Source organism: Phoca vitulina, unplaced genomic scaffold (genome assembly GCF_004348235.1).
Source record: "Phoca vitulina isolate PV1807 unplaced genomic scaffold, GSC_HSeal_1.0 scaffold5, whole genome shotgun sequence".
NCBI classification, from domain to species: Eukaryota; Metazoa; Chordata; class Mammalia; order Carnivora; family Phocidae; genus Phoca; species Phoca vitulina.
The window spans coordinates 75,155,367-75,227,455 of NW_022589708.1; the positions used below are offsets into that span (position 1 = coordinate 75,155,367).

At 37.8% G+C, this 72,089-nt stretch overlaps 1 protein-coding gene across 1 annotated transcript; it reads left to right on the forward strand.

The window, feature by feature from the left end:
• The first annotated feature begins 2,121 nt into the window (after positions 1–2,121).
• MTMR6 (myotubularin related protein 6) lies at positions 2,122–36,406 on the forward strand. The gene is made up of 14 exons (XM_032403324.1): positions 2,122–2,308; positions 11,825–11,941; positions 15,670–15,832; positions 17,067–17,224; positions 18,013–18,141; positions 20,969–21,103; positions 23,967–24,099; positions 24,825–24,934; positions 25,335–25,460; positions 28,159–28,208; positions 28,630–28,830; positions 30,576–30,707; positions 30,793–30,919; positions 34,178–36,406. Exons 1-14 carry the CDS (start codon positions 2,285–2,287, stop codon positions 34,436–34,438), a joined length of 1,866 nt encoding a protein of 621 aa, XP_032259215.1. The 5' UTR covers positions 2,122–2,284; the 3' UTR covers positions 34,439–36,406.
• The last annotated feature ends 35,683 nt before the right edge of the window (positions 36,407–72,089 follow it).

Here is a 72,089-nt window from a genome sequence, read left to right on the forward strand (position 1 = left end):
GTGTGTGTCTGGTGCGCTGTAGGATGTTCAGCAGAAGAGCTAGCCTCTGCCACTGGATGCCAGTAGCACTCTCCACATGTGCACCCAGCTGTGACCACCAAAAATATCTCCAGATATTGCCAAATACCCTCGGAGGGGCAAAATCACTTCAGACTGAGAACCACTGAAATAGAGGAATTACAAAAAATCATCCACAATCCTCCCACCTAGAAACGTAAACTTTTTGTTTATATAAATAAAAATTACAAAACAGAGTCACATTGATCTTATTCTATAGCCAGCTTATTTTTCACTTGGTAAACAGCATCAACATTTTTGTTATATAATATTCCTCTGCCGCATAATTTTTTTGGTAGTGCAAGTACTTTATAACAAAATAATCCTGATTCCTCCTTCCTCCCTCTCATCCCTTGTATCATTGCTGTCCTTCCCTTCATTTCACTTATAAACACATACACAAACACACATGCACACGTGTGTGCACACATACATAATCAGATATATTATTGCTATTATTATTTTGAACAAAATGCTTTTTATTAGATCAATAAAGAATAAGGAAATGTTTTTATTTTACTTTCACTTATTCCTTCTCCAATACTCTTTGCATAGATCCAATTTTCTGATCTCTATCATTTTCCTTCCCTCTAAAGGACTTCTTTTAACATTTTTTTCCCAAGGCAGCTCTACTGGCAACAAATTTGCTCAATTTTTGTTTATCTGAGAAAGGCTTTATTTCACTTTACTCTTTTCTTGCTTGTGCAGCCTCATCACATCTGAAGAGAAGTCAAATGTGATTGTTATCTTTGCTCTTCTATTGGTAGACTGTTTTTCCCCTCTGGCTTTTTCAGAATTTTTTCTTTATCTTTGACTTTGTATAGTTTGAGAATGATATGCAGTTTTTCTGACATCTATGCTGCTTGGTGTTCTCTGAGCTTACTGGGTCTGACTTTTGGTGTATGACATTAATTTGAGGGAATATCTCAGAACTTATTGTTCCAAATACTTGCTTATGTTCCTTTTTTTCTTCAGATATTCATTACATGTGTGTGTTACACCTTTTGTAGATGTCCAGCAGTTCTTGGATATTCTGCTCTGGTTTTGTTTTTGTTTTGTTTTGTTTTTCAGGCTTTGTTTCCTTTATTTTTCAGCTTTGGAGGTTTCTGTTAAGATATTTCAAGCTCTCTGTGGATAGAGATCTCTTTCCTTAGCCATGCCCAGACTATTAATAACCCCACCAGAGGCATTCTTCATTTCTTTTGCAGTGTTTTTTTAATCTCTAGCATTTCTCTTCAGTTCTTTCTTAGGATTCCCATCTCTCTGTTTACATTGTCCATCTGTTCTAGCATGTTGTCTCCTTTATCCGGATAAATTAGAGCCTTTAGTATATTAATCCGAATTGTTTTAAATTTTCAATCTGATAATTCCAACATCCCTGTCATATCCAAATCTTGGTTTTGGTGCTAGCTCTGTGTCTTCACATGTTTTCTGCCCTTCAGTATGCCTTGTAAGTTTTCCTGGATTGTTGGACATAATGTACTTGGTAAAAGAAACTGCCCAGTACTGGCGCCCGGTAAGGCTGCTGCTTGTGGGTTTCTATTCCCTTAACATTGTGTATTTTGCCTGCCTCTCTCTAATTCTGGGGGTAGCGGTTTTCCCTGTGACCTCAGGTCTCTTGCAGATCAAGGAAAAGTTGATGATTTTTCAGTTTGTTCAGCTTTTACTTGTTAGGATCTACTGCATATTATTATTATTATTATTATTATTATTATTATTATTATTATTTTGCCCATTGAACATTTATTTAAGATCTACTCCATGATTTTTAATGGAAAACTGGTGGTATGGACATAGTACACTTTTACATAACTAATTGTGTAGTATTGGGAATTTTGATTGTTTCAAATAAGGCTACAGTAAATGTATCTGATGATCGATCCTTAGAATAGATTCTTGGGGGGGGGTTGGTGGTGATGAGCCTCCACCAGCAGGCGGCGCTATAGGACCTACGGCGGCCCGGGAAGAGCCAGACGGCGCTCTCCCTTGGAGGGCACTCTGCCCCGCCCGTCTTCTCCTCTCCGCGGCCGCGGGTTTGCGGAAGTGTTTCTAGGAGACGGCGCCCGCTGGCTGCGCCTGCGCGGTTGACGCTGCCAGGGGGCGGGCTGACTGGCCGCGGCGCTGGCCCGCTAGTAGTTCCTGCTGGGCCTGGGTCGTTGGTCCTGCCCGGGTTCTCTCGCTCCATGAAACGCCTGTGAGTCACGTTGCCGGCGGACGTCTCCTCGGGATGGAGCACATCCGTACGACCAAGGTAGTCGGACGCGGAGAATTGTTAGCCGCTAGCCATGGTCTGACCCGGCAGAGGTGGGGGCCGACGGTAACTCGGCTGGGCCGACCAGGGCTGAGGACCGGCCGCGCGGGGGCCTGCCCGGGCCTAGTCTGGGAGGGCAGGGGCAGTTCGGGCCAGGGTGGGTGCGGAGGCCTCCTGTACCTATGGGAGTGGGAGTCCCGCTTTCAGCCCTTGGTGTTGGGGTGTGGATGATTTGGGCTGCTGGGGGTTGAGTCCCATGAAATTGGTCGCCGCCCTCTCAGCGCTACACTTTCTTGGGCAAAATTGGGGCTGCTTTAGCTTCAGCTGCTTTCAGGCATTCGCCTTCCTAAGGACCGGAAAACGGGTGGGTCCTCAAATCATCATTGCAATATTGTGTAAGCTTTTCCTTGTTCACGTTGAATTGTCCCGTGTCACAGATTCTTTTGGAGGCGCTGAGATCAGCACTCTGCCCCACCTCACTTTGTTGTCTCTGTCTCCATCCAGTCATTTAGGTTTGGTACTCCGTCTCTGTGCTTCAAAATTTCATTGTCTTTAGTGTCAATAGTCAGTTTAACAGAGGAGTTACGGAGAAGGAAAACATGTTATCCCATATTTTAAAGTGTCTGATGGAATTCTTTTTCAGTTGATCTTATTAAATCCCATGCTTAATTTTTGCACGCGAAAGGCATTTATTTTTAGGAACGAACAAATATTCTTAAAATTCCATTACAAATGTTGAAAATGAAGGCAATGGCATCAAAATATTACCAAGTTACGTTACCAAGAATTAAGTTCATCTTCAACCTTGGGCGGGAGAAAACATAAATCAAGACAAGAAGAATTGAATAACATAATTTTAAGATCGCCTGGAGCCTAACAAAATTAGGAAGAGGACCCACTGTGAATCTTGACTCCTCTGTTTTCCTAACTCCATCGCTCCATTGCCGCGCATCCTAAAGTTACCGTTCATTTAGAAAAAATAGCGACATACGTTATCTTCATTTGTTCCATGGAGAATTTGAGGTCTATGTCATTAAAATTTTTCACGAACCTTTTTAAGGTGTTACGGATTTTGTTAGAGCCTGTTTATAACATTGCACGTACTATAATATTTGAAGATGCTAAAACCTAACCCCTTTTTAAAAATCTTTTTTTTTTCTTAAGGGAAGAATGGTAAAGTAACTGTATAATTCAGGTTGCTGGCTCTTAAAGTTTGAAAATAGAAGGGTGGTTAAGTAAATAACCAAACTAGTAGAGAACGCAGAGATGGAAAAGAGGACTAGAGCATGCGTCAGCTCAGGTTCTTGTCCTGGTTCCAGGGTGCCAAGTGTGTATTATATAGTGGTTTTTCACAGTGGGCCTATCCTGATGGTTTAGTAAGGTCCTTTTGTGACTTTTTAAGGAGCAGAAGCTTTCTGAATAATTTTCTATTAAAATTACTTTTCAAGTTGTGCTCTTTTATTACTTTGAGTTATTCTTCTAGCAGAGGACCACCAGTACTCTGAAATAATCGTAAGTGGCTATAGGTAGACTGCAATTAAACTCATACTTACTAGGTCCCAGTTGTGTGCCAGGTACAGGACAGATACTGGCTGTAGAGCCGGGAGCACGATAGACATGGACCTCACTGTACATTCTGACAATTGTGTGAACTATAATATTTTCTTAAATTATGACTTATTCTTAAAAAGATTGTTGTGAACATAGCCTATTGCATTATCATACTACTTTGCATAACCTTCACTTGGACATGGTTAATTTACTGCAAAAATGATTGTATTTCAAAACTAAAAATGAATTGCTTTAAGTTTACTTAGCTGTTTTGAACTATGCAGTTTAGTCACCGATCAAGAATTGACTGTAGAGTAGTTCTATGTAACTATTTATTCTATGTGGAGACAGCTGTATTTGAGAAGTAATAATTACCAATTCTTGAGCAACTCTGTCAGTGTAGCCAACTGTGCAATATTACTTTACACTATTTACAGTTTCACAAGTATGCTAATTTATACACAGTTGTCACTAATTTTTTTTTTTTAAGATTTTATTTATTTATTTTGACAGAGAGTTGTCACTAATTTCTTAAATAACCCTGCCAGTTGGGTACATTATCAGCATTTGCAGATGAGAAGGAAATAGGCTTGGAGAGTTGAAGTAATCTGCCCAGTTATCTCATGAGGGGTGGAGTTAAGATTTAAACCAAAGTTTGTCGTAGTTTTTTTCATTACTTGTCTAGTTTTAATCTGATTGTTAAAATGTATTAATATTCAGAAATGAATCCTAATGAATTCTAAGAGCTTTTTTCCTCTAAACCTCTTCTTGACATAAGTAAATAATATTTATGTGGTATTATTTTTGTATTGTTTATGGTCATTGTTTTTTTTTTTATTATTGTTTACAAACCAGAGATTTATCAGGTAAAGTATTTTAGCTGAGTACTGATTAAATGGCTTTATAGTTATAAAATTCAGGAACAGATATACCATCCTGTTTTGGTCACATTTGGTTTACTTACTGCATAGCATCACTAAAGATGTCAAGTCTAGTCTGAATTTGAATTTCTGAAAGACTATTTCCAAGCTCTGCCTATCACTTTGAGCTCTAATTTCGCCATAATGAGATAGTCTTGCCAAGAAACAATGGGAAATATGCAGAGACAGCTCTTTATGCAGTCTTTCTCCTTTCCCTGCCAGGCTCCAGTGCTTTGGCTGACATCATCTGTTGATGTCGAATGATGTTGTGCTGTTTGTGAATGGAACTTTACAGAATGTAATGGAAGAATGTTTTCCTAAACTATATATGGAAGACTGCTTTCCACAGTTTGTTAAGGGATGGAATGTCCCAAGAAAATCTGACCCCATTAGGGCTCAAGTTGAATTATACCAAAAGTAATGCCTAGTTTGTTCTTAGCTTGCTACCCATTTTTGTCATTAGAATGTGTGATCATAGGTGTATGTACACAAATATGTGTAATCAGTTACAAAGAGGGAAAGAGATGCAAACTAAGAATGACTAAAAATAAGAACCAATAGATTGTGGGGAGCACCTGAATGCTTTTCCTCACATAAAGGCTATTTTGACTCACTAATACTATTCCATTATACAGGTGAGAAAACTGAAATTTGCAGAAATTAAATAACTTGTCCTGACTCAAACAGCTAGTTCTAATAAGGAAGAGGTGGAGCTGGGAACTTGAATCCAGGTCTTTCTGATACTAGTCCTGTTCTCTTAACCATAGCACTCCTCTGCCTCACAGAGTAATTGTCTAATCAAGAGATATGAGGGGCACCTGGGTGGCTCAGTTAGTTAAGTGCCTTCGGCTCAAGTCATAATCTCAGGGTCCAGGATCGAGCCCCACATCAAGCTCCCTGCTCAGTGGGGAGTCTGCTTCTCCCTCTCCCTCTGCCCACCCCCACTTGTGCACCCAGACACGCTCCCTTCTCCCTCTCTCTCTCAAGTAAATAAATAAAATCTTTTAAAAATAAATAAATTAATTAATTAATTAATAGATTTGAATAGTGAGGTAGGTCAGTGTGAGTAGGACTGGAAGGAAGGTAGGGGATGGAGGAGAGGAACTTAGGTGGTAGGATTTTGTCTAGTAGGTAGCCTATTATGAGGGTGTAGGGTTAGGGGAAAGGTATGGTCCAGAAGAATAGATTTGGGAGTTGTCAGTGTTTAGGTAATCATTGATGTTTTCTTTTATGGATGAGTTTATGCAAGGAGTACATGTGTAGAGGCTCTTTGGAGAAGAGTGTGAAGGTTAGAGCCCTGGGAATACTTACAAAGGGGCAAGCGGAGGAAGAAGAGTCAGAGAAAGAGTATTAGGGATATAATGGGAAGAGGTGAATCACAAGAAGGGAAGTCTTCCCTATTCTAATTTCCTTCTTTGCTCCCTCTTCCTCTGCTCTCTCCTCTTCTTAGGGCCTGGTACTGTTCTATGTACTGGGGAAATGGTGGTTCCCAGACAAAAGTCCCTGCCATTCCAAAACTTATTTTCTAGTTGGGGGAGACACAACAGTAAACAAAGTTAATAAGCCAAATAATAATATAGTAGATGGTAGTAAATGCTATGGAGAGTGCCAGGGTGAGAATGGGGGAGGACAGTTGTAAATAGGGTAGTTAGGGAAGTTCTTACAGAGATAGTGACAGTTGAGTACAGACTGAAAGTGGTCAGGGAGCAAGCCATCTTCATAGGGGCAGGGGTTGGGGAGGGGTGGCTGGAAGAGTCCCAGCAGAGGGAACGGCAAGGGCGAAAGCCCTATGTTGGGCATGCCTGGTTAGTAAAAATCAGCAAGAAGACCAGTGTGGCTAGATCAGAGTGAGTGAAGGAGAGAGCACAGTAGGAAATTAAAAGTTGGGGACAGCAGCAAGGCTTGAAGGCTAATGTGAAATCTTTGCTTTTACTTAGTGAGACAGGAAGCCATTCATAGAAAGTCACCTGTATTCAGTGCTGCAGAAACGCAAAGTAAGATAGGACTGAAAAGTGTGCTTGGATTTATGATCTATTTTGTTTGGTGATTTATGCAGCCAGACGCTGTTGTAGGAACTTGGGATACACGAACAAAGAAAAATGAAAACCTCTGTCCTTTTGAGGGTTACTTCCACTTCGCAAAGGCAACTTGATGTTCTTTTTTTTTTTTTTTAAAGATGTCAGTGCTATGGAGTGGGGAATAATGATACTAAGAGTCGCAAATGGGTGCCTGGCTATAGGGGCAGCTCCCAACAAGTCAGAGAAGCCATGACAGTGTGTTTTCTACTTCGGTAGCCCTGTCATGTAGTTGTAAAGTACAACTGTTGGCTACAGAACATTGAAGATGGCCATTGGTCCTTTCTTGTCCCAGAGACCACTTGGTGTCCGAATTTTCTGGATGTAATACTGTGTATTTGTGATATCCTCTGTTTTTTCATTTCCAGCTTTGTAATCAGCTGAAATTTGAACTTCCTGTTTAGAGTACCTTTTAGTGCAGGCCCAAAATTGGCAACAATTCAACTAAATGGCCCTCAAAGTAATGTGTTGGCATTTCCCATCCTTACCATAATGACTACACCCTCCAATTCTCTTTTTCCTACTGTTTCTTCTTTCTTTCTGTTCCCAAAACTTTGTCCTTCTTCCCCATTCTCTTTTTGCCTGTGATAATACCTATAATTAAAGGGTCCTAACACTATTTCCGTAGTGTCTCAGTGCTAGTGACCTGGAAGTCGTGATTGCTTCCTAAATACTTGACTTAAAACATTTCCAGGAAAGCATTGGGAAAAATCTGTAGCAATATCTGTAAAGTACTTTCAGTTCCTTGGTGAAAAGGGGAAATATGAGGCAGCAGTTGGTGCTTAGAAGTTGGCTAAGTCTCTGGTTTGAAATTTGTATGCTGATAATTTTAGCAAAGAAAAAGCTCTGCTTTCTTTTGTTTTTTACATTTATCTTAGGATTTGCAGCTAAGAATAGAATAATCAGTAAACTCAGAACCTAAAGTTTTTCCAGAACCTAAAGTACTAAATAAATGTTTTGGAATAATGTTCAGATTAATTTTATTATCGGTAATATCCATATAGCGATTGCCATATTGAAGCAGTCATGTAATGATTTTTCTATTATATTTTCTTGATTTGAATATAATTTTCCATTTACTAAAGTAATAAATAATCCTGAATTTATTAAAGTCCTATATAGTCTCTTTTCTCTCAGATTTACATTTCCTTTTGTACCTTATTTTAGTGAATGGCAACCAGTCTGACAAGCTTAACATCTTCAAGAAGCCTCTCTTTCTCCTTCCTTCTCACATCCGTTTTGTCATCTCAAGATGGGCTTCCTCTTTATCCTGTCTATTGCAACTTAATCTGGGCCTTTATCATATCTCTCCAGGCACCCTTAGATTACTTTGTTAGCCTTTTACCTGGTTACCCACCTCCTGTCTCTTCTCTACTCAACATTTTCTCCACATTGCCATTGGAAAGATCTTCTTAAAAACCATATCTAGTCATGGCTACTGTGCTTAATATCCTCTGTATCCTTTTATCTGCCACACAGATGCTCTACCTTAACAGGTGTTTCTTTTTCATCAAATATTATTGTCTCTCCCCTTTTGTGTTCTCTCTCTTCTGAGAATTCTGTATTTTCTGTTATAGTTAAGAAAATTTTGTTCAGCTTTGCTTTCAATATTATATTAGGAAAACAGTTTTTTCCAGCTGTAGGACACATTAAAATATTGAATTTGCTTTTAAAGTCCATGTGCCTCCTCCTTCCTTTCTCCATTTGAATTTGAACATTAGTTTAAGACAGAGGACTGTCAGGGCTCAACTTACCTCATCAGCTTACTAACTTACTAACAGTACTCATTTTTGCAGACATCTGAGCACTTTATTGCTTACTGTTTGTCAAGCAAACTTGGGGTCAAGTACCTACATTTATTATCCAGCCTTACTACAGCCCTCAAGGGAGAGATTGTTGTCCTTATTTTATAGATAAAGAAAATGAGACCCAGACAATTTGGCCTTTAGTTGGTGGCCAGTAAATTTCGGTGGAGTGAATCAGTAAACTCTCTTTCCCGAAAATGTCTATTTATGTGGATGTTCTTCAAAGATGTGTGTGTATGTGTGTGGGGGGGTGGGGTTTGCATATACCCATAATGCAGTTGTATATTTTAAAGGACCATAGTTGTAAGAAGAAGCTCTTTTAAAAAATGGAAGGACTACACAAGCTGGAACCTTAAATATTTGGGAGAAGAGCATAAAGATAGAGAAGGAACCTAGCCTAATGTGAGTTAAGAGAAGAGGAATTAATTTGGAGTTGCATAAAAATGACCTGGTGAGCTTCTTAAAGTACAGATCTTTGGGGGCACCTACATAGCTCAGTTGGTTAAGCATCTGATCCCGGGGTCCTGCTCAGTGAGGAGTCTGCTTCTGCCTCTGCCCCTACCCCCGTGCACACTCTCTCTCTCTCTAATAAATAAAAAACCTTTAAGAAAAATACAGATTTTTGGTCTCTGTCTCCTGAGATGGCTGAGTGAAGTTGAGTGGGGCTTAGGATTTGTATTTATGCAGAATTTTGGAGATGATTCAGATGAACAGCTAGGCTTTGGGACTTGAATGTAGGTAATCAGAATTAAAGATCTAATAAATGGAATTTCAGGTAATTTTGGATTTAGAGATTAGGGGGAATCAAGAAATAGGCTTGGAGTGTTAGGAAGAGTATTTTTAACTTGAATTTCCAATCTTGGTAGACAATAAGCTCGAAAGAACTATGTAGTGTTATGCAGCTCTAGAGGAAGAGTGACTTTGTCTTAATTGGGTGAGTTGTATAATAAAGTTAGATTTTATTTATTTAAGGAAGAAATGGTCCTAAACAATGAAGTAATTGATGATCTCCAAGAGAAGTTTTCATACAGGTTTATAAGAAGGAAGTTTTCCTATTATCTTAAAGGACAATGTGTATAATGATTTTTATATGTTTTTATATGTCAAATCAACTGTCAGACCTGAGCTATATAAATTAGATCATCTCTCTAAGTTTCCAGAAGAAAGTGTTAAAATTCAATTTATTGCCTCCCCATACAAATAAAATTTTGTATCAAAAACAGGTATTTTAATTTTACATTTAAATTTTAATTTATTTGAACAGCTGCTGTTATAAGTAAAAAAAAAAAAAAACACTCTGGAATTAAATTTCTTTGGGAGGAGCTAATTAGCTTTTTACATGGTAGGTATTATTTTGGAAATCATAATTTCATAATGAGGGGCTTTTGCTTCTTCAATTTTAGTAAGGGAAAAGAAAATATATGTGGGGGGGAAGTACAGAATTAATGAGATAATTGTTAGTAATCTGGTTTGAAGACATACAAGTTAAAGAACTATCTACAAACTGCTGTTATAGCTGTGGATTAAAAATTTTAAGTTGGTAGTGGTTGTTTTACTCTTTTTCTCCTCCCCAAAAGAATGGACAGCAATAAATAACTGTGTTTTCAAAACAGTAGTCTCTTACACAGTCCTGGCCAACTTTAACCTAGCTCTCCAGTGGCAGCCTTGTGTGTGTGTGCGCACGCGCACGCACACACGCTATTAATAAAGAAGTACTATGTACCTCACTTTCTCAGCCACTAGAGGACATAGAAACAACATGCGATATAATCTGTGATAGGGAATTCAGAGCCAGGAGGAACTAACTACAAAGCTGAGACATTAAGTAAGTCAATTAATTTTCTGAGAAGGATTCCAATTAGGAGACAGAGCATCAAGTGAGCCCCGAAGAATGCTTAGCACTTAGCTAAGCAGAAGAGACTATGTTAGGAAGGAAGAACAGTATGAGTAAAAGCACAGAGCTGACCACAAAACATTGTCTTGGGTGGAGTGGTGAGGAGAATATAGAGATTAAGTTGGACTTTGCAGCCATTTAAGTGTTTCTTGATTTAATTTTTCTGGTAGTTTACCTCCATGATGCTAGATAATAACCTTATATATAAGAAACAACAGGTGTTACTGAGGTTGTGGAGAAAGGGGAACCCTCTTGCACTGTTGGTAGGAATGTAAACTGGTGCAGCCACTCTGGAGAACAGTATGGAGGTTCCTCAGAAAGTTAAAAATAGAACTACCCTATGATCCAGCAATTGCACTACTAGCTATTTACCCACAGGATACAAAAATATAGATTCGAAGGGGTGCATGCACCTCAGTGTTTACAGCAACATTATCAACAAAGCCAAACTATGGAGAGAGCCCAAATGTCCATAAACTGATGAATGGATAAAGAAGATGTGTGTGTATATATATATACACACACATACACACACACACAGTGGAATAATACTCAGCCATCAAAAGAAATTTTGCCAATTGCAACGAGGTGGATGGAGCTAGAGGGTATTATACTAAGTGAAATAAGTCAGTCAGAGAAAGAAATACATATGATCTCACTCATATGTGGAATTTAAGAAAGAAAACAGATGAACATATGGGAAGGGGGAAAAGAAAAATAGGAGAGAGGGAAATAAACCATAAGAGACTCTTAATGATAGAGAACAAACTCAGGGTTGATGGAGGGAGTTGGTGGGGGATGGGCTAGATAGGTGGTGGATACTTAAGGGGGTACTTGTTGTGATGAGCACTGGGTGTTGTATGTAAGTGATGAATCACTGAATTCTACTCCAGACACCAATATTGCACTGTATGTTAACTAAATAATATTTAAATTAAAAAATATGTGGACTCTTGAATATGAAAACTGTTTATACCATGTGCCTCCTTCCTGTTCCCCTTAATATTTGTGTTATTTTTTTACAGAGTACCTTTATTGGTTGTATTTCTAACTCTAAACAGTACCTGTGTAACTTGTGGTTTACATATTCCCCAAGATATGTGAAATTTAATGTTCAACATTAAATAAACTCATGTTTTTGAATAGAAAGAAGAAAAGCTTTGAAAATGGTACATTAAAAAAAAAAAAGAAAATGGTACATTTAAATCCTAGGATAACAAAGAATTTGTATTACCTTTGAAATGAGAAATAACTTCTTTTTCTTTTTTTAGGTTGAGCAAGTGAAATTACTTGACCGATTCAGTACCAGCAACAAGTCACTAACAGGAACGCTTTATCTTACGGCCACACATCTATTATTTATAGACTCTCATCAGAAAGAAACCTGGGTAAGAAGGGCATCTTCTATACTGCTTACCATACTTAAGTAATGGACTTGGCCTTTTGCTGTATTTCATTTTGATCATGTACAAAAAATTTAATCATTAGTTACCTGTTTCAACAAAAAATTTTTCAAAGTCACCTGATCACTTCTACCCTCCCTCCTAATAAAACATGGATACCATGTAGAATGTGGAACTCTTTTATAAGATACAGCAAGACTCTTTTTATCTGCATTAATAATTATAGAATACCTACTTGTTCCTTTTAATTTTTAAAAATGTAAGTAATACATGTACATGTTTAATATTTAATATTAAGTTCACATGGCATAGTCCACAGTATTTTTTTTAAGATTTTATTTATTTATTTGAGAGAGAGAATGAGAGGGCACCTCATCCATGGTATTTTTGTACAAAATTACAATTACAGTGTTTTTTAATTGATTGATTGTAGATCAAATAATACAGTAATGGATATTTTATATATATTACTTCCTGTATATATGCCAAAGTTTCTCAGAGGTATCTGCCTGGGAGTAAAATTACTGGATCTTATAATAAAAATAAGTGCATATTTTCCTTCACTAAATATGGCCCCTTTCCAAAACAGTTGTCTCAAAATATTCTCAGTAGAAGGTGATACATTGTCCACCATTGTCGGCAACATTGATATTGTTAGCTTTAAAATTTTTGCCTCTCCAGTGGATGTGCAATTGTGATTTTAATTTGCTGATTATAAGGAAATTGTCCTTTCAGATATTTTAGCCTTTAGATTTCCTTTTCTTTTTCTCTTGGGCTATTTGTCCTTTTATTGGCTTTATAAGAGTCTGGTTTTTAATGTTTTGTCAGGTATGTGTGTTGTAAATAACTTCTCCCAGTGTGTGGCTTGTCTTGTGTGTATATACATCTTTGAATTAAAGTTTAAAATTTTAGTGTATTAGATTTTTCATTTTTTTCTTTTATGGTTTATGCTGTATTCTGACTTAAGGGATTCTTAAAGGCATAAAGATTATCCTGTATTTTCTAAAAGCTTACATTTTATATTTCAAGTATAAGTTGTTAACACATACGGGAAATATTTTCTTGGATGATATAACTTAGGGATTCATTTTTGTTTTTATTCTTTTCAAATGGATACTGGCACCATTTATTGAAGTTTCGATGCGTTAATGTGTAGTACCAACTCTGTCATAAATAAAGTGAGGGTTTGCTTTTGACCTCGCTATTCTGTCCTTTTGATATATTGATTCCACTGTGTAATAGCATACTGCTTTATTGACTCTAGCTTTTTAATAGTCTCTCTTTTTTTTTTTTTTAAAGATTTTTTATTTATTTGACAGAGAGAGACACAGCAAGAGAGGGAACACAAGCAGGGAGAGTGGGAGAGGGAGAAGCAGGCTTCCTGCAGAGCAGGGAGCCCGATGCGGGGCTCGATCCCAGGACCCCGGGATCATGACCTGAGCCGAAGGCAGACGCTTAACCATGTGAGCCACCCAGGCGCCCCAATACAGTCTCTCTTTTATTGTACTCTCTTGATTTCCCCAGGAAGGCCATCGAGTTGATAGGTGATTGCAATAAGTAAGTCAAGATACTTACCTGAGATGTTGATCTCGGGGAGTTATATTCCCTCGAGCACTAGAGCTCTTCCCCATCCAGTGTTGGCCCAGGAACTGTCGGGGGTTTTACCTAGCAGGACCTTGTTAAATCATTAGTCATGTTATCATCCACTCTGTCTACCCTGCCTTTGTCCGTCTGCCTTAATATCTTCTCAGTATGTTTTCCATCTCCTAGAGATAGACAGGGAAGTTTCCCATAGACCTCTTCTTGCATATGTTGGGAACGTAGTTTGGGGAGCAGTGAAAAAAGATCTATGTTATTCTCTCCTATTGTTGTTTTATCAGTATATTCCCATCTATCTCTCCTGAATGAAATCTGTTTAGTATACTCGATCCATAGAAATGAACATTTTAGATCTAGACGGGGACTTACTAACTTTACCTTTTTTCTCATTTTACAGATAATTCTTTTTTCAAGATCACATAATTAGTGGCAGAGCCAGGTCTCTTCAACATTTTCTTCTTGCAAATGATTTTGGGTCTTAATTAGAATCATAAAAGTGATACATTATAGTAGCTTATTGTCTCTTATTCTCTATTTAGATGTTACTATTAGATCATTTTGAGTAACTTGGCACAAGCCTGCTAATATAAATGTTACTAGTGCTAAATCTTAGCCATAAGTTGGGCCATGTGTAGTGTATACTAAATATCTGTGTTGCGTATACTTTCAATGTCTGTAGAACAAGCTCTTATTAATCTTTTTTAAGCTTTTCTTGATGATTTTATGCATTTAATCTTGCATGTGAACTTTAGAGGATACATATAATTAATATGATTAATATCAGCACTTAATATTATAATTACATAGTATATATGTATGATATAAATAATCATCCATCTCTTACCCTGCCACAGAAAAAGACAAAAAGCAGTTTGGAATTTTTTACTCAACTTATATCAAAGTTTTAGATTAATTTGGGATGAATTGATTTCTTTCCATGATTGAGTTTTTATCGTTCAGGAACCTGCCATGACTCTAAGATCTTTGATTTTCTAGAAGAACTTTCTATAAATATTTTAAATTCATAGGAATGGTATTGAGAAAAAGAAAACTTTTTTTTTTAGTAGCAAACAGAATATTAGAACTGGTATGAATGATAATCATATATTTAAAATGCCATCAAGTATTGAGTTTATAGTAGGACTTTCTATTCATTCATTCAATAAACATTGTGATGGAGGTATAAGCAATGATACTTGTATTGCTGGTTTGGTCAAGTTTTAAGTTTGGATTTATAAGATATGACATTTGAAACTTTTTTTTTTTTTATTTGAGGAGGGTCATTATAATGCTCCAGATACTGGAGATAGAATGGTGCTCAACTTAGCTGTAGTATTGCTCCTTACAAAGTTCTCAACATCTGGCTGGAGAAATAGACATTCACTATACAAGGAATTACTCATATTCTAAGTACTGTGAAGGAAAAGTATAGGCATAAGAAAATGGACAGGACCTAACTTACTTGGGAAAGGCCATGGGGGTTGTCAGGCTGTTCTTCCTGGTGATGTTTAAACAAAGGCCAGAAATAATACTAGGAGTTCCTAGGTGAAGAAGTAGATCTACAATTTCCCAGTTAGTGAGAGCAACTCAGTGTGTGTAGAGGAGGTTGGTGCATTTGAGGAGCCAAAAGAGGACTCTGTCATTCAAACTTGATGTGGGGAGGGACTTGAAATGAGTCTAAAGCCTACAGTCTGGGAAATGCCATGACATCACTTTTTTAAAAATCGCTTTTTAATGGTCACTCAGCTGCCTTGTAGAAAATGGACTAGAGGGGGTCAAGAGTAGATACGGAGACAGCTTTCCTAAAAGGCCACTTACAGTTACCTAGGTGAGAAACAATGGGAGCATTGCAGCTAGGGGAGTGACAGCGGACATGGAAAGAAGTAGGCAGGTTGCAGAGATATGTCAGAGATGCAGTTCTCGGGGTTTGATGATGTATTGAGTATGTGGAGTGATGGAGGAAGTATCAGCATAGTTCCGGCTTAGGCATTCAGTCACACATTTTGAGTACTTTGTTTGAAGAGGGCATTTCTAACATTTATGTATTCTGGAAGAGAATACGATATTTAGTGCTCTTTGATGATGATGATGATCACGTTTTTTCCATGCTGTAGATATTGCACCACCATATTGCCTTAGTAGAGAAACTAGCTTTGACTACTTCTGGATGCCCACTGGTGATTCAGTGCAAGAACTTCAGGATTGTGCATTTCATTGTTCCCAGAGAAAGAGATTGCCATGATATTTACAATTCTTTGCTACAGCTGTCAAAACAAGGTACTGTTTTTAGAGACCAAAGCTTACTTAATTTTGAGATGGATTATCTAAGATACTTAATATGCCATTGTTACTTTATACTTGAAGTTACTCTTAAGTTCTTGTGCACTCTATTCCAAAAAGTTTGACTTGGAAATAATTAGATGCTTCTGATTTGAATCGTAAGAATGGTTTCCAAAGAAGGGGTAAGAGTAAGGAAAAAGTTAAACATTTAGAGTACAGATTTTAAAAACCATAGATTTTTATTAATGTTTTTAAAATTTGTTGGTAGCCAACAGCACAGCTTTTTTTTTTTAAGTGGGTATCCACAACCAAGGGGAATAACTTGGAAATTGATTGCTGAATGAAAAGTTAAGGAAGGTCAGGCTCCTCTGGTGGCAGTGGGACCAATGAATTTAATTAACCAGAGTGGAGCATAAGGGAGATGACCAGAGAGAAAAGAGAGGGTGAATCCTACTTTACTAGAGGTGGGAGTGAGAGGGGTGTAGGCCAGAAAGAGGAATCCTGTCACTATGCCTTTGGGATCTGGAGGCTTTCTCCCCCCAACTTGACTTGAATTATATAGATCTCTCCAAGAGACAAGGCACACTGATTACTGAATGTTACTTTGTTGTTGAACACCTGGACTGCAGTGGTCTAGGAGCAGGGGTACACCCTTCTCTCCTAACACATGAAGCCTAAGCATTTATCCCATTGTCCCAAGTTAAGCCAGATCTTACAGTAAAGATGGTTCTGTCACTTTCGGGGGCTTAATATTATTCAGGAGTAGGTGCTCTCTGGAGCTCTCGGCAACTATTCCCAGTTTTGGTCAACACTGTCCTATAGGATTATATATGCAATTTCAAGTTCTATATGCCACCTCTAGTTTTTTATCACAACATTAGTATTTCCATTTTATATCTCATTTGGGAAGTGTAGTGGGTAAGAAGTGTCTGTGTCTGTGTCATTAAAACTTTACTTTTAAGAAAAGGAAATACTACACTCTAGAGTATTAAATATAAAAGTTGTTTATTAGCTTTTGCTGATGATATATTGATATGTATGCCTTTAGATATGATCGTTTGAATTAAAGAACTGAGAAAATAAATTGAGTTCAAATATATTCAGATAAGAGTTATCTCTTTGAAAATTTTAAAGAAAAACTGGAGGGATAAAGCTGAAAAATTACTGTTATTTGTAGAGTTTTAAGTCCTAGAAGTTGCGTCGTAACGTTTATGTATTTTGTATACTATAGCAAAATATGAAGATCTCTATGCATTCTCTTATAATCCCAAACAAAATGATTCGGAACGACTACAGGGTTGGCAGCTCATTGACCTTGCCGAGGAATATAAGAGGATGGGAGTGCCAAATTCAAACTGGCAGCTGTCTGATGCCAACCGAGAATACAAGGTAACTTTTTATTTACATTCCAGTTAACATACAGTGTGATATTAATTTCAGGTGTACAATATAGTGATTCAACACTTCCATACAGCACCCAGTGCTCATCACAACAAGTGCACTCCTTAATCCCCATCACCTGTTTCCCCCATCCCCACACCCACCTCCCTTCTGGTAACCATCAGTTTGCTGTTTATGGTTAAGAGTCTGTTTCTTAAAAAGAAGAAGAAGAATGTAGCAGGAGGGGAAGAATGAAGGGGGGGAAATCGAAGGGGGAGAAGAACCATGAGAGACGATGGACTCTGAAAAACAAACTGAGGGTTCTAGAGGGGAGGGGGGGTGGGAGGATGGGTTAGCCTGGTGATGGGTATTGAGGAGGGCACGTTCTGCATGGAGCACTGGGTGTTATGCACAAACAATGAATCATGGAACACTATATCTAAAACTAATGATGTAATGTATGGGGATTAACATAACAATAAAAAAAATTTAAAAAAAAGAGTCTGTTTCTTGGTTTGCCACCCTCTCTTTTTTTTTTTTACCCCCCTTTGCTCATTTGTTTTGTTTCTTAAATTCCACATATGAGTGAAATCACATGGTATTTGTCTTTCTCTGACTGACTTATTTCGACTTGGCAATTCTTTGGAGAAATTTAGAATTCATAGTAGCAAGTTGTCTGTATATTGCTATGTACTGTTCTTGCATTTAATAAGTTTTAAAGTTTTTTAAAGGTGATTTTTAACCTCATAGTTTTTGAACTGTGAGTAGAATGGTTATGTTTTATTTGATTTTTACAGATTTGTGAAACTTATCCCAGAGAACTTTATGTTCCCCGAATAGCAAGCAAACCAATAATTGTTGGTAGTTCCAAGTTCCGGAGCAAGGGAAGATTCCCAGTTCTTTCCTATTATCATCAAAATAAAGAGGTAACAAGAGATTTTCTTTTTTTATTTTACAAATGTGGTATAACCCCTTTTCAGGTTTAAGTATCCAAATGAACACTCATTTATACATAGGGAGGTCATTATTATAATGTTGCTGATAGAGAAGTGTTGGCTTTTCTCTTGATTACGTTTTTGAAATTTTAAAATTACCCTGACATATGGAAACTTTCATACTTGTCATCTTTCTTTTCTCCCACACCCTCCTTCAGTCTTTCTTTTCTTCTGGTAGGGACTTAAAAATAATGAGATTAGTGAACAGATAGGTTCTTCTTTCCTGTGGTTCTCTTTTGATACTGCTTATATTTAGGAAAACCCGATAGTTTTGACAAACCAACTATTGAGAAAAAGAAGAGAGCCAAGGGTATTTCAGGCTCTCAATTTTTATAGAAAGCTCTTCCAATCAGAAGGATTTTGCAATACGAAGAGGTGGAGGAGACATCTTTATACTGAGATGCTGTAATAGGGATTGCTCATTACAGCAAAATTTTCCTTTTGTAGCTTATAACAGTAGACCACAAGGTGCTATGTGTTAGATGCTTTATATGCATGAAGTCCCATGATAATTTTATAAGGTAGGCTCTGCTAATTACCTGTAACTTTCAACCTGTAAAGAGAGGGTAAATCACCTTTCCTATATCTAACAGCTAGCAAGTTGTGGAGTTCCATGCCAGTTCTGACTCCCACTGCTTTGTGACCTGATTTTTTCTCTTCAGGAAGCTTTTAGAATCTTTTCTCCCCAGTGTCCTGAAATTTCACAGTGAAGTGCCTTGGCGTGTTTTTTAAAATTCTATCTGGGAACTCACTTTTGGGAAATTACTTCTCTATTTCTGTGGTAACTTCTTCTCTTCTGTTACTTTCCTTTGTACTTGTGTGTGTGTTACTTGGCAAGTGGGCTTCTCTAAACCTCCGTTTTTCTTAATTTTCTCTATTTTCCATTTCTTTCTAGTTTTTAGAAGATTTCCTCAACTTTGTTTCCAGTCCACCTCTTTATTTTTGCTATACCATTTTTAAAATCTAAGAACTCTTTCCTATTTTCTGAACTTTTTAGACACTTTTCTATTCTTGGCTGTGATGACTGGGTTCTCTGAAGACATTAAGGATTTTTTTTAAAAGAATTCTTTTGCTCCCCACATTAGTTGTCTGTTGCTCAGAGTTCCTTTTTTCTGTTTATTTTGTTTCTCATGTCTTTCAAATATCTGATTCAAAGAGTGAGGTACCACAGCTTGTTTAGAAGTTTGTGTGCATGAGCTATCTCTATCTTTGGATTATTTCTGTTGTTAATTTTCATCCCAATATGTGTGTTAGTTCTGTCCAGGATTCAAGTGTGCGAAGGCGGATGGGAGGATCTCACATTTTGTTTTGTAGGCTTTACTTCATCCTCTTGTTTTGGGGGGTACAGGGTTTTGCTCCCACCCACATCTCTGCATATTGTCCAGAGTCTTCAGGTTAATCCTTTTCATAGAATAAACTCTGCCTTCAGGGCGAGGGAAGAGCTGGGAGCCTTAATTAGCCCCTATATGGATATTCAACCAATTCTGTTTTCAGCTATACTCCAGCTCAGGCTTTCAGAGGTACCGAATCTTGAGCCTTTCTGGGATTTTGCTGCTCAAAATGCTCGCTTATTGTTGACTCGTAACAATTTGGCAACTTTCTTTGTTCTGGTAAATTGGTCATTACTAGCTTGTACAATCTGCTTTCATTTCCTGAAATTTTATTAACATCTCTACTCTATTTTTCTCTCCTTTTCCATTCTCTTTGATCTTTTGATTTTATGCATTTTAGATGTCTTTACTAGAACTTTAGTTGGGTTTTAGAAAGGAGCCAGAGGTAAAAAGTAAAACTTTAAACAGAAATTCCTAATCATAATTAGGAATAACAAAGTCATAGGGAGTTATGACTGGTTATAGCCTCTGTTTGACACACCCATGTTTGTATACACTGTTTATTTGAAAGCTGGGCTCAAAATAGATATTTGTGCCTAACTTAAATCAGAAAGTACGTCTGAAAAGAATTTTATAAAGCAATTCTCATTTTCTTCTATTTTATTAAATTCACATGGTTTTATTTTGTGTGTGAATTTAAAATGTGAATTTATGTATACTTTTTTTTCCTTAATGATACTATGGTTGGAATGATTGGGTAGAGTTAAGTTGGAGTTGGTATGGATGAGATTGGAGATAAAATATATGGGTCTAAATCTTCTAATCTTTTTTTAAGACTTTAAACAAAAGTAAATATCTAATCCACCATTCACTATTTCTTACAGATATTTTTATCCTCTTAGATTTATATTTTAACTCAAATTTGAATTGAAGTTCATTTTTCCCATTTTATGTCTCATTTTATATTGCTGATTTCTGGAGATCTGAAAGCTTTTGGAATATAAGAGCTCAGATGTTCCTATTTTTAAAAATCCTGTTCTATCTTTATTGATTAATCCCTTACTTGAACTTGAATTGAAAGTATCCTGTAATCTAGAGCATAGCGTGCAAGTATCTTAGTAGGTTACATGATAGAGAATTGACCAAGTGTTGCTTCTTAGGACTTAAGATTTTTTCATCAAACTACGTAAGGAGGCATTTCACTTTTTCAGAAGAGAATATTAGGAAAACTTATGTAACATCAAGATATTCACATAGTGTTTAATTCAAATAGGATTTCAAGGTTAATGTCTTCTAATTATCCTGCCAACTTTTAAACAGATTACATGTTTGATTTTAACTTTTGTTTTTCTTTTAAGCATTTTTTTTTAAAGAAATATTTTAGACATCTTTGGATAATCTGTTGTTTTCTGTCCTTTTAAAATTAGGCTGCCATTTGTCGATGTAGTCAACCACTATCAGGATTCAGTGCCAGGTGCCTGGAGGATGAACATTTGCTTCAAGCCATTAGTAAAGCCAATCCAGTCAATCGCTATATGTATGTCATGGATACCAGGCCCAAAGTATGTGTCTTGAATCTAGTACAGTCTGTTAGTTTAATTATCTTTGTTACTTTAATTAATGAGAGTTGTTCAATTTGCCCATATTTAACCTATCTGAATCCCAGTTTTAAATTAACTGAGGCTAATGATACTGAGGAAAGCAATCTTTTAAAGGATACCAACGTAAGAGACCTGTTTCCCAGATGGTGATTTCTTATTTCTGATTTATATATAAATTTAGAAAAACAGATTTTTATATTGGGAACTCTTGATGGTGTGGAAGTCTTACATTATTGTGAAGAAATGTTAAATAGTGTGTGTGTTTGAAAAATTAGAAAATCTTATTAATTTTTTTGGTAGACTTTTTTTTTGGTAGACTTTTTAATTGTCAAAACACTATGTATTAAAATAATGGGCCTTAATTTGAAATATTCAAGAAAATAAGGAAAATAGTAAGGAAACATTGAACTAGAGAATTATAAATAGTGAACTGGTACATATATACAATGGAATATAACTCAGCCATCAGAAAGGATGAATACCCACCATTTGCATCGACATGGATGGAACCGGAGAGGATTATGCTAAGTGAAGTAAGTCAAGCAGAGAAAAAACAATTATCATATGATTTCACTCATACGTGGAACATAAGCAATAATGTGGAGGACCATAGGGGAAGGAAGGAAAATCTGAAGGGGGAGAAATCAGAGAGGGAGATGAACCATGAGAGACTATGGACTACGGGAAACAAACTGAGGGTTTCAGAGGGGAGGAGGGTGGGAGGAGGGGGAATTGGGTAATGGGCATTAAGGAGGGCAAGTGTTGTGATGAACACTGGGTGTTATATGGAACTAATGAATTATTGAACACTACATCAAAAACTAATGATGTACTTATACAGTGGCTAACTGAACATAATAAAAAAAATCATTCTATAAATACTAGTTGGAGTAGAGAAAGTATATCATTTTATCCTCACTACATATTTGTTATACAATAAAAAGAGATCATTTTCACCAATTCAAAACAAAAAACAAAACCACACTGGATTTTGAAGACACAGTGCAAAAAACACTAAAATATTCTATAATATTTTAATATTGATTACATGCTGAAATGGTAATATTTTTTCTATTTGGAGTTAAATAAAATATATTACTAAAATTAAAAAAAAAAAATAGTGAACAGGACATAGTTGTTCTATTAGGCATCTGTAATGTTAGGTTCAGTTTTTATCATTGAGACAAATGTCAGAATCCCTTTTTCTTTCTATAAACACAGTTAAGCAACTAATTCATATAGGATCCTGAAACTAAAGTAATTAAAATCCTCAATGGTAATAGCTAACGTTACTTTTAATTTTTATTATAGCATCGAATGCAGAGCTGGTGGGCTACACAAAAGGACATTGGCAGAATTATAGTGAGGATTTCTTCAAAAATCTGGAATGATGAGAAAATAAGAGAAAGCGATGAGAAAAAGCGAGTGAGCGATATAGAGCACAATTTTAGGCAGCTTTGTTGAAAGGAATGGTAGCTGTTTTAGAAGTTATTCTCATCATTATGCATTCTCACAAAAGATAATGGAGGAAACAGAAGATGAGATTAATATGAGTAAATTAAGAAGTATTAAAAACTAGAAATTGATAATTTGATAATTTTTTATCTTGTTAAGAAAAGACTTTCTTAGAAGTCAAGAATGTTGGTGATATCTCTTGTAAGACAAATTTTATTTTTCTTCCTTGTTTAATCTGGGTGGATTCATTGGTCAGAATTACTTCTAGGTAATATTAGGTATAAAAGATGGTTGTAATACAAGAGTTTCTGAATATGAGGCCTGAGGGTGATCTGTTTCCCAGGACCTAGTACCTCTATTTGTATAATTGACTTCTACACAGAAAATAGGCCTTTCTTTGATTGTTTTGTTTGTACTATTTAAACTTTAACTTAACTAGTAATAATGAAGCATTTTAATATCTAACTCTCACCTAAGTCATCATAAGTGCTGAATAACCAGTGAGTCAGTAGGTAGAATTGAACTGTTCTTTTTACCAACCTGGGCCCCCATCTACTGAATGAAAAGCTACTTTTTCTTCCAATTTAGGTTTTGTTTCATCCAAATTCATAAGAATATTTTGTAAACTGTAATAATGTGCAATATGAAATCCTAGTCTCAAAGAATTAAACATACCAAATCTTAAATGAACCTCTGATAGCATTTGATCTAGTGACCAAAGACCATGCATGGGCCTACTGGTGGTCTGTTTTCCCGTTGGAGACCAATTTTGGCCCAATTCTTGGAGATATATCAAGCTAGTGGATTGTATGCCATGGTATATACTGTGTGGGCCTCCAGTAATCTCCAATATGGAGGACCTCAAATAATCTGATGTGTATTTCAGATCTGATTTTTCAGGGTCCCTGTGGCTTTCTGAATGATCATGTGTTCCACAGGCTTGCTCTGAAGTGAATCTAATAGGTTCATTCTATAACAGGAAACTTCCCAGCTTGGCTCACCTCTGAATCATTTAGGATTCAGATAAGAGATAATTCTTTCTTTTTTAAATTTTGAAATATTATAAACATATGGAAAACTGACTAAAAACATAAGTGAATTAGTTTCATAAATTATTTGTGGGGGAACTTCTTGTCTGACCTTTCCATTATGTAGCAGTCATGTTGTTACTTTATATAAAGTATCCTTCTTTACTTTTAATAACATATGTGACACTTTTACTTATTAAAAACGGTAGCATATTCAGTTTTGAAGAGTTCTTTAAGCTCTGCTAAAATGTGGTTTATTTAGTATTTTCATGATGTTTTGGTAAACTAAGTTAAGAGATAAAAGCAATTTGTCTCTAAATTTCTAAAACTTTAAATTTTAGCTGAATGCAATGGCCAACAGAGCAGCTGGAAAAGGTTATGAAAATGAAGACAACTATTCTAACATTAGATTTCAGTTTGTTGGAATTGAAAATATTCATGTCATGCGGTCCAGCCTTCAGAAATTATTGGAAGGTATGATTATTTTTTGCCTTTGAGGCAACTTTGTCTAATAGAAATATAATGTCAGCACATTATAAAATTAAAGATTATGTAATTTAAATTTTTCCTATATCCACATTCAAAAAAGTAAAAGTTGAAATTAATATATTTTGCATAATGTATTAAAAACATGTTAACATGTAATCAGTATAAAAAATTAGTAATGACACATTTTAGGTTTTTTTCCTTGAAGTCTTAAAAATTGACTAGTTTGTATTTTACACTGTTAAACCACATCTCAGTTTGGACTACCCACGTGTCAGTTTGGGTAGTGGCTACTGTATTGGACAGTACAGTTCTAATGGTTTTGCAAAAAAAAAAAAAAGGTTATTATTAGGTAAATATTCTTGCTTATTCTTGAAGATTAATTGATAATAATGCTCCATTTAAGTATTAAGGTATCTTTCCAGTCGTGGTGTGGAATTTTAAAAATTAAAATACCAAACTTTTAAATTAAGCAGTTCATACACCAATTTTTTTTTTTTAAAAGAGATTGGAGCTTTTTTTAAGCACAAGGAATGATAGAAAAATGTACCCAAAAAATCCAATATTGAGGTTCTGATAGCATCTTTTCATTTATAGAGTCTCGTTTTTTATTTTGTCCTCTTCCTCCCAATTCACTCACTCAGAGAGAGCTTGAATAGGAGAAGTGGAGACTCTAGCTGCATTCTAATGAAATGTTTTTTTCCCCTTTTTAGTCAATGGTACCAAAGGGCTTTCTGTCAGTGATTTCTACTCTGGTTTGGAGAGCTCAGGATGGCTTCGCCATATCAAAGCTGTTATGGACGCTGCAATCTTCTTAGCCAAAGTAACTCTTCTCTCATATTTTGTTTGGGGATTTATAATGGTTGGGAAGGAATGCATTTATCCTGTTGGGTGCTGCTACCCTTTCCAGTCAGATAACTTTTATGTTTTACCTCTTTAATGAGGCTTACTTTAATTTGAGCTTTAAAAGATCATGTAGTACTTCATGTAGGGACTTAAAAAGAAACCCCCATACACTTGGAAACAGCAATTTTGGTTTTGTTTTTTGTTTGCTTTGTGTTTTGTCTTGTTTTTTTGAAATTATGCTGTGACAGCATTATCATTGCAGTCCTTGCTCTTCCTTGTAATGCAATACTTGCTAGTATAGTTTGAATAAGTAGAACTTAATTGATATACCTAAAATGTATTCTGCTATAATCTAAGTATGTGATCTTTCTTTTCAGGCAATAATGGTTGAAAATGCAAGTGTGTTGGTACATTGTTCTGATGGTTGGGATAGGACTTCCCAGGTTTGTTCCCTTGGTTCTCTTTTATTGGATTCCTACTACAGGACAATCAAAGGATTCATGGTAAGGAGTGATTTGGCTAGATCAGTGATTCTCAAATAGGAATGATTTTGTCCTCCCAGGAGACATTTGGCAATGTTAGGAGACAGTTTTGGTTGTTACAAAGGAAAGGGTGCAACTAGCACTTAGCTGATAGAGGCCAGGATACTGCTAATATTCTGTACTGCAGAGGATAGCCCCTGCAATAAAGACCTAACTGGCCCAAACTGTATTTAGTGCTGAGGTTGAAAAACCTTGAGTTAGACTGATTTCCATTTGTGCCATCTCTTTGACAACAAGTTTTGAATATAAAAGTTTTTTTTTCTAAAATGTTATAGTAGAAATATTCAGTATTTTCTCCTCCATTTTTATATGACAAATGTGAATGATGTAAAACAAGGCACAAATAGGAGTACTTAAAAATTACGTTCTAGAGGAAACTTTCTATTTAAAACGCCTTCGTTCATTAATTGTAATTACACATTAGGAGGAAGCATGTTTTATATCTGAAGATTAAATTTCTAGTTGAATAGATTTTCTGCTTTGTGAAGCTACAGCCCTGGCTCCTGTTTTTTGTTTGTCTTTTAACACAAGATCAGATTAACTTATGTTTTCAAAATTTACATCTTAATTCATGGCAAGTAAAGTAAGCGAAGAGATGGTAGAAAGTTTTCACTAGTTTAGAATAATTAAATGCAGTGCCATCTTAAAGCAGGGGAAGGTTTAACATCACCACATCCCTTTCAGTACCATTATTTGGTGGCACTAACATATTGAGTCTTGGACAGGCTGAATGGAAGTACTGCTAATAAAATTATGTGCAGCTTACCATAAGGGTGTAAGATGAGGAATACTTTCTCTGCCATGTTTGGCTTTAATTGTTTGCTAGACATTCAAATGAAATCATGTAATAAATGCCCAGGGACAATGTGAGAACTTCCCAGGCAAAAGGAACAATGAGAACCAAAGCATAGCTCTGTAGGCTGAATGCAGGTGATGTGTAATGGCTGGAGTTCAGGGTGTTAGCGTGGGGAGCTTGGGTGCAGAAGGATATAGTGGGATGAAGGCCTCAGGAAGAGAAGACTGGAATTTGGCCTTTACCCTCTTTGGGTAGTGAGAGCCATTAAAGGGCTTTAAATAGAGGAAACAGTAACTTACTTGGATCTGCTTTGTAAAAAGATGGCTTGGTGTCTTCCAGGTGGAGGGTAGTGGAAATGGAGGCTGGGAGACCAGTGTAGAAACTGGTAAGATACCTCAGGAGAGAAAAGAGGGCCAGGAGTAAGGCAATACCACGCAAATGCAGAGGAGGTAATAGGTTCAGCCTCCAAGGATGCTGAGAAGGTAGAACAGTAGGAATTGTTCCTGGATTGGATGTGGAGAAGAGAGGAGGCCTCTTCCAGGATGATTTCCTGTCTCTGGACTCAGTTGCTAGGATGGTGCTGTTCTCTTGCTCTCTACTGAGGAAAGCAGAAGTCTAAGTTTAGTGAGAAAAATACTGAGTGAAGTTTTAGATGTGGATGTGTAGATGACCGGCAGAGGGCCTGCAGTAAAATCTGGGGCTCCAGCCTGAAGACCACTTGCCTGAGGTCACACAGGTGTGGAAGTGGCAAAGCTAGGATTTGAGCCCATGCAATATGGCTCCAGAAACTGTGTCTTTCCCCGTCACATTATATGGCCTTCTGGAAAGATTTTACAACAAAGAGAAGCTAAAGGTGGCTGTTTTTTTAAATCCCTGGCAGTGAGTACTACCTCCCTCCCTCCCTCCTTTCTTTTGGGGTGTGTTTCTCCATCTCGTCATTTTGCGCAGTAGGAATTTAACCTCCCTGTTCCAGAGTGTGCTCAGCTGAAAGTAAGGAACATGTTGCCTCTCGGTGCTTCTTCAGTGAGGCTTCTTCTTTCCCCTTAGTTGTGGAGTTTGTTCTGTCAGTCTTCAGGCCAATTTCTGGGGTAATCAGGATGATTTGATAATTATCTGTTTGTGTTCAACTGACAAGACCAGCCTGGGATCCTCCTCCTCTGCTGCCATCTTAGCTCCCCCCCCTGCCAAGGTGGCAGTTTTGACACTGAAAAGAATGTACTTGGTGCTTATATAATGAAATTATGAGATATATTAAATACTAAGAAGATAGGTTGTATAAATTAGACTGAAAAAAATTAGAAGCCTATTACTTCAGTAGAGTTGTGACAGAGAAAATAGATAAAGACAGTCCATTCAAGAGGTTAGATATCACCATCTGATTTTGAATATACACTTTTTATTGGTGTCTTTATCATTCTTTTTCTGTTAAGTACCATATAAGTAACGTACAAGTAAGCCAGAAGGTTTAAAGCATACACCCCAGTCTACCACCTACAGTTAACACTGTTAACATTTTGATTTACATTTACATTTTTCTATGCAGATATCATCATTAGACATACAGAAATGTAAATGTGCTAGCGCTTTATAACAAGTAGTTTTCACTTAAAATGTAATAAATACAACCTAAATGATTTAAGTCACAGGACTACCGTATTTCTTTTATGTGTCATTTTTACTCTTTGTTAAACCAGCCTCTAATCCAGGTGCTTGCTGTCTTTTGCCTATAATTAAACAGAAGTTTGTTTTGTTTGCAACCATAAGTTAAAAGGGTAAATGCTGTTAAGATAATAGGATTTAATCCATTTTAAACAAAAGAAATTGAAAGTAATTGTAAAATGGGTTTTGCTTTTTCTCATTAAGGTTTTAATAGAAAAGGATTGGATCTCTTTTGGACATAAGTTTTCAGAGAGGTGAGTCATAGTTGTACATTTATATATTTTGTAAAATTAGTAAAACCATTTTAGAGTACCAGAATATTTCTGTTCTTCATGAACTCACATATCCAGTGGTAGGTGAGAGTGCTATCAGGTTTTTTGTATGAAAACTGATATAATTTTTTTCTGTCATTTCTTTCAATTCTCATACCTTAGTTAAATTTTCATGGCAGTTTATTGCCTTCCTTTTTGTCTGGACTGTGGTACTTAGGAGGTAAAGATCCTTTAAAGTTGTGGTTGAAAAACAGATTTAAATTGTTTTTAATAAAATTATGCTTTTTTTTATGACAGTAGAATAGTGTTTTATGTTCATGTGTGTGTGTTTAAATTTGATAATATGTGAATAATTAACTTCTTTCAGAGGCATTTTTAAAAGCTTGTACTTTCTGGGGGGTAGGTGTGGCCATTTGGATGGTGACCCAAAGGAAGTCTCACCGGTGTTTACTCAGTTCTTGGAGTGTGTGTGGCATTTGACCGAACAGTTCCCACAAGACTTTGAATTCAATGAAGCATTTCTTCTTCAGATCCATGAACATATTCACTCATGCCAATTTGGAAACTTCCTTGGAAATTGTCAGAAGGAAAGAGAAGAGCTCAAGTAAGACAGTTTGCATAAAATGGGCTCTTTTTTTTCCTACTTGGTTGAGGTCTAACATAAATCATAGTGGAACATAATAAAATATCTTGACAGTATGTAATAGAATTGAATTTTGTTGTAAAGATTTTATTGTCTCTATTTCTGAAGCTAAGTGCCCTCTATCCCTCACATCCTCGGGTTAACAGTAAAAACACATTTTAAAGAATTTGTTTTGAAATGTAGCATACATATAGAAAAGTGCATATGGCATAAGTGTGAAGCTCAGTAAATCTGAAACTCATCCATCTATGTAACCAGCACCCAGAACAAGAAACCTTACCAACACCCTGGAAACCGCCATTCTACTCCTTTCTAATCTGAATATATATTTAGAGCAGAAAAATACTAACTTATTTCATTTCTTAGAAAGTATTGGTCACTAAGCTTTAAAGTTTGGTTAAATATTTTTAAAAACTGTTGGTTTTAAGGTAAGATGAGGCCTTACAGTTTTCCTCACATTTCTAAACAGATATTCTCTGGGGAAAATAGATCTGTGTTAGCTCTAGTGTGTCTGTCCCTGAGTTGGGTCTCGTACCTCTTCTTTCCTCACCAATCTTTGGGAGTAGGGGTTTCTGGTTAAATTTTGATGCAAAGGAAATGTGGGGTAAGGCTGTGAGAAGTGCTTAAATATAAATTTTTTTTAGGTTGGGTTTCTGAGTTTAGATTTCTTACAAGTCAATAAAGAGCAGTTATAGATTCTTGAATGTCCAAGTGACATATTAGAGAAGCTAAATCTGGTAGTAGTTTGAAGACAGCCACATACTCTCACTCTCAACAGAATTGAAGGCAGAACTGAGAGCACTTGGAAGATTCTAAAGATGTGTAAAGGGAATTACAAGTGAAATCAGAGTATGACAGAGGTGAACAAATCAAAGAGCATTCAGACTTTAGCTCTGTGCCATAGTAATTCACAGTAGTGTATCATAATTTGGAGCAGGTGACTCTTAGAGTACAGAGCTCTTTTAGGAAAAACTGTTCTTCTCAGTGCCAAACATCCTCTTACAAAGGAAGATGGTAATAAAAGCACTTATTTCCTAGTAGTCTTTCTCTAAGAACTTACTTATTGGTCATCTTAGGGGTCATAGAAAAATGAGCAGACTCTCCATTTTTCCCCTGTACCCCCAACTATTTTATGTTTATTTGGTAAATATACTATCTAAACCATTCTACCCTTTATCCACTTACTTCACCTAACTTACTCTTAGAGTTGCAATATGATTGGCATCTTTTTACTGTTGAATAATGTCCTGATTTTTCCTAACTCCCTTTTTTTGCTACTCACTCACACTTAAATTTGTCCCTGCTTTGTAATACATGTTATTACAGCCCAGATATAGGGCTAAGAGAATGAGGCCAAAGAGTGATACAAGTGTCTTACTCTGTATACATGTGTATGGTGATTTGAAATAGGTATAACAGAGACCATGTTTATGAAATTGTGTGAGTTGAAAGGAATCTCTTAACGTGTATGGTTGTGAGAGAAAATGGTAGACCTGTGTTATGTTCAGAGAAACATGGTTTTATTTATTTCATGATTATAAGTGAAAGGAGAAAAGGGAGAATACAGAATTCAGAGACAAGGTGAGGTTAGGTTGCGAAGAGAAGGAAAAATTAAAACTTAAGTCTACTTGGGAAACAATTGCCTGATTTATAAAAAGAGTATTAGCATCTGTGGGAAAGATCTTTGTTTTTCTCATTACATTAAGGTTAAAGGAAAAGACTTACTCCCTGTGGCCATTTCTCCTGGATGACCAAAAGAAGTACTTAAATCCTCTCTACAGTTCCAAATCTCCGAAATTTGCAGTTTTGGAGCCAAATACAGTATCTTTCAATTTTAAGTAAGTTGGCATCATTGAGGTATTTATACTTGATTTTTCTCAAACACAGTTTATTGAGTTGTTGTTTTTTGTTTTTGTCATAAAGGTTTTGGAGAAACATGTACCACCAATTTGATCGAACATTGCATCCTAGACAGTCCGTGTTTAATATAATTATGAATATGAATGAGCAAAATAAACAGTTAGAGAAAGATATTAAAGACTTAGAATCTGTAAGTATTCTGAAGTGTCTAATGTGATATATTTGGAATATTAAATTAGTGTATTTCCTTACTTATGTTCTCTGTAAATTAGTATATATAGAAACCTCATAAGTACACGACTGCTTCCAAATCAGATCTCCTCTGCTTTCAGTATGTTAGTTTGATTGCTTTCCCTGAATTTTAACATTGAAGTATTTGAAGTGCAGTTGACCCTTGAACAACATCGGTTTGAGTTGCACAGGTCCACTTATAAGTGGATTTTTTTTGATAAAGTACAGTACTGTAAATGTATTTTCTCTTGTGATTTTCTTAGTAACACTTTTTTTCTCTAGCCTACTTTATTGTGAGAATATAATATTAATACATACAACTTACAAAATATATGTCAATTGACTCTTTATGCTATTGGTAAGGTTTCCAGTCACGAGTAGACTATTAGTAGTTACATTTTGGGGGAGTCAAAAGTTATATATGGATTTTTGATTGCATGGGGGGGTTGGTTCCCCCAACCCCTGTGTTGTTCAGGGGTGAACTGTATATAGAAAAGTAGAGTTATGAACATAATAAATATCAGGGAATCCACCACCTGGCTTTGTGAGATTTTAACATTTATCATATTCGCTTCAGATCTTTCATGTTTTTGTTTTAAGAAATGAAACATGATAGATATATTTGAAGAAATATACTCCTTCTTAGCCCTCCCCAACTGCTTTGGGCTGAATTTGGTGTTAATTGTTCCTGTGCATATTTTTATACTTCTACTATATGTGTTTTTATCCACTATTTATAATACTGTTTTGTGTGATTTGAAATATTTTTATTTTATATTGAAGAAATACAAAAGAATATATTTTTATAAGGCATAAAAGAGCAACAGAAACATGAAGGCACATGTACCCTTCACCCAGCTTAAGGAACTGCGTATTTTAAAGGTTGTTATACTGTCATGCTTCATTTTACTCAACATTGTTTTGAAATTTATCCATGTTGATACATGTAGCTTTAATTCTTGTGTTTTATTAATAACTACTGTATAACATTCTCTTATATGCATATATCACAGTCTATCCATTCAGCTACTGCAGAACATTTAACTTGTTCTCAGTTTTGGATTTCCATGATAACAAAGGAAGTTGAATGACTTTGCATATATTTGCTGGCCATTTCGTTTTTCCTGTTCTCTGAATGGCCTATTCAAACCTCCACTCATTTTTCTGTTGGTATATTTGCCTTTTCCTTATTGATCTGTAAGAATTCTTTATACACCTGACATCAGGGGTGCCTGGGTGGCTCAGTCGTTAAGCGTCTGCCTTCGGCTCAGGTCATGGTCCCAGGGTCCTAGGATCGAGCCCCGCATCGGGCTCCCTGCTCTGCAGGAAACCTGCTTCTCCCTCTCCCATCCCCCCCCGCTTGTGTTCTCTCTCTCGCTGTCTCTCTCTGTCAAATAAATAAATAAAAATCTTTAAAAAAATAAAAAAAAGAATTCTTTATACACCTGACATTAATTCTTTGTTAGATAGATATCTATCTATCTATCTATCTATCTATCTATCTGTCTATCACAAGTGGCTTTGTTCAGTCTGTTCTCGTCTTTTCCATTTTATTTATGGTATGTTTTGTATAGATGTTTTGAATTTTAATGCAGTCAAATTGATCACTCTTTATGTTTTATGCCTTCTTTTTTATCTTGTTTAAGAAGTCTCTCTCCAGCGCTTACCAGAGCACATACCCTCCCCAGTGTCTGATCTGTACCTATGAAACAATGCAATATATGTTAAGGGAAAAAAAAAAAGAAGATAGCAGGAGGGGAATAATGAAGGGGGGGAAATCGGAGGGGGAGACAAACCATGAGAGACGATGGACTCTGAAAAACAAACTGAGGGTTCTAGAGGGGAGAGGGGTGGGAGGATGGGTTAGCCTGGTGATGGGTATTAAAGAGGGCACGTTCTGCATGGAGCACTGGGTGTTATGCACAAACAATGAATCATGGAACACTACATCAAAAACTAATGATGTAATGTATGGGGATTAACATAACAATAAAAAAATTAAAAAAAAAAAAAAGTCTCTCTCCACCGTAAGACTTTCTTGTAATCTTTTCTCTGTCATCACATATAAGCAAAAAGGATCGGTGAGTCCATACTTTAAAAATCCTAGACAGGGGCGCCTGGGTGGCTCAGTTGGTTAAACGACTGCCTTCGGCTCAGGTCATGATCCTGGAGTCCCTGGATCGAGTCCCGCATCGGGCTCCCTGCTCGGCAGGGAGTCTGCTTCTCCCTCTGACCCTCCCCCCTCTCATGTGCTCTCTCTCATTCTCTCTCTCAAATAAATAAATAAAATCTTTAAAAAAAAAAAAAATCCTAGACAGTTGGTATAACTCAGACTGTCGTGTCTGCTTCTCAAGCAGGACTGTTCCTTAGTCATCTCTCAGATACGGAGGTAATTAATGGCTGCTTGAGGAAACAATAGGAGGATGTGTAAAGAGAGAGGCAAATCCAAGACATAGGTAAATATCAGCAGAGTGGCCAGAGATCAGTCCAGGGATTAGAGAGCATGACACTGTGTCACAGAATACTTTTAAAATCTTATGTTCTGTTTGGAAAAAAAATTCTGTTGGGACGCCTGGGCGTGGCTCGGTTGAGCGTCCAACTCTTGGTTTCAGTTCAGGTAATGATCTCAGGGTTGTGAGATCAAGCCAAAGCTGGGAGTCTGCTTGAGATTCTCTCTTTCCCTCTCCCTCTGCTCCTCTACTGTTCTCCTGCTCTCTCTCTCTCAAAGATATATAAATAAATCTAAAAAAAAAAAAAATTAAAAATATAAAAAAATTCTGTTGTGTTCTAAAGCTGGTTATGTTCACCTAACAAATCATTGTAGGGAAACCATATAAGAAATTTCTTTAGGTAAATAAGTGTGTGTTTGTTATATTATATAGTTATGATTCAGGGTGAAGTCTCATACACATTTATTTTATTATAAAATGTTTACCTTTTATACTTCCTAAGTAATCTATGCCCTTTTCAAATATGAAGGCTTGATCTTTTACAGTCATGCATAATAACCATTTTCCACTGTAAAAGTTATAAACAATTAGGATTCTCAACCATGTCTTACTCTCCACTAGATTTTATTAATTTTTTGAGATCTAACTTTGTATATTGTTCATAAAGAGAACATTTTACAAAAGCATGGTTTCTTCTTTCATCTAACCTGTATTGAACATGTAGTGTGTGTAATTAGTAATTTTTTTCAAATTTGGATTTGTTCTAGAAAATTAAGCAACGTAAAAATAAGCAAACAGATGAAATTCTCACCAAGGAATTGTTACATTCAGTTCATCCTGAATCACCTACCCTCAAAACTTCCTTGTGTTTTAAGGAGCAAACTCTGTTGCCTGTGAATCATGCTCTTCGAACTATAGAGGGCAGCAACCCAGCAGATAATCGTTACAGTGAATACGCTGAAGAGTTCTCCAAGTCGGAACCTGGTGTGGTCAGCTTAGAGTATGGTGTGGCCAGAATGACCTGTTAGATCCGTAGAGTATTTTCTGGACTGACTGTAGTGCAAGAATTGGATTCTTGTGAGAATGATGTGCGCATGACCAAAAGGAATTTGTCAAATAATGATCTTAGAGTTTAATAGTTGAAGAAAGGATAATAACTGCTCTTGTGAGAGAAGTAAGTCCGTTTAATTGCATTTCCAGCAGGGAATGACTTTAAGTTCTTTAAGAAACGAGTGGTGTTGGCAGATTTATTCAAAACACAGTTTGTACTGTATACTAGTGAATTGACATTTCTGTATGATTTATATGTTAATTACAGCCAAACAATTCTGAATAACCTTCCTTAACTATAATTTAAATGCCAGGAAACAAAACTAGAGAAAGTTTTCCCTTACTTAATAATTGACATGGCATGTACTTTTGATTATATAACTCTGTAACTATGGATATTTACATATTTTGCCTATTAGTGATGTTTAATGTTGAAGTGCCATGAAAAATATTCTAAGAAAGCCTTAAAATTTCAACTTACTCTTAAGTTTTATAGCCAAGAGCAGGTTTTTGGTTTTTTTGTTTTTTTTTCCTTGGGTCAGCCTTGTTTTTATTTGTAAAGAATTGCACCATCATCCCTGCGGGGGCTGCATGCTACAACAGTCCTGTATAAACAGATGTGCACGTACAGCGTTAAGTTCATGGTCAGCTGCTCCCACATCCATATTCAAAATTAATGAAACTGCAGGTTTTATTCTGATTACAGTTTGTACAGTGCTACATTTGATGACATTATTTACAACTTAGATTATTGACTTCTTGAATATGTGTAAACTTATTTGACTGTCTTCTTTGTATGGATTACTGCATTCTTTTGATTCTTACTTTGTGCTTGGCTTTATTCCTTGGATAACTGTAACTTTAAAAAGCTAAGGCTCTAAAACTGTTCCTAGAAACAATGAAGAATGTGTATGTGTACACACACATACACACACATACTGTTCTCTCTCTCAACTCTCAATGAGTTGCTCTTCCTAGAACAGGCTTTCAGTTTCCCCCAAATTTTGGGGTTAAAAAAAGGAAGTACAGATAGTTTAGATTTTGCTTGGTTGCATGAATTTTAAAGCAGCCATTTCTATGTGGAACATTTTTTCTTCTCCATTAACATAGGAATAAAAAAGGAAAATTAAGGATAGCCTAGTACAAAGTTAATGTTTAGCAGGAACAACTTAAATGCTAGGAAAAGTTTCATTTTGCCATGTTATATTATCTGTTCTGTGTGCTAGTAACGTTATCTTTACATGACAAAAAAAAAAAAAACAACAATTCACATGCAATTGACAGTATCACCCAGCTGGCTTTAAAATGGAAGGTTTAAGTAACATGACTGACAAGAGATATGATTCAGGGGTAATAGGAAACCTGGATAGGATCCCTAATGCTTCTCTTTACTGTACTTATATCTATTATATTAGTTTTAGGCATAAATATCTTTTTCAAATGGAAAAAAAGCTTTATTGTATGAGAACTTATCTAATCCTGTTTATTTTTCCAATGCTTTTGTGTAATGCATTATGTAATAAGAAAAATACTCCTTTTTAAACAGTAACAGAAATGTACTATAAAATATAGTTTGTGATTTAGCCAAGCCTATTTCCATACTTAAGCACTGGGACAGAAAACTTAATCTTTGTGACCACAAAGGGAAACTTTTGTGCCTTGTTCCTTGGTTCCAGTTACTGATTATGGTTTTGGAATCTTCCATGGCAGACTTCTTATATTCAAGTGTTTTTTTGGTTTATTATTATCTTCAACTTCAGGCATATATATATGTGTTTATGTGCTCACACATGGACTGAGAAATCAGTCAACATCTTAAGTGACCTATAGGGTATATGTTGGCAAAAAGCAGATTGTGTATATGTCTTACAAAATCTCAGTGTGTTTGGGAATGTATAGCATGTAAATTATTACATATTATTTAAAGGAAATTAAATGTTCATATTTTACTTTGGATGTTTTTCTTTTGGAAAAACACAAATGGGATCAGTTGTGATTGGTTTTTTTCTTTCCTCACTTAGGCAAATGGACCTGCACATTATACTAATCATAACACTGTAAGGTTTGAGCAAGTCATTTTCCAAAAGGTTGATGTTGATAAATAATAACTTGTATATAAAAATAATTTCCAAAATATTTAAAATAGGCATAGTGGGCTAAAAGGTTCAGCAAATATAGTTGATAATGTCACTAATTTTGGTGGAAGACAGTGTCCAGTGAGTATATACATTCAGGGTAAAATGTCTCACCAAAGGCAGATCTGGAGATAAACAGGATGATGAAAATGACTTGCAGGAAAGAGTTTATATGGGAGTGTTTGGAAAGGTTAGCTAGGCCAGAAGTAGCTCAGGGAATCTTGACTAAATAAAGATGGAGGGAAGTCCTTTTTTTTTTTTTTTTAAGTTCTCTTTATTTGGTAGAGTAGCAGGGCAGGGGGGTAGTATCAGGAGGCCCCCCCCTTTTTTTAAAGACTATTTTTTTAAGAGAAGTTTTAGGTTCACAGCAAAATTGAGAGAAAGGTCCAGAAATTTCTTACATACTCCACCAGAGTAGTACATTTGTTACAATTGATGAACCTGCATTGACACATCATAATCACCCCAAGTCCATAGTTTACCTTAGGGTTCATTCTTGGTGGTATATATTCTGTGGGTTTTGGACAAATGAATAATGACCATATAGGGTATTTTTCATGGCGCAAAAAATCCGCTATGCTCTGCCTATTAATCCCTCCCTATCCCCCAACCCCTGGCAACCACTGATCTTTCTGTTGTCTCCATAGTTTTACCATTTCTAGAGTGTCACATAGTAGGGATCATATAGTGTGTGGCCTTTCAGATTGACGTCTTTCACTTAATAAATGCATTTCAGGGTCTTCTATGTGTTTTCATGTCTTGATGGCTCATTTCTTTTTTAACATTGAATAATATTCCATTGTCTGGATGTACCACAGTTTATTCATTCACCTATTGAAGACACCTGGCTTGCTTCCAAGTTACAGCAATTGTGAATAAAGTTGGCTTTAAACACCTGTGTGCAGGTTTTTGTGTGGATGGAAGTTTTCAACTCCTTTGAGTAGATACCAAGGAGTGAATTACTGGGTTGTATATAGTAAGAACATGTTTAATTTTGTAAGAAACTGCCAAACTGTCTTCCAAAGTGGCTGCACCATTTCCCACCAGCAGTGAATGAGAGTTCCTGTTGCTCCACATCCTCACCAGCGTTCAGTGTTGCCAGTGTTCTGCATTTTGGCCATTCGAATAGCCTTTTCGGACCTCTTTTTTTTTTTTTTCTTCAGGTCAGCTTGAGAGTACTGAAAAATTTTCAGTTGGCATTCTAAGGTGTATGAAATTCTGTTCATTTACAAAACTATTGAGAGCAGTTGCAGACTTTTATCAGTGATATCGATCCATTTTCTTTGGCCAAGTTTTAGCTATTTTGTTGGCTTTTCCATGCAGGAATCCAAATGGTATTAACATGTTTTGGTTAAGTTAAAATGTAGAACCTATTTTTAAAAATACATATCTGTACGCTTTAGAAATCTGTCTCTAGAAAAAGATCAACTGTAATCTAAAATCATTGAATATCTGAAGAACAGGATATATACTATGGTACTTGTCTTCTAAGAAAATAAAACACTAATTTCTGCCATTTTTATGAACTCTATTAGTGTTGCCTTAGTTATTTCTAAGCAAGTAAAATATCCCTTTGCACAGCAACTTTTGTAAAGTAGTGGAATGTGTAACTGAAAGCAAATTTCAGAAGCGTTTGCATTTAACAATATTTTGGAGCTTCTGTTGCAGAATGATAGGAGTATCACACTCTAAACCACCTACCCCAATCAGTAAACATCTCTCTTGTTCTTAAAGGAAATGCACAATTACTCTGCTACACAACAGGGGGTAGAAATCTTTGTTTTAGGCCACTGAGAGTTTGGGCTCTTTGTTACTGTAGTTATAAAATAGAAAATTATAAAAATAATTTCCAAAATATTTAAAATAGGCATAGTGGGCTAAAAGTTCATCCTGAACGATGAAACCATTGGCACATCCAAGAAGCTAATTATCCTCTGATTTCATCTAAATTCAGTCTTTCATTGAGTCCACATGGGCTTTTCTTTATTTTTGCACTCCTACCCAGTTAAGTTCATGCATGGCATTTGCTTGTAGCTCTTCAGTCTCATCTTGAACAGTCCCCTCACCTTCCTTTGTACTGATGTCTTGAACCAGACCAGCTATAGAGTATCTTACCACTTCCTGCATTTGCCCAGTTGTTTCCTCATGGTGTAGTTTAACTTGTTCCTCTATCTGCTGTACCTCCTATAAAGTAGGCATTAAATGAGATTCAGATCAAGCATTTTAGGAAAGATGCTTTGCACTTCATACTGAATTACTCAAGAGGGTATAATATCAGGCTGTTACACTATTTTGATGGTAAGTTTGATCACTTGGTTGATCTCTCCTTATAAAGGAGAGGTCTCCTTTAGGTTGGTTTCTCTCCTTTGCACTTAGCAAATGCTCTGCCAGGTGTTATTTTGACATCAAAATGAATATCCCACTCCCTAACAACCTGCGCATTGATAATATTTGCCGGAATCAGTTATTTCATTAGGTGGTCCAAAATGGCGATTTTCTAATTTGTCTTTAGTTTTACATTTATTTGGTGGTATTCTTTAAAGAAGTGCTTTCAGGGGCGCCTATGTGGCTCAGTCGGTTGAGTGTCTGCCTTCGGCTCAGGTCATGATCCTGGGGTCTTGGGATCGAGCCCCACTTCCGGCTTCCTGCTCAGCGGAGAGCCTGCTTCTCCCTCTCCATCTGCCTGCCACTCTGCCTGCTTGTGCTCTCTCTCTCTGTGTCAAATAAATAAATAAAATCTTTAAAAAAAAAATCTCTTAAGTGATTTCATTCATCAAATCGCAAAATTCCTCTAAAAAAAGGCGTGATAAAAGCTTAAATCTTCCCCTTTAATCACTAGTTTTCAGAATAAGGAGTTGTAATGGTCATCTCCAAACACTAGTTTTCTCTCTGTAGGGATGTGTATTTTTACAATCAATTACAGTAAATGCTCTTTTTGCTCAAACTGTTCTAAGTCTGTCCAGAAGAGCTCCAAGGTCCTTTCATATCCTTTTCGTGTACCAGTTAGTTTTGAGCACATTTTCGGTTTCTAACATGAGTAGATGTCCCAGGCTCATCTTGTGCTTTCTTTACTCCAGTTTTGGAATCAGCCATTTCTTGTTCCTGTTAGTGGGGAATGATATTTAAAACCAAACTCTGGACATAAGATGTGCTCATTGCTACTGGACCATCATTGCTTCCAGGCCCTTTCAATGGACAGAACTAGAAAATGTATTTTTAAAAATAATGAGTTTAAACAATATTAACCAAGTTATTATTACCACAGTGTTTTCTTCTTTGATGTGTATCTCTATTTCCCTTATACTATAAATCTTGGTTTCTTGGGGCGCCTGCGTGGCTCAGTCGGTTAAGTGTCTGACTCTTCATTTCAGCCCAGGTCATGATCGCAGGGTTGTGAGATTGAGCCCGTGTTGGACTCTGTGCTGGGCGTGGAGTCTGCTTAAGATTCTCTTTCCCTCTCCCTCTGCCCCTCCTCCCCCTCTAAAAAAATACATAAAAAATAAAAATCTTATTTTCTAATAACGTGTAAATTGACATTTTTTTGCTTTATACTACAATATTCAAAATATAGTTTCAAAATTATAATTAGTACTACTACTAATAATAGGAATACTGAATAAAATATAAGATTTCTTTGCATCTTACCAAGGATGTACAAAATACTTATTCAGGAGTCACTTGAAATAATTTCTCTGTATGCATTATAGGCATACCTCAGAGATACTGGGGTTTGATTCCAGACCACTGCAATGGAGTGAATATCTCAATAAAGTGAGTCAAATGAATTTTCTGGTTTCCAGTGCTTATAAAAGTTATTTTTACACTATATTATAGTCTATTAAGTGTGCAATAGAATTATGCCAAAAAAAAACAATGTACATACCTTAATAATACTTTTTTGCTAAAAAATGCTCACCATCATCTGAGCTTTTAGTGAGTCATAATCACTGATCACAGCTCCCGTAACAAATATAATAATAATGAAAAAGTTTGAAACATTGCAAGAATTACCAAAATGCAACACAGAGATATGAAGTGAACAAATGCTGTTGGATAAATGGTGCCAATAGACTTAAACTCGGGGTAGGGTTGCCACAAACCTTCAATTTGTAAAAAAATAAATTTAAAAAAAAGCTGTATCTATGAAGTGCAATAAAACAAGGTATGTCTGTACTAATTTGAAATACAACTGAGATATTTTGTTTTCAAATTTAGGATTTGCTAATTTTCTTTTTGATTTAGTGGATTTTTAAATAGGCAAAACATAGTTCAAAATTCAAATTTATATTAAAAGGTATATGCAGAAGTCTTGCTTTCATTACCTTCCCTTCCACCTTGTTTTTTTCCACGACTCTTCCATCTTCCCCACCATAGGTAGCCACTTTTACTGGTTTCTATTACCCTTCCAATGTTTCTTTTTGTAAATATATATGCATACTTATGTATATACATATATATATTTATTCCCCTTTTTCTTGAACAAAGAATACACACTACATATACTGTTCTATATCTTATATCTTGCTCTTTTTTTTTACTTAACTGAATCTTGGCGATTACTTCTATCATTACAAATAGAGCTTGCTCATTGCTTGTTTATGGCTGCATCATACTCCATTGTATAGATTTTATTAAACTAGTTAATTCAAGTCGTTCCTATTTTTTTAACTTTTTATTAGGCAAATGTCCAAAAGTTAAAAAATAAGAGTAATATAATGAACCTCCTTGTATCTCTCTAGAATCAATTATTAATAGCACTTTGCTAATCACATTTGATTGATACTCTACCGTTTTTTGTTGTTGGCATATATGAAAACAAATTTCAGACATGCCATTTTACCCAAATAGTTCAAAATGTGTGTGTGTGTGTGTGTGTGTGTGTGTGCGTGTGTTAGGAAGTTCTGGTAAAGATACTGTAGGTTGATGGATAAGGCATCATTATATTTTTTCTTTTTCATATATTTAAGGCCATTTGCACTTCTCTGTGAATTGTGTGTTCATGTCTTTTGCCCATTTTTTTTTCTGAACAGGTTCTATTTTGTCTTTACTTAAGAGCTTTTTATATTTTAGGGAGACCAACTCTCTATGATATAATGTGCCAAATATAGTCTCCTTGTTTGTCATTTGCTTCTGGTGCTTTTTGCCATGCAAGAGAGTTTTATATTTTGGCAGTGGAATTCTATTAATCTTACATTGCTTCTTGTTTTGAGTTATAGTTAGACTTTCTAATTCTAGGCTATAGAAGAATTCACCCATGTTCTTTTAGTACTTACTTATAGGGGTTTTTTGGGGGGTTTTTTTGTTTGTTTTTTGTTTTGTCCCATTTGACTCTGATTGATTTGGAGTTTGTTCTGGTATATAAAAACAAATATGGATCCAAATTTATCTTTTCCCAAATGGTTATCTGGTTGTTTCAGTCATTTATTAGTAAATTCATCTTGTCAGTGATTTGAGACATTATGTTTATGTACTTCTAGATTCTCTTCCTTAGCATTGGTGTGTCTATTCATGTACCAAAGCCATACAGCTGTATTTATCAAGGCTATATGGTAAAGCTAATCCTGCCTTGTCACTTTTCTTTCTCAGGGTGTTCTTATTATTTTTATTATTTATTTTGAGACAATCTCAACTATTCAGAAAAGTTGCAAGTACAGAAGGAACTTTTTTCCTGAGCCCCTTTGATACTAAGATGCCGACATGTTGTCCTATCTCCTTTAGGCACTTAGAGTATTTTCCCTACAAAGACATTTTTATATAACCACAATGCAGCCATCAAAACCAGAAAGTTAACATAACCACTCTATAATCCTCAGACCCCTGTTCAAATTTTCCAGCTGTCCCCTATCTGAAAAGACAATCCAGCTGTTGAATCCACTTGTTGAATTTGGTTCTCCAGTCTCTTTAGCTTCTTCAATCAGGAACAGTTTCTCAGTGTTTCCTTGAATTTCATGATGAGTTATTTTGTACTATCAGGTGAAATCAGTTTATTCTGCCACTGGTGATCTTCATTATGATCCCTTGATTAAAGCGGTATGTCCCAGAGCACCTGGGTGGCTCAGTCGTTGAGGCTCTGACTCTTGGTTTCGGCTCAGGTCATAATCTCAGGGTTTTGAGATCAAGCCCTACATTCGGCTCCATTCTGGGTGTGAGTCCACTTCAGATTCTCTCTCTCTCCCTCTCCCTTTGCCCTCCCCTGCTTGCTCTCACTCTCTAAATAAATAAATAAATAAATAAATAAAATCTTAAAAAAAATTATCTCCCTCTGCTCCCCCTTTTCTCTCTCTAAAAATAAATAAATAAGTAAATAAATAAATAAATAAATAAAAATTTTAAAGAGTGGTATGTCCCAGGTTTCTTCAGTGTAAAATTACTTTTTCCTCTTTAAAACTAATTATATTAGTATTTTGTGGAAAAGTACTTTGAGCCTATGTAAACAATTCTTTTTATCATCAAATTTTTTATTTATTCATTTATTTATAATAACATGGACTTATCTTTGGTGTTAGCATTGCCATAATTTATTACTTTATTGTGTGTACATTTACTGCAACTTTCTACATTTACTGTATCTTTTTACTATGTAGTCTTTTTAAAAACATTTTTAAACATTTCTTTTAGTAATTACATATTAGGACTTGTATTCAGTGGTTGCCTTTTTAGTGATACTTTATATGATGCATCTAGTTCATTTTTTACCTTACTTAGGTTTCTGATTTTTGATTATCCTCTGTATGTAATAATCCTTGGCTCTCATCTGTTACTTACGTGTCAATCAATGAGGTGATTCTATTCTTGCCTTTCTCTCACTTCTCCAACCTTGTTCGGCTGTGTTTTATTTCCACTTTGTCAGAGCATATAACATTACCAAAATATCCTTCCACTCTTATCCTCAGTTTTGTTGTACTCTAGAATTTTTCACTAAATATCTTAGATGCTCAACACCAGTCTTTTGCCAAAGTTTCCCCAGTGGAGCTTATCCCCTAGAAGAGTCTTCAAAAGGGCTTGCCGGTACAATCTTTCTGTAGTTCTTGTGTTTCAAATTCTTTAAGGGTAGCATGGCTGGGTATAAAATCCTTTGCTCACACTTTCCTGGAGTTTCTTGAAAATGTTGCTTACTTTATTTATTGTTGAGAAGTCTGATGCCAGCCAGATTTCTTTTCTTTATAAGTGACTTGATCCTTCCCCTGGAAGTCCAGTGCATTTTTTTTTTCTTTTTAAAGTCAAGTCATTTTATAAACTTAATGTCTTGTAGTTACCTCCTCTAGGTCAGTTTTTCCAGGTACACTAGGGCCCAGCTCAACATAGAGATTCAGGTCTTCTATTTCAGTAAAGTTTTCTTGAATCATCTTTTAAATATTAGTTTTATTGTTTTATTTTACTTCTTCAGGGGTTCAAATTTCCTAAGTGTTGGATCTTTTTAGTTTTCTGTATCTATCAGTTTCTCTTTTTACCATTTTTGTTCATTTCTGTTTAATTTTTTACATTTTTTATTTCTTTCCACTCTGCTGCTTATTGTGGTTTTAGTTATTCATATTCTCCTTTTGGAAACTTAAAATTTAATCTTTGTTTCTGGAATTGTTTTCTTTTGCTTCAGTTTCTTTTTCAAGTTCGTTAATTCTTGTTTCACATCTTTTTGTCCATTTCCATTCTGAGAGTTTGAATTTGTGATTAGTGGTTATCTTATCAGCACTTTCTAAAACTATATTTTAATGCATGTTTTAGTATTACTGCAGTTTGCCTTTACTTGTAGCCTTTCTCTCTGGGGTTTCATCTACTGAAAAGTTTTAATTCTCATCTTTGTTTTCCTCTTATAACATGGATGCTTGTTTTTTGTTTTCCTAAGTATTTGTGTAGAATTTTCTTGGAACAGTTGTAGCAGGTGATCCAATGAAGAATGGAAGAATTAGCATGTCTTACTAGTTTTCTAAAAACTAGGTTTTACTTACTAGGTTTCTTAGTTCAAGAACTTCCTCTTCTGTTGCTGTAGTGAAGTACAGTTTCTTCAGTAAATGTGCCTTTGTTGTCTGTCCTCTGATCTATTTATATTATGTTGTCTCAGTAGAAGGCTTATCTTTAGTTGTCTTCTTCTTTCCCAGTACCTCCACCTTTCAAAATATTTTCTTTCCCCGAGAGGTAACATCTTCCTAAGATCACCACAACATACGTTCTAAGCCCCTTCTTTTTGACTCTATAGTTTCAGATATGCTGTCAATATTTCTTCACTTAGAGAGGGATTCTCTGTCTATGGAAAAGAACTGTAGTTGGTGTTAACTGTCCCATGACCACCAAAACCTCATTGCACTCTCTCTCATTCATTTTCCATCTGACTCTCCACTTTTGGTGTGGACTGTGGAAACTGGAACCAACGCTGCTGGTCTCAGATCTTTATTTCCCCAGTCACATTTAAATTGAAATCTATAAAATTCTCTTAATCATGCTGCAAGTGAGTGCCAAGAGGGACTTAATTAGTCCTCCCTGTTGATCTTTACAGTTACACGGATGAATATGTGGAAGTTCTAATGGAAGTAATTGGATCTAAGGGTGGCAGGGGTCAAGTGGCTGCACTCAACTGCCAAAGGCAAGGTGGGTATGGTTACTTCAATGGACAGCAGACTCAAAACAGCAATCAGAATAGTCTGACTCATAAAGACATATGGTATTGGCTATTGATAATGGTGTTTCTAGAAGTCAAATAGATAGGAAACCTACTAAATTCTTACTTGATCTATAAACAGGAAAGCTGATGCTCACTGGTCTTGTCATGTTCCCTACCATCCTGAAACAGCTGGCTTGATAGAACAAAGGAATGGCCCTTTGAATATTCAGTTGCAGTGCCAGCCAGGTGGCAATACCTTGCAGGGCTGGGACAAGGCTCTCCAGAAGGCTGTATATGCTCTGAATCAGAGTCCAATAGATGTTGCTTTTTCTCCCATAGCCAGCATTCATGATTCCAGGAATCAAGGGATTGAAATGGGAGTGGCACCATTCACTATTACTCCTAGTTACCCACTAGAAAAGTTTTTGCTTTCTATTCCCATGATATCATGCTCTGCTGCTCTACATAGTCTTTTTTAAAATAATATTTTATTTATTTATTTGAGAGAGAGAGAGAGTACACAAGCAGGGGGAGTTGCAGAGGGAGAGAGAGAAGCAGGTAACCCGCTGAGCAGAGAGCCTGATGCGGGATTCGATCCCAGGACCTGGGATCATGACTAGAGCTGAAGGCAGATGCTTAACCAGCTGAGCCACCCAGGTGCTCCTGGTCTACATAGTCTTAGTTTGAGACGGAGGAGGGCTTCTACCAGGAGACACACCAATGATTTCATTGACCTGGAGGTTAAGACTGCCACCCAGCCACTTTGGGCTCCTCATGCCTCTGAATAAGCAGGCAAAGAAGGGAGTTACTGTGCTGGCAGAGTGATTGATCCTGGCTACCAAGAGCAAATTGGACTATTGTTACACAACGGAGGTAAGGAAGAGTATGTCCTCATGAGCATCTCTTACTTTTACCATGGCCTGTGATTAAGGTCAATAGAAAACTACAACAACCCAATCCAGTCAGAATTACTAATGGCCCAGACCCTTCAGGAATATAGGTTTGGATCACTCCACCAGGTAAATAACCATAACCAGCTGAGGGACTGGCTGAAGGCAAAGGGACTACAGAATGTGTAGTGGGTATACCAGAAATGACCGTGTGATGTTATACATTGAGGACGATAATTGTCATGAGTATTTCCTTCTTATTTTCTTATGAATACATTTGTGTGTGTGTGTATATATATATATGAAGCAAATAGCTTTGTTTTCTTTCCTGTCTTATTCTCTTATTATATAACACATAATGTATTGACTGTATTGTAGTATCTAAGTATTGTTAATTTTATATCATAGTATTTAAGTTACAGAACATCAAGGAAAAGAGGAAACATCACTCAAGGATTTTATTTCCTTTTTTGGGGAAGGGGTTAGTGCTTTTTCAGTTGTATGCAGTAGAGTTGTATCATGTTAGACATAATTATGATCCAGTTATTTCTTTATTTGGAGATTAAGTATGGTTTAAGGAGATTTGTATGGGTGCCAAGTTGACAAGGGGGTGGGCTTGTGGTGGTTAGTTTTATGTGTCAACATGACTGGGTCATGGATACCCAGATATTTGGCTGAACATTATTCTGGGTGTTCTGTGTTGGCGTTTCTGGATGAGATTAGCACTTGAATTGGTCGACTCAGTAAAGCAGGTTGCCCTCCCCAAAATGGGTGGGCATCTTCCCATCCATTAAAGGCCTGAGTAGAATGAAATGTGAAGGAAGAGAGAATTTACCTTCTTCTTCTGCTTGAGTGATTTAGCTAGGACACTGGTCTTCTCCAGCCCTAGGACTGGGGTTTATACCATTGGGTCCCCCTGATTCTCAGGCCTTCAGGCTTGGACTAAATTATATCACTGGCTTTCCTTGGGTCTCCAGTTTGCAGATGGCTGATTGTGGGGCTTCTCAGCCTCCATAATCATGTGAGCCAATTTCTCATAATAAATCTCTTTCTCTGTGTATATCCTATTGGTTCTGTTTCTCTGTAGAACCCAACTAATAGAGGTAGCTACAGTTAGCCTGTGGGAACCCAGAAATCCCCCATTTCTTCTTTTTATGTTATTATTGTGATAAAGTATACAGTTGTTTTTAAATGTACAACTCAGTGGCATTAAGTACATTCACAATGTTGTGAAATTCATCACCCTTGTCCATTTGAAGAACTCTTTAATCATCCCAAACAGAAACTGTACGCATTAATCAATAACTCCCCAGTGCCTCTGGCAGCCATTCTTCTACTTTCTGTCTCTATAAATTTGACTCTTCTAGTTACCTCATGTAAGTATAATCATGCAGTTTATGTCCTGTTGTGTTTGGTATATTTCATTTAGCATATTTTTCATTTTTATCCATTTTGAGTGAATTTTTGTATATGGTAAGATAAGCATTCAACTACATTATTTTGCATGTAGATACCCAGTTTTCCCAGCATTGTTTGTTGAAAAAAAAAAAAAAAACCTGTCCTTTCCCTATTGAAAAGTCTTGGCACTCTTATTGAAAATCTAGTGACCATATATGTGAGGATTTATTTCTTTGTTCCTGGGCTCTATGTTTTATCCCAGTAGTCCACATATTTGCTTTTATGCTAGTACAACACTCTTTTGATTATTGTAGTGTTGAAGTAATTTATGAAATCAGAGAATGTGAGTCCTCTAACTTGGTTCTTTTTTCAAGGTTGTTTGGTTATTAGGATCCTTGAAATTCCATGGGAATTTTTGGATGTGCTTTTCTATTTCTGCAAAAAATATTGTGGGATTTTTGACAGGCATTTTATTGAACCAATAGATTGCTTTTGATAGTATTGACATTAGTAGGTCTTCTGATCCATGAACATGGGATGTCTTTCCATTTATTTGAGTTTTCTTTAATTTCTTTTTTTTCCATGTTGAATATGCTTTACTATTATTTTCTTTTTTTATTAACATATATTGTATTATTTGTTTCAGGGGTACAGGTCTGTGATTCATCAGTCTTACATAATTCACAGTGCTCACCATAGCACATACCCTCCCCAAGTCCATGACCCAGCCACCCCATCCCTCCCACCCCCCTCCACTACAGCAACCCTCAGTTTGTTTCCTGAGATTAAGAGTCTCTTATGGTTTGTCTCCCTCTCTGGTTTCGTCTTGTTTCATTTTTCCCTCCCTTCCCCTATGATCCTCTGTCTTGTTTCTCCAAGTCCTCATATCAGTGAGATCATATGATACTTATCTTTCTCTGATTGACTTATTTCGCTTAGCATAATACCCTCTAGTTCCATCCACGGCATTGCAAATGGCAAGATTTCATTTTTTTGATGGCTGCATAATATTCCATTGTATATATATACCACATCTTCTTTATCCATTCATCTGTTGATGGACATCTAGGCTCTTTAGACAGTTTGGCTATTGTGGACATTGCTACTATAAACATTGGGGTGCACGTGCCCCTTCGAATCACTATGTTTGTATCTTTGGGGTAAATACCCAGTAGTGCAATTGCTGGGTCATAGGGTAGCTCTATTTTCAACTTTTTGAGGAACCTCCATACTGTTTCCCGGAGTGGCTGCACCAGCTTGCATTCCCACCAACAGTGTAGGAGAGTTCCCCTTTCTCCACATCCTCACCAACATCTGTCATTTCCTGACTTGTTAATTTTAGCCATTCTGACTGGTGTGAGGTGGTATCTCATTGAGGTTTTGATTTGGATTTCCCTGATGCCGAGTGATGTTGAGCACTTTTTCATGTGTCTGTTGGTCATTTGGATGTCTTCTTTGCAGAAATGTCTGTTCATGTCTTCTGCCCGTTTCTTGATTAGATTATTTGTTCTTTGGGTGTTGAGTTTAATAAGTTCTTTATAGATTTTAGATACTAGCCCTTTATCTGATATGTCATTTGCAAATATCTTCCCCATTCTGTCGGTTGTCTTTTGGTTTTGTTGACTGTTTCCTTTGCTTTGCAAAAGCTTTTTATCTTGATGAAGTCCCAATAGTTCATTTTTGCCCTTGCTTCCCTTGCCTTTGGCGGTGTTTTTAGGAAGAAGTTGCTGCAGCTGAGGTCAAAGAGGTTGCTGCTTGTGTTCTTCTCAAGGATTTTGATGGATTCCTGTCTCACACTTACGTCTTTCATCCATTTTGAGTCTATTTTTGTGTGTGGTGTAAGGAAATGGTCCAGTTTCATTCTTCTGCATGTGGCTGTCCAATTTTCCCAACACCATTTGTAGAAGAGACTGTCTTTTTTCCACTGGACATTCTTTCTTCCTTTGTCGAAGATTACTTAACCATAGAGTTGAGGGTCCATTTCTGGGCTCTCTATTCTGTTCCATTGATCTATGTGTCTGTTTTTGTGCCAGTACCATCTGTCTTGATGATGACAGCTTTGTAATAGAGCTTGAAGTCTGGAATTGTGATGCCACCAGCTTTGCTTTTCTTTCTCAACATTCCTCTGGCTATGCAGGGTCTTTTCTGGTTCCATACAAATTTTAGGGTTATTTGTTCCATTTCTTTGAAATAAGTTGATGGTATTTTGATAGGGATTGCATTAAATGTGTAGATTGCTCTAGGTAGCATAGACATTTTCACAATATTTGTTCTTCCAATCCATGAGCATGGAACGTTTTTCTATTTCTTTGTGTCTTCCTCAATTTCTTTCATGAGTATTCTATAGTTTTCTGAGTACAGATTCTTTGCCTCTTTGGTTAGATTTATTCCTAGGTATCTTATGGTTTGGGGTGCAATTGTAAATGGGATCGAATCCTTAATTTCTCTTTCTTTTTTCTTGTTGTTGGTACATAGAAATGCCACTGATTTCTGTGCATTGATTTTATATCCTGCCACTTGACTGAATTCCTGTATGAGTTCTAGCAGTTTTGGGGTGTGGACTTTTGGGTTTTCCACATAAAGTATCATATCATCTGCAAAGAGAGTTTTCTTTAATTTCTTTCAGCAACATTTATAGTTTTCAATGTACAAGTCTTTTACCTCCTTGGCTTAAGTTTATTTCTAAGTATTTTGTTCTTTTTGATACTCTTTTGAATGGAATTGTTTTCTTTTCTTTTTTTAAAGATTTTATTTATTAACGGAGAGAGAGAGAGAGAATGAGTGGGGGGAGGGGCAGAGAGAGAAGCAGACTCCCTGCTGAGCAGGGAGCCAGATGTGGGGCTCGATCCCAGAATCCTGGAATCATGACCTGAACTGAAGGCAGACGCTTAACCGACTGAGCCACCCAGGTGCCCCAAATGGAATCGTTTTCTTAATTTCCTTTTTAGACTGTTCATTGCTAGCATATAGAAACCCAACTGATTTTTGTTTTTGCATCTTGCAACTTTGCTACATTCATTTATTAGCTCTAACACTTTTTTTGTGTGTGTAGAATCTTTAGGGTTTTATACATATAAGGTCATGTCATCTGTGAACAGAGATAATTTTACTTCTTTCTTTCCAATTTGGATATCTTTTGTTTCTTTTTCTTGCCTAATTTCTCTGGTTAGAATTTCCAGTACTATGTTGAATATAAATGGTGAAAACAGGCATCCTTGTATTGTATAGGAGAAAAGCTTTCTGTCTTTCACCATTGAGTATGATGTTGGCTATGGGTTTTTCATATATGGCCTTTATCATATTGAGGAAATTTCCTTCTATTCCTAGTTTGTTCAGTGTTTTTTATCATGAAAGGGCATTGAATTTTGTCAAGTGAATTTTCTGCATCAGTTGAGATGATCATGTGGTTTTCTTCCCTTTTTGTTAATGTGGTGTATTACATCGATTGATTTTTGTATGTTGAATCATCTTTTCATTCCAAGAATAAATCCCACCTGGTCATGGTCTATAATCTTTTTAATGTGCTGTTGAACCAGTTTGCTAGTATTTTGTTGAGGATTTTTGCATCAATGTTCATAAGGCATTTTGCTCTCTAGGTTTCTTTTCTTATGGTGTCTTTGGCTTTGGCCCAGCCATTCTATAGTGTTGGCTTGGTATAGGTTGAAAAACTAGAGAAAGAGTAACCCCATGAAAAGCTGACACCTCAGCAAGGAAGAAGAGAGAAAAGCACATTTCTCAGCTGCATTAACTGAACCATCATCCTTCAGCTCATCTTAAATTTTTGTTTTGATATGGTTATCAAAAATATGAAAGTTAAAATAATAAACATGGCTAAAAGGATCATGTAAAATATATGACAAATTCTAGACTCATAACCATCTGAAAGCAAACACAGAATATCGTAAAGTAACCTGAAGTTGGAGACAAGTTGAATAGTGCACATGAGTGTGAAACTGGGTGAGTGAGAAGCTGCTATTTAAGTTACCGGATCATCCAATGTTATTATTAGAGGGTATTCTTGTGGTAAAGTCATGAATGAGAAACAGTTGTGAGGAAAGTCCAGATTAATTCTCTTCTATAGAAGGGTGCCTAGCTCAGTTTGTTAAGCATCTGACTCTTGATTTTGGCTTAGGTCATGATCTCAGGGTTGGGGGATCGAGCTCCAAGATGAGCCTTGCATCGAGCCTTGCGTGGAGCCCCAGGTTGGGCTCTGCACTCAGTGGAGTCTGCTTGAGATTCTCTTCCTCTCCCTCTTCCTCTGCCCTTCCCCCCTGCTCACACTCTCTCAAATAAATAAATAAATAAATCTTTAAAAAAATTTTTAAAATACTCTTCTATTGAAATATAATGCAAGCCATCTGTGTAACTTTAAAATTTTCTAGGATCCACATTTAAAAAAGTAAAAAAAAACAGATGAAATTAATTTTAATGATATATTTTGTTTAACCCAATACATCTAAAATATTATCATTTTAACAAGTAATTGATATAAAAATTATAAATGTGATATTTAACATATTTTTTGTACTAAGTCTTCCAAATCTGGTATATACATTTACAGCACATATCAACTTGGACTCACCACATTTTACAAGCTCAGTAGCCACATGTGCCTACCATATTGGGCAGTAAAAATCTAAACAGTGGGATCTCACTTGTCCAGATCTGTTCATCAGTTTAATTTTCCAGAGCTTGACAGATGAAAGTGTTAGCTTTTCTTCTCTCTGTTCTTAACAGATCCAACTGTATGCTCTTCTACAAGGTGGTTCTGTAGGAAGGTATCAATCCTGAAGTCTTTATCTAATGATGTAATCTTTAGAAAAAGCCGACATTGGACAGATTGTCAAGAAACAAGTCCTTGGCAAGCAATCTTGGCATGTGTGGAGGGGGAAGGGGGTCTGGTGGCTAAGTAGTTGTGGCAGGTGAGGGCCTAGGGAATTTGTTGAGGATTTTAGGCTCACTGGATCCAGCAGGAGGTAGATTTCCTGAGCAGTTGGTAGATAGGGGAACAAGACATCAGGGAGATTGGGAACAAAAGTTGAGTGGGCAGAGAAGTTGGCCTTTCTTCCCTCTTTTTGTGCCCATGTGTGAGTATGAGGGAGGTGTGTGTACATGAGAGTGCAGTCTGCAGGACCATGGGCGTCTGGATGCCACGTACACAACAGCAGCAGCTCGCACAGGTCCCTGTGTTGAGCTGTTTCCCTTTCACCTCACTTATGTTCCACTCCCCAAAACATCCATTCAGTGTGTTTAATGGGTGTCATTCTTGTCCTTAAAATTTGTGTGTGTTTTACATTTACGTAAATGTGTTGAGTGCTTCCTCCTGCCCGTTCTTCCTACTTTGTCTGACTTGTGCTGCCTTCTCACTGTCCTTTCCTTTGATGCTTTTCCCACTTCAGTGCTTTATCCCGTTTCTTTTCTTTCAGGCATTTGGCATTAGCTGAGTGTCTAGTGCATGCCAGGTAGGATGCCGGATACATCACAGACATCGTTTCATTAAAGTCTCTCAGTAACCCTGCAAGGATGCTGACAATTTCCTCATTTTGTGAAGGGACCAACTTGGAGCAGTTAGGTGACATGCCCACTATCAGACAGCTAGCGATCTGGATTCGCACTTTACCTTTCTGATTCCCAAATCCACACTCTTTCTGCTATTCCAAAACCCTTCTTATTCTTTGGGAAAAAAATGTACACATCCCTCTCTTAAATGAAGAAAAACAATACAATTTGGCTATCTCTTGGGATGTAGGGAAACTAGCTATTTGCAGAGTTGGTGATAAGAGCAGCTAACATTTATTCAGTGCTATGGAAGGCGGTATAGAACAGGGGTTAATTGCACAGACTTTGGAGCCTGGCTGATCCCAGCTCTGCCCCCAAGCCCCTAAGTATCTGTAGACTTTGGGCTGGTTGTCAAGCCCTCCCTGGAGGAAGAAGCCAAATTCTATGTGGTAGAGAGAGTACATAGTAAGAAAATAGATGTTTGCCTGTTTTTCATTTATTCATCCATTTGGCAAACATTTGACAGATCTACCATGTACCAGAGATTACTCTAGGATTATTCTAGGAGCTGGGGATATAGAAGAGAACAAAGTATAATAAGTCCCTGCCCTTGAGAAGTTTACCTTTTAGCAGCAGCAAGCAGGAAGGCTGATACTAAAGGAGGGATGTGGACCTCAGCTGGAGGAGGAAACAGTAATAGGCAATAATTGCAATTTACTGCTGTCTGTTGTGTGCTAGAGCCTGCTTCTGACCAAATTCCATTCCCTAAGGATAAGATTTCACTGTTTACCAGCTTTATTGAGGCATAATTTACATACTCTAAAATTCAACCATTTTAAGTGTGCAATGATTTTTAATAAGTTTATAGAGTTGTGCAATCCTCACCTTAATCCAGTTTTAGAACATCTTCATCACTTCATAAAGCTCCTTCTTACTAAGAGCAAGGTGTTTCTGTTTTCTTGATAAATGAAGGGAGGCAGTCTTGTGTGTGGAAGAAGCACTGACCCAAGAGCCAGGAGAAGCAGGCCCATATCCTAGCTCTGCCACTGTGCCCCCAGGCAAGACTCTTCCCCACAGAGTCTCACTTTCCTCACGTGTAATATAAAGGACAATGCTTACTAGTCCTTCTTACAGTTCTAAGATCTTACAATTTTATTTAAGAAAGATCTGAGGGGCACCTGGGTGGCTCAGATGGTTAAGCGTCTGCCTTCGGTTCAGGTCATGATCCTGGGGTCCTGGGATCGAGTCCCGCATCGGGCTCCCTGCTCGGCGGGGAGCCTGCTTCTCCCTCTGCCTCTCTCTCTCTCTCTCTCTGTGACTCTCATGAATAAATAAATAAAACATTAAAAAAAATAAAAAATAGAAAGATCTGAATATCTGTGGCAGTTAGAGAAGGGATTAGAGAAGAGATATAAAATATAACAGGAAAGGGAATTTCTGTAATTTATTTCTAATAAATTTCTGATCAACATCAGAAATGTATGGTTTACACATCACATGACTCTTTTTTATTGAGATATAATTAACATAGAATATTATATTTGTTTCAGGTGTACAACACAATTCACTCCATATCAGAAATATATGGTTTACACAGTTTTCTGATCAATATCAGAAAATTATTAGAAGGCATTCACGTGGGAGTACAGTGGGGATTAAGTGGCTCATCTTTTCTTTCAGCACTTTGTCCAGTGACATTAGAATCAATCAACCAATATTTTTGTATGCCTTAGTTTTCCAAAAATGTTCTAAAGTATCATCTACAGAGTCATTTAGTGTCTTACTTCTTATAATTGGTTAATCAGGAGATCTAATGCAGATATTTTGCATCTTTCTATAGATGGTTCATACCATGGACTATCAGTGCTCTCTTCACTACTGGAAATAGACTCATTAGCATCTTTAAACCTAATCAGATTAGAAAGCCAATTCCCCAAGCCCAAGAACCAATTCAGAACACTCATCCCTAAAATTCTGTTCCTCTAGAGCCACTCTTGGTACCAAAATCTGTGAGTGTTAGGGTTCTCCAGAGACACAGAACCAACGGGACATACAGGCATACCTCACTTTAGTGCACTTTGCTTGATTGTTCGGCAGATACTGTGTTTCTTACGCTGCAGGTTTGCAGCAACCCCTGTGTCAGGCAAGTCTATCGGCACCGACAGCACTCGCTCACTTTGTGTCTGTGGGTCACTTTTTGGTAATTCTTGCATTGTCTCAAGCTTTCTCATTATTATAACTGTTATGGTGATCTGTGATCAGTGATTGTTGATGTTACTGTTGTAATTTGTTTGGGGGTACCACGAAACATGCCCATAGAAAACAGCAAACTTAATCTATAAATGGTAATCTATAAATCTAACTGCTCCACTGGCTGGCCCTTCCTCCATCTCTTTCCCTCTCCTTGGGCCTCCCTGTTGCCTGAGACACAACAATATTGAAATCAGGCCAGTTAGTAACCCTACAGTGGCCTCTAAGTGTTCAAGTTAAAGGAAGAGTTGCACACCTCTCACTTTAGAACAAAAGCTAGAAATGATGAAGCTTAGTGAGGAAGGCAAGCTGAAAGCCGTGGCAGGCTGAAAATGAGGCCGCTTGTGCCAAACAGTAAGCCAAGTTGTGACTGCCAGGAAAAGTCCTTGCAGGAAATTAAAAGTGCTGCTCCAGTGAACACATGAGAGATAAGAAAGTGAAACAGCCTTACTGCTGAGGTGGAGAAAGTTTGAATGGTCTGGAGAGAAGAGCAAACCAGCCCCAGCATTCCCTTAAGCCGAAGCCTAATCCAGAGCAAGGCCCTAGCTAGCTCTCTGTAATTCTGTGAGGGCTGAGAGAGGTGAGGAGGCTGCAGAAGGAAAGTCTGAAGCGGCAGAAGTTGGTTCACGAGGTTGAAGGAAAGAAGTCAGCTCCACAACAGAAAGCACAAGGTGAAGCAGTGAGGGCTGGTGGGGAAGCTGCAGCAAGTTCTCCAGAAGGTCCAGCTATGATAGCAATGAAGGTGGCTACACTCCACAGCAGGTTTCCAGTGTAGACAAGACAGCCTTCTACTGGAAGAAGATGCCATCGAGGACCCTCATGCCTAGACAGGAGAAGTCAATACCTGGCTTCAAAGCTTCAAAAGACAGGCTGTCTGTCTCATTAGGAGCTAACGCAGCTGGTGACTTTGAGTTGAAGCCAAACTCATCGACCATTCCCCAAATCCTAGGGCCCATAAGAATTATGCTCAATCTATTCTGTCTATGCTCTATAAATGGAATAATGAAGCCTGGATGACAGCACATCTGCTTACAACATGGTTTACTGAATATTTTAAGCCCACTGTTGAGATCTATTGCTCAGAAAAAAAAGATTCCTTTCAAAATATTACTGCTCATTGACAATGCACCTGGTCACCCAAGAGCTCTGATGGAGATGTACAGTGAGATAAATGCTGTCTTCATGCCTGCTGACACAGTAGCCATCCTGCATTTCATAATAAAATAATAAAAATAATAAAATAATAAAATAAATTTCATAAGACTATATGGGTGCCATAGAGAGTGATTCCTCTGATGGATGTGGGCAGAGTCAATTGAATCCTTCCTGGAAATGGGATGCCATTACAAACAATTGGAAGAGGTCAACATCTCCACATTCACAGGAGTTTGGGAGAGGTTGGTTCCCACCCTCACGGAGGACTTGGAGGGGTTCAAGACATCAGTGGGGGCAGTCACTGCAGAGGTGGTGGAAACAGCAAGAGAACTGGAATTAGAAGTGGGGCCTAAAGATGGGACCGCATTGCTGCAATCTCATGATCAAACTTGAACGCATGAGGAGTTGCTTCTCATGGATGAGCAAAGAAAGTGGTTTCTTGAGATGGTGGAGACGCCTGTTGAAATGACCACAGAGGATTTAGAATCTTCCATCAACTTAGTAGATAAAAGAACAGCAGAGTTTGAGAGGATTGATTCCCATTTCGAAAGAAGTTCTACTATGGGTGAAGTGTTGTCAAATAGCAATGCAAGCTACAGAGAAATCATTCATGTTAGGAAGAGCCACTCGATGCAGCAAACTCCATTGTTGTCTTATTTTAAGAGAGTGCCACAACCACCCCAGCCTTCAGAATCACCACCCTGATCAGTCAGCAGCCATCAACATCAAGGCAAGACTTTCCCCCAGCAAAAAGATTGCAATTCACTGAAAACTCAGATGATGGTTAACATTTTTTAGCAATATATTTTTTTTAAAGATTTTTTATTTATTTATTTGACAGAGAGAGACACAGCGAGAGAGGGAACACAAGCAGGAGGAGTGGGAGAGGGAGAAGCAGGCTTCCCGCGGAGCAGGGAGCCTGATGCGGGGCTCGATCCCAGGACCCTGGGATCATGACCTGAGCTGAAGGCAGACGCTTAATGACTGAGCCACCCAGGCGCCCCTAGCAATATTTTTAAATTAAGGTATGTACATTGTTTTTTCAGATAATGCTATTGTCCACTTAAAAGACTATAGGATAGTGTAAACATAACTTTTATATGCACTGAGAAACCAAAAAATTCATTTGACTTACATTGTGATATTCACTTTATTACAATGGTCTAGAACTGAACCTGTAATATCTCCGAACTATGCCTGTGTGTGTGTTTATATATATAGATATAAATTTATATGGAATATGGAAATTTATTATGGAATCAGCTCATGCAGTAGAGGAGGCCAAGAAGCCCCACAGTCTGCTGTCTTCTAGTTGTTGAACCAGGAAAGCTGGTGCTGTAATTCGTTTTGAGTCCAAAGATGTGAGAAAGGGGGAGAGGGAGGCTGATGGTGTGACTCAGTGTGAAAGCTCAAGCTGATGGAGAAGACAGATGTCTCAGGTCAAGAAAGGAGAGTAAATTCACTCTTCCTCTGCCTTTTTGTTCTATTTGGGTCCACAATGGACTGGGTGATGCCCACCCACACAGGGGAGGAACATCTGCTTTACTCAGTCCACCAACTGAAATGCTAATTTTTTCTGGAAATACCTTCACAGACACACTCAGAAATAATGTTTTACCAGCTATCTAGGCATCTCTTAGCCCAGTCAGGTTGGCACATAAAATTAACCATCACAAGGGGCAGGTTGTGGCAATCCTCTTAAAGGCCTTCAAATCCAGGTCAAGGATTTAATTCAATTGAGTGTCATGGGGACACTATTGAAACTTTTGGTTATTGCTTTCATATATCAGTGAATGATTGAAGATATGGTATCCTGGAACATGACCCAAACTTAAATCCTATCATTCGTAGCTGTGAATTTGATCAAATTAAGTTCCACAACCTTCTATTTCTTTATCTATAGATAATACCAACCTTACCAAGCTTAAGATAATTGACAGGTATGTGTGAAGTACATAACTGTGTTTGGTGCTAAGTACTTGATGTTTTAAAATTATAAAAGTTATTTTATGAATATTAATTTGGTGGCAATGTATTGAGTCAACTGATGAGAAGCCAGTTCAATGTTCAATGTTTTTCAAAATATGGTTCCTAGATCAACTGTGTCAGAATCAGTTTGAGTATTTTGTTAAAAATGTAGGTTCCTGATCCCAGCCCCAAATCTGATGAATCTGCATATTGGAATGAGCTTTGGAGACCATCATTTTAACATTCCCAGGTGATTCTTATACACATTTAGATTTGAGAACCACTGTGACTGGTTTGCCCTCAGTAAATATTAGATGTTGTTTTATTTTTGCTGATGCTGTAAGTTATTACCATCATAGCATAGAGAAATCCTAGCCCAGCTTGGGGAGGGGCCATCAAAGGCTTCCTTTTGAACTGCTTGCATGAATGAATAGGCTTGGTATGAATATATAGGCTTTGGCCAGGTAAAGAAAAGGGGAATGTTATCTATTTAGAATAAAGGCACAGAAATATGGGAGAACATGGCTTTTGCAGGGAACCCCAAATATTTCAGAATATGATCATAATGAAAAGTGTTACTAGAGAGTAGTAAGAGTTGATATTGGATGTTATGTTGAAGAAGATGGAAAGGCAATTCGAAGTTTTAGTTTTACATGAGAGTGATATAAGGTCATATTTGTGTTTTAGAAGGACTGCTCTGGACTGGAGGGGGTCAAAAGGAGGTTGCTGAGATAACCCAAGAGAGAAGTTATGGAGGCCTGAAATAAGATTTTGATAAAGGATAAGGTGGGACCTGAATAGAGAGAGAGAGCTAGAATAGACTGGGTTTGCTGACAAATACATTGCCGAGGGCCTGAGTATGTACATAAGCACAAGTCAGTGACGACTTCCAGATTTGTCTAGAAGGGTAAGTGGGATGGATGGGACTACTCTTCACCTAGGTGGGGAAAAAAAGAAGAAAATCAGGTATATGGGGAAAAGATGCTCATGGGCTTAGTTATGTTGCACTGGAGATGTTAATGGGACATCTAAGTGAAGATATTTTTTAAATATGGGAATATGAGGCTGGTATTAAGAGGAAAGACCTCAGAAAAGGAAAGTCTGGAAGCCACCAGGATTAAGATATGGGTGTGCATAAAATTTATCAGGACGTCTTAGAATAAGATAAGAGATTGGCGACTGAGACCTTGAAAAAGAGGCAGAAGAAGAGAAGCCCAAGAAAAAAATTGCAAGACACAGAGAGAGCACTGGAAAACCAAAGAGTCAGATAGGCTCCAGGGAGGAAGAGTCTGAGAAAGTTATTTACTGTGTCAAATGCCATAGAGGTCATTTAATTTAAAGAGTGAAATTGTCTATGTCCTTGTCATTTGGCAAGAACAATTTCAATATGAGATCATGGAGGCAGAAATCAGATTTCAGTGGCTTTATGGCTGAATGGGAGGTGAGTTAATAGAGACAGTGACTAGAGACTATACTTACAATTGGAAGAAAAAAATTTCTTATCTATACAACTCTTAAAAAAATCAAAGTATATTAAAGATCACAGATTTTAAAAACCCGAACGAACATATCCTATGGAACATACATGGAAAAAGAAAAAAAAAAGTCTCATAAGGGATTTTGGTCTTGGACTACAAGTCTTCTAATAGCAGAGTGTCTTCCTCCTTTTATCCACAACCCATGAGCATCTTGCCCATGCAATTGTGCAGGAGAGCTTTATGGATTGGATGGGTGGATGGATACAAAGGCCCAGAACTAATTGATTAATTAGTTAGTTAATTAATTTTATAGGCCCAGAATTTTTAAGGTTATTTTTTTCTAATTTCAGATGGAATTAAAAGAAAGGGAACTAAAAGAAACCATGTTAAAATATTGATACATACTAAGAATGATGCTTTTAATTTTCAAATAACCTATGTTTTTGTTTTTGTTTTTTTTGCAGTTTGCCAGGATTGCTCTCTCTCTCTTTCTCTTCTAATAAGCTCTCTCTTCCCTTCCTCATAATTCCATGTGAGTATTTAATCTAAATATTTTAGTATCGGGGCGCGTGGGTGTCTCAGTCATTAAGCGCCTGCCTTTGGCTCAGGTCATGATCCTGGGGTCCTGGAATCGAGCCCCGCTTCGGGCTCTCTGCTCAGTGAGGAGTCTGCTTGTCCTGCTCCCCCTGCCCCTCCCCTGGCTCATGCCTCTCTCTCTGTCAAATAAATAAATAAAATCTTTAAAATATATATATATATTAGTATCTTCTAGAGCTTGGAAGTAAGTTAGGATATTAAAATTTGTTTGTTGCTACTGGACGGTAAGAACATCGGATCCTAGCGGGGATAGAGCTAACGCCGCCCGGAGCCCTGTGCCTTCAGCGGAGATTCCACTTGGAAGGCTCATGTGCTCTGAAGCCAGCCTCCCAGCAGGCAACGCTGGGGCCACTGCTCCAGGAGTCAGGCCAGGTGGCTCTTGGCCAAATGGTTTCTGAAAATGGGCAATATCAATAAATGTTTAATGCTCCTCCTTCCCATGCAGCTGCTACAAAGTGCTTGTGTTTGGCGCTGTTTTCCTTGATGGTTCCCACGGAATGTTTTAATGCAGTTTCTTATTCTGCATCGCCATTGTCTCCATTTGCCCTCTTCCCGTGCTGTCTCCCAAGCCTCTGGTTTGGAGTCCATTTTCAAGTTTCCGGGGACTCTGAACTAGGAACATTGACAGCAGTTCCTCTCCCAGGACTGTAGTTGAAAGTGTCAAATGTAAGGAGAAAAGAGAGCAAGCTGCTCTCTATGCAGACATGGGTAAGCGATAGAGGGATGGAACCCTTCAGCTGTTTATATCTGACTTTGTTCATTTAATCCTTCTCTGACCACGTGATGGCAGGGTTTCAGGTGTATTTTATTTGGGCAAGTTTTTGATTCCTCCATGCACTTACATGATACATGCATTAAATGCTCAGCGAAGTGGCTGTGTTGTTATTCAAGAAATATTTAGTGAATGACCTTTGGGTCAAACACTGTTTAAGGCACTGAAAATACAAAATTAAATAGGGCATAGTAGTTCCTTGACCTCAAGGGCCTCACAAGACAGTGGGGAAGGGAGGTAGACATGTATAACAAGAGGATAGGTGGAATTACAAAGTGTGTACATTATTCCCCCTGTAACATTTCGTTGTAATTATCTGTTATAGGAGCAAAGGAAGGGAGCTTTAGGTCTTTCTTTGTGGGCCAACCTGGGGCTACATGGTAGGCATCAGGAAGGTTCTACAAGAGAAATGGTAGTTGGGTTGGGTTTTAGACGGTAAGTAAGAATTCATCAGGTAGAGAACAACATTTAAGATGGAACGATGAGCAAACACAGAGGAGAGAGAAGAATCAGGACTAGTCCAGGGGGTACCTCTGGTGTGGCTGGAGCCCAGGGCATTGGTGGGAATGGGGAGGCGGGAGGGGAGGTCAGGAAGGCTGTGGTGGCCAGATCATGCAGGCTGTACACTCTGTTCTAATGGGTCTGGGTGCTGTGTTGTAAGCTCACTTACCTGGAGGATTTTAAGCAAGGAGGTTACATAATTTTATTCTAGAAAGACATTTTAAAGAAAGGTGGGTTCAATAGGGCAGGTGTCAGATATCTCCAGTACCTGGCCCCACACCCCTTCACCTTGGCTCCTAGGTGTAGGAGATTTAACATGCTGGTGGTGAGGAATGGGAGCCAGTGGCTAAATGCTTCTTCTGGTCTCTCCTCAGTGAATAATTCCGAGGGGAAATCTGCATGTGTCTGTGAATGGGATCAAGCCCCCGCTACCCACAGAGGTGATCTTAGTCGTTCATCCTTATATGGGCTTTTACTCCCACCACTCTCCCAGCTCCCTCATTCCTGCTGTGTTGAACAGGTTCTAATCAAGCTCTGCATTAGGGGAGGAAGGGGGACACCCAGGCTGGGACAGAAGGTAACCAAAGAGGAAGCTCTTGCAGTAGTTCAGGTGAAGATGATAAAGGATCAAAGCAAAATATTAATTGCCAGAATGTCAAATAGGGGAAGGAGTGGAGAGGGTTGTAGGAGTGAGAATGGAAAGGTCTTGATGGTCAATTCAATGTGTGGGGTGGAGAAGAAGGGGGGATTTCTGATGCCTCTTGGATTGCTGAGGATGGTAGTATCATTAACCAAGTTGAGAAATAAAGCAGGTGTATGTGGGGGAGAATATGGGTTCTACTTTCCATGTGAAGAATTTAAGGCACTGTGGGAAACACAGGCAGAGACGGTTATTAGGAAGTTGGATTCAAGAGTCTGGAGCTCAGGAAGGAAGTCTGTGCCTGGCAGTTTTGTGAATCATGAGCATACAGGAAGAGAGGGCACCTACATTTATTGAGGGTCTAGTATCAGTTAAATGTAGCTCTTTCCCCAGACTTTGAGAGGAAAGCGCAGGGTATGGCTGAGAGTGCCCTGAAAGTACCCCGATTTTCTGCATCCCATTGGTTTAACTTCCTGTCACGTCACTGTTTTGTTTTTGTTTTTGTTTTGTTTTGTTTTACTAAGACAGTATTCATTTGTTAAAAGTTATGTTATCATAGTTTTCTATTTAAATTTTGTCTTCCTAAGAAAGGGACTCATGATAAAGTCCCTTGATCACATTTGAGAGCAGTGAAAGAGAGAGAGGAGGGCAGAGAGGCAGGTTCACAGGTTAGGTGCTTGGGTTTTATTCCAGCTGTGCTGGGAAGTCACTGGAGAATGCAGCCATCCAAGGATGGTGCGTGCTGGGGAACTGAGACCTGCCTGGAATTGGGGGAGTTTATTGGCTTTGCCAGTGTAACGCTTGTCCTTACTCCCCCTTGTCATTCTTCTTGGCTAACTTCTCATCCTTCAGATCTCCTCTGAGGCCAGTGAACCCTTGAACTCATGATCAAACAGGAGTGGTTCACCTGTGACCCCCCAGCAATTCAGATAAATCCGTGTATATCTTCAGCACAGCACTGGGTAGTGAAAATGTTTACATGTCTGCCTCAAGTATATTATAAGCTCCTTGAGGACAGGGGCCAAGGCTTATTTCATCTTTGTATCCTTAATGCCCACATATCTAACATATCACAGGCTCTAAATCATAGTTGGAATGAACCAAGTATGACACCCGAGGGAATATGTAAGGTATGGGTAGGACAAGAGATACTGGAGGAGACTCAGAAGGAGCTGCTAGGGAGGAAGGAGGCAGTCAATAAACTATAACCATTGAAAGTAATTTGTAGTATATGGTAAAAACTGGTAAGAGTTATGAAAAAAAAAAATACGGCTTAGGAGGAGGGTTGCATAAGGTGATAATGGTGGGCCTCCCTGAGGAGGGGGCATGGGAGCAAAGATGGGCAGGGGATGGGGAGTTGGCCATCAGATAGAAAGGCCCCGGGGCAGGAGCTGTGTGGCAGGCCTGAGGAACAAGGGTGAGGGCGGGTGCGAGCAGACACTGGCTTCTGTGTGCCCCCAAAAGTACCCATCCTTTTGATCCATTTGCAGCATAGCTGTCTTAAACTCTCAGGTAGCTCCCTTGAACATATCTGCTCCGTGAAGACAGGGATGTTCGTGTAGGTGACGTAACTCAGGGGCTTAGTATAGTGTGGACACTCTGGGATTTGTCCAATGAAAGAGTGAATACAAGAAGCCAAGAGGGGTCAAAGTTTGGAAAGGAGAATGATCCGCAATGTGAAATGCAACAGAGTGGCAAAAGAAAATACGCCCTGAAAAGAACCTTTGACTTTGGTAACCTCTCCATGATGATAGGTTACTATAAAGAAAAAAAACTTCTTAATATAAGGCAAATTTTCTGTGTGATTCTAAAATTAAACCTTCTTCATTCTCCTCTGGCCACTTTATTTACTTGTGAAAGGCTATCTCTTCAGGCTTCTGTCTCTTGATTTAATATGGGCCCTGTTAAAATTAAAGCTATAAAGAATTTTTTCTTATTTATTTGAATTATCTATTTTTGTCATCTTCTATTTATTTATGGTCTCAAGTTCTGACCTAAGGAATGTTCCGTTGTTCTCCACAAGGGTTTTACTAGTGTGTTTGGAAAATAGTTGGGAATAAGCTATTTAAAGAATTATTATTTTTTTTTAAAGAATTATTTTTAATAATCCTATCCCAGGGCTCAAATGCAGCATTGCAAACACCCCCACTCAATGGTGTGGCTTTGCATCTAAAATCAAATACAATAGTTCCCTCTTGGAATACTGAGTTCTTGTGTCTATTTTTTCATAGTGTACAACTCACAGTTCACATTGACACGAAAATGAAAGAGGGTCAAAAGTCTTTTCATAAATAGTAATGTGGTGAAACCCCTTAATCTAGGATTCTAGTCTCTGGCATTCACTTTTTAGATTCAACCGTAACCAGGTATCTGTCATAGAGATTTGACATTGTAGGGAATGCGCAAGAGGAAAATGTCTCACTCTTTTAAGAGTGACAGTCAGTCATCAGAAAGCCAAAGGATAAGGTTAGAGGTGATGTCCAGGGCATACAGGCTACAAGGAAGCTTTTAAGTTCTGGGATTCACTTTCGGTGGTAAAGTACAGTTGTTTTGACAGGGAGAGCTTGCTTTTAGCCATCTCAAATATTTATGTACTTGACTTCTATTCAACTCACCCATAGAATAGGAGTACATTCAAAGATAAGCATTTAAACCACAGAGAAAGGTTGAGGCCCCTGATGGGGAACACTAAAAATGTGTTCTCAGGAAGAAGAGACATGTTTTATTCAGTAAAAACATGTTTTATTCAGTAAAAGCAAAAGCACGTATGTAAAATAGCCTTCACTAGTTTTTGCAACTATAAGGATAGATGGGAGAAGAAAAATATTGGAGGTCCACATCAGTGAAATTCAAATAATTTCCAAATATATTAAGTCCAATTTCTTCATGGAAGATGAAGCCATATCTAGGAGGGTGGTTCTGCTTTGCTTAGGAATGTCAGGAGTATGGTCCCTGCTCAGTCCGTCTGGCTGAGCAATCCTTTTTTCCCCTCTGCAGACCCTGGGCATCTGGTAGACCATTCCAGTTACCTGGGGTTCTCTCTCAGTACCAGCTTTAGAGTGTGATGCATTTTATCCAGCTTTCATTCTTACATCCTCTGAAACACAAAACACACACGCGCCATGAGGATTGGCTGCTACAAAAATTTTGAAATGTCAAGGGAGTTTTGAATGCTCAAGAACTCTCAAAACGATGCCAACCACAATAGCTGATGGTCTCCCTTTCAGTGTGGGCCCACTTGTCACCTTTCCTCAAACCTCCAACATTTCCTTGTGCCTCCTTCCTCCCAGGTGATGGCCTGCCTTCACTCACTGAGGTGCCATCAGAAAGAGTGGCCTTAGCTTCCAACTACGCCCAATCTCCCTGTTGCCACCTCCAGTGGCCAGCTTTCATTGCTCCCCTTACCTAGTTTTCTAGGAATATTGAATATGTGTAATCATCCTTCTTTTGTGAAACTCTGTCTGCTGTCAGCTTCTGTAAGTTCCTCTGTCACTATGTGGTTGTGGCCCTCACTGCCTCATTTCAGCGGGGCTCTCACAGCCATCAGTTCTTCCTGGTACTGGCTTCTAATTTAGAGTCTAGTGTCTGTGTCCTAATGCAAGAGGAAGTGGGAAAGTATCTGGGATTTCCATTTAAAATAGGATAGACAGGGCGCCTGGGTGGCTCAGTTGGTTAAGCGACTGCCTTCGGCTCAGGTCATGGTCCCGGAGTCCTGGGATCGAGTCCCACATCGGGCTCCCGGCTCAGCAGGGAGCCTGCTTCTCCCTCTGACCCTCTCCCCTCTCATGCTGTTTCTCTCTCTCTCAAATAAATAAATAAATAAAATCTTTAAAAAATAAAAAAATAAAAAAAAATAAAAAATAAAATAAAATAGGATAGACAGGTTGTGTTTCATATGGTAAGGAGTTCCTCAAACATGACAGGGTTCAAAAAGAATAACAATTGTCCATGTGGAACCTTGACCTAGTGAAATTTGGGCCATTGATGTGAGGCCATTAACACCCCAACTGACAGTGTCTGATGAAACTAAGATTTTGTGGGGTGCCTGGGTGGCTCAGTTGTTAAGTGTCTGCCTTTGGCTCAGGTCATGATCCCAGGGTCCTGGGATCAAGCCCCGCATCGGGCTCCCTGCTCAGCAGGAAGCCTGCTTCCCCTCTCACACTCCCCTTGCTTGTGTTCCTTCTCTCGCTGTCTCTCTCTCTGTCAAATAAATAAATAAATAAAATCTTTAAAAAAAAAAAAAGAAAGAAACTAAGATTTTGCTTCCTATCAGATTCATGGGATATACTGAAATCTTTAAATGTCTTCGATTTTAAAGAAAGCAACAAACAAATGAGCTAAGAATCAGAAAAGAGCAAAGGGACAAGAAGTAAAAGAAAAATAGAAAAAAATCGCAGAGGTCAAAACACCATTAATGAATTATTGACAAGAGAACGTCAGGAAACCCAAGAGTTGTTTCTTAGACAAAAGCAATCAAATAGGCAAACTTCCAGAATATCTACTCAAGGGGAAAAAGACAACTCACACACTGAGAAAAGGGCAACACTTTCACCTCTTGCCTGGGCAGCCACCGTACCCCCTAACTAGTCTCTCAGCTGCCAATCTTGTTTCCTGCCCTAACACTGAATAACAGCCAAACAAATCTTCTGAAGATATACATTGGATCATGCCCAACCATGCATAAAGCCCTCTAGTATCTTCCCATTGTACGATGGCCAAGTGATTTCACCTGTGCCTGCCTTTTTGGCCTTCTTTATCATTACCTGCCTGCCTTTTCTTCCTGTCCTCCTTTTGCTCTCTACCCTGCCATGCTTATTCTGACTTTGGAAACTTGGCAATGTGGGTTCTTGGCCTTTGGAAGCCTGCTTCCCATGAAATCTCAGCTCCTCTGGCCACTGTGTTCCAAGCAGGCATGCTCGCCCATGTCCATCACATGGTCTTGTCTTATCATCTTTTTGTCACTACAATCAGTCTGTTTACTTCATCTGTGGTTTCCCCCACTAGGATGTAAGCTCTTATTGGAAAGGACTTCTCAAGGCACATTCACGACTGTGTCACCAGCAGCTAAGTCAGCACCAGGCACAGTGATTAAATACCTAAAATGTGACATCTCCGTGGCAGACATTTTATTATTAATTGAATCTATAAAGTCAGGTTCAATCATTATTTGTTGAATGAAGAAAGAAATGAATAAGTATAGAGGAGTTTTGAAAGATTATTTAAAAGCAGTAAATGCTAATAAATAAAAAAATCTTTAACTGGACAAAAATGGAAACTTGAATAGATCAATAATAAAAAATAAATTTAAAAATTTTGTTAAAAATGTATTTCCCCCAAATTCCGGAATAAAAAACTGTAGACCAGACTCAGCTTTTTTATTTTTTTTTTAATTTATTTCTTTGAGAGAGAGAGAGAGAGTGCGCATGAGTAGGGGGAGGGACAGAGGGAAAGAATCTTCAGGCAGACTCCCTGCCCAGCGAAGAACCCCATGTGGGGCTCTATCTCATGATCCATGAGATCATGACCTGAGTGGAAACCAAGAGTCGGATACTCAACCGACTGAGCCACCCAGGTGCCCCCAGAATCACCTTTAATTTAAGATAGATGTGAAATCCTACATAAAATACTAATAAATTAAATTTGACAGTGCATTTAAAGAACAATTGATTATGATCATGTAGGATTTATTACAGAAATACAAGAATAACTACATTAAAATATATTAATAAACCAAATCAATAACTTAAAAAGGAAAAAGTTTATCTTGTTAGATGCTGAAGAGATATTTGTGCAATTCAAGGCTCTTCTTGTCCTATTGAGATAAGAAAAATCTCTAAAACACTAGGGATATCAAGGTGCACGTTTGGGATAGAATATATAACTCTATTGAACAACAGCTAACTTAAATATGAAATCCTAGAAGTATTTTTATTAAAACTGTAAAATAAAAAGTATTTCTATTAAAATTTTCTATTAAATTTCTATTAAAATGTGGGAACCTCAAGGATGTCTGCTGTTACTATTATTCACCATTACCTGGAAGTTCTGGACAATACAATTAAATATCAAATATAAATAAGATATATAATTATTTAAAAGGAGGAAAAAATTGCAATCAATATTGTCTACTTAAGAAAGTGCCACACAGATAATTAAAGACCCATTTCATTTGATAAAAAATCAGCAAAGTGGCTGAATCAAGATAAATATCTAAAAATTGATAGTTTGCTTCTATACTGGCAAATTGTTGCATTCTTTACCTGGTCTGAAACAAATAGTTTGTCATAATTCCAAAGTGGAACCAGAGTTGCCTTCGCAAGAAAACATTATTATTCCCCACTGATTGTGGTTTTGTTTTTCTTCCTCACTCTAAGAAGTCTACCACATACCACTACCCTAACAGAGAAGTTTGGAGGCTAAGGAAGCAGCTCTAAATCTTAAAGGTAAGAGCCACTTAGATAAAGGAGAGGTGTGTGTGTTTGGGTGGGGGGAGGGCAGGAACATACAACACAGTGTCCTTGTGCTATGTGAAGGGTGGCTTGCAAAAAGAATTACCCAAGGAGTCAATATCAATTGGTGCAAGTTGAATAATTTAAGACCTTTAAGTGTTCCTTTTTGGAAAAAGAAATCAAGAGTTAATTGTTCTCTGGAAATGATGAACCCTATGAGGCAGTGAAATTGAGTGGAAGAAAAAGGGTGGCACCCTCTTCTCAAGCAAAGGCATCAGGAGACTATGAGTTTAGCAGTCCTTATCTTTTACCGTAGCAGACATTGCAAATCAGAGGCTTCAGCTTCCAAGAAAAGAGCAGCACACACACTGGGTGCAAAATTCTGTTGCTCCCACAATACGCTCTCTGTCTCTACTAGTTAAAAAGAGAGTTTCTGTCAGGAGGGTCATCTTCTGGCCGGGTGGCCCCAAACACCAGCTAGCCTGTGGGCCGCTGCTGGCTTCAGGCCATGGTAAGGTTTTCCCAGTCTTTGGCAAGATGATTGAAGGACAGCGTGGTGTGTACATATGTGTTTGGATCAGGTTGCAAACTGTCTTTTCCTGGGATGGATGATCTTTATTTCTGAGAACATGTCATCTCTACATTTGTAGCTGTTACAATCTCTTTTGTTTTTGTTTGCTCATTGCTTAATGACCTTACTTGGAGTCATGGAATGCTACTGTTCTATCTGCCTAACTCTACTTTCCCTTCTGTTCTTTCTAGTACATCTTACTGTATTATATTTATTTTTTGTTTGCTTGTGTATTCATTCCTTTATTCAACATATATTAACCGACCATGAGATTTAGTGGATCTTAGGTCAAAACTGTAAAAAACAACCTTGCCCCTATTGAAACACACTTTGAGCTTCATCATTTCCTTGAATTTCAATGTGGGTAAGTTTTAGATTCTCTCCTGAGAGGCCGGAGTGGAAAGAGAGACAGTGAGAGAGTTTAGAATTCTAAGGAGAGTGGAAAGGATATAGAAAGATGCACAGGAAGTCACCAAATTAAACTGGGTCAGTGTCCCAACTTTCCAGGCATCTGAGTGGATGGGTGTTGACTTAGGTAAATTCACTAGCATCAACCGGAAGAAGTTGTTCTTAAATCACACAAACGTTAAACATGAGTGAAGGAGGCTTTAACACATGAAAAGCTGCAGGATCTCACCACCAGAGAAAATTTGGGTATCATTCTGTAGATGTTTTAACTTGGGGTGAGTTTATAAAATGTATAAAAGCCAGATAAATTGGAAGGAGTCATTCCCAACCAGTACCCATCCCTGCCTCTCTCCAACACTAAGCTGTAGGCGTCTTAAGGGTAGGGGCTGAGTCTTGGTCATCATTATTGCTGGTGTTCAGCACAGTGTGCACATTGCTAGTACTGAATCAGTACTTACTAACTGATAAAATGAAAAGGTGCTGCATGATGGCCCGGAGTACCAAGATCCTATTCTCGAATTAAGCCTTGATTCTGTCTTGCGGTGGGATCCCATGAAAATAGCTGCTTGTAGCGTAAACCTTTCAGGAACTCAAGACTTTGGGAAATTGTTTCTTTTGACCCCAACTTTCTAACGTGTCATTAAAATTTATGAGGGAGAAGACAGAGCCGATAAACTTACCCCCAATTCCAGGCAGGTCTCTTAAGTTTGTTAGCACACACTGTCCTTGAATGGCTGCACCTTCCAGTGACTTCCCAGTGCACTTGGAATAAAATCTAAGCCCCTCGCTGCATATGTAGCCTTTTCCCTGCCAGTGTCCTTCTTGTGTGTTGTGCTAGAATGTGATAAAAAAAACCTTTGTCCTCACCATGAATCCTTTCTTAGGAACAAAAAATCAAATACACTGTCAAACCCATGATATTACCACTGTTAGTGTATGAATGCTTGCTCATTGAAAAAGACAGCAATGGGAAATGAAACAGTGGGATGGCGGAAAGAAGGGGCATTTTCACAGCGCCCTTGGCCTGGCCTCTCCTCTCCTCAGAAGGCCTGGGAAAAGAGCTATGTTTAAGACTGAGCCGGCCCTGAAGAGCAGGGCCTTCATTGTGCTGAGCTGGCTTCCCCACTGAGCTGCCACTCAAATGGCAGCGTGACTAGAAGTCAGCAACCCCGTTGCCATGGCCAAATGGGCGTCCGGGGACCATCTCCACTGGGAAGCCACTGTGGGAAAATGCCGCCGGTCCCACAAGCATCCCCAGTATCATCTTCACCAGCACTTTTGGAGTTAAAGCTCTAAGGCTAAATCCCCTTTTCTGCTCCCATAACCTAGGATTAGTTGTGGCCTGTGGTGAGTTGCATCAGGTAGCCTGAAGGCAGGAGAGAGGAGGAGGGACTGATTGGCCATCCTCTCCTGAACCCTAGTCATCTTCCTGCAGGAGAACATTCTGATTCACATTCCTTTGGTGTCGTTGCAAATGCAATTCACAGTTCTGAGATGTATTCAATTGGGATTACCCAGAAGAGAAAGAAGCAAAATCTGCAACTCCAAATTTAAATTGAATCATAGTCTAGTTAATCTTTTATAATTAAGTACCCCGTGTACTGTCACTGATCATTTCAAAATCCTAAGTCCCGAATCTGAGGTAATTAACATCTGGTAATGTCTCATCCTCTTTTGATTCCATTTGTGTCATCTTCACTACTCTTGGAGGTGCAGGATCCAATGTTGTGAGGTTTAGACTTTTTCAATTTTCCATCCCTTAGTCTTATATAAATGACTTAATACTGCTGTAGCTTAGGCTCATCTGATTGTTTAGAAAACGTTTGATTTCAGAAGAGTTTTAGGTTGATGGAGGAGGTGCAGAGAAGGCCCAGAGACTTCCATCCCCGTATCCAGCATCCCCTGTTGTTAACTTCTTACAATACTATGGCGGATCTGTGGCAGCTGAGGGACCCACATTAGTGTGTTACTACTTAACCGTATACTTTCCTCAGATTTCACTAGTTTTTTCCTAATGCTCTTTTTCTGTTCCAGGATCCTATCTAGATGACTATGTTCCATTTCAGTGTCATGTCCTTGTAACCTCCTTTGGTCTGTGACAATTTCTTAGTCTTTCCTTGCTTTTCATGACCTTGATGGTTTTGAAGAGGACTGGTCAGGTATTTTGTAGAATGTCCCTCTGTTGGGATGTACAAAATCTGACTACCGTGAGACTACCCTGAGCACAGGGAGGGGGCCCTCGAGGAGGAGATGCCAGGTAGAGAGGGAGAGGCCTGGAAGCCCAGGTACTAGACAGGGGTGTGAAGAAGTGGTCTTGGAAGT

Bases quoted from the DNA above. Each gene is read 5' to 3' on its own strand.
- MTMR6 (XM_032403324.1), top strand. From the start codon at position 2,285: ATGGAGCACATCCGTACGACCAAG. The intron at 2,309-11,824 runs GTAGTCGGACGC...TTCTTTTTTTAG, and splicing joins AGCACATCCGTACGACCAAG to GTTGAGCAAGTGAAATTACT. The intron at 11,942-15,669 runs GTAAGAAGGGCA...TCCATGCTGTAG, and splicing joins CTCATCAGAAAGAAACCTGG to ATATTGCACCACCATATTGC.